The following is a 72089-nucleotide window of genomic DNA, read 5'->3' as shown; positions in this document are numbered from 1 at the left end:
ATGAATGATTAGAATATGGTCCAGAGGTAATAACAGGAAATAAATGATAGATGGCAAGCATAGCTTATTTTTACGGTATCTTGTGATAAAGGGGATCAAGAAAATTGTTGAGACACTTGAGCAATATAGACTTTCCAGAAGAATAATTTTGACTCTTATGTGCACATATGCTCTGCAAAACCCTTTGTACCTACTGAGTTCCTTTCTTCTTTGTTAACACAACTCTAGCCAATATGTTTGGTTATAATCATTGGTTTTCTGATGTTCTTGACTAACAGCTTTGTTGTTTTATAAATCCATGAAATTGTCTTGGGCTCATAAATGAGATTCTCTATAGCATAGCGGCTCGGCTTGTCATATAATCCAAGGACAGTATTGTCACCCACGACTCCAGCTCAAGTCTTAAAAAAGTGAGAGGGAGGAGGTTGCTGCTCTTACTTAGAGCAGTGTGGGCTTCCTGTTGAAGGTATTAACTGGTTGATGCTCCATAACTAATGGTACCGCAGAAGTAAGAGATGCTACCTTCAGCATTCTGTGCTTCCCCTTTTGAATGAAAACTATGATGACAATTGATTATAAATCCAATAAACTCTAGAAATGCCTAGGAGACAACCTCTGTTCAAGCCTGTGAGAAATTTTACGCCTTGGGTTAATTGAAGAGGACAGATTAACTCAAAATGTGAGCAGTGCCCTTTTATGGGCTGGGGTCCTGCACTAAATAAAAAAGGTGAGGGTGAGCTGAGTACCAGTGTTCAACTCTTCTGCTTCCTGCATGTGAATGCACTATGGTTAGTTAACCACCTCAAACTCCTGCTACCATGACTATTCTGTTCCCTTGGACAGTGAGCCAAATAAACTCTTCCTCTGTGAAGTCATTTTCTGTCATGTGTTTTGTCTCAGTAGCAAGAAAATAACCTATTTTATAGATGAAATCAATAACATCTCAAAAGTTATAAAGCACAAGTTTGGGGGTTTTCTTTTTCTTTTTCTTTTGGAGGGTTTTTTTGAACCCATGTTTTTGGAAGCAGATGACCAGGACCAGCAAATTTGTCTTGGACCATGAGTATCTTTCTGAATCTATGCTGATTCCTGTGTTGATGAAGGAGCCATATATCTACCTTTTCATATTATAGTGATGAAGACCTATAAGATAATTTCTACAAAACAATTTACATAGTAAACAGAGATTTGTTTCCATAGACTATAAGATTTGATGTGTTTAAAGAAAGCAATAACACATCGAGTCAAAATATATGATGAAACTTAAATGATTCCCCAAGTCATTTGTATCTGAAAGCAAGACTGTCAGTCAAAATTGTGTTGATATGTTGAGCTATAATAATATCATCTGCACATTCCCCTCTAACCTGAAAGTCATTTCATGTCGTTTTTTGGCATAGGAAAACACTAAGTTAGAAATAAGCAGTTCAGTTGGGGAAATCTTATCAGCACTTTCTATTAACATCTGTAAGGCGAAGCAACTACCTATTCAGGAGAGAGAGTTTCTCATTAAAGACTACAGTAAGCACCCCACCCAAAGCACTGTGCGTTAGCAAAGGAAAACAGGAAAGATAATGACAATTCCTCAGAAATTCTTTTCTAGGTTTACCAGAAATGTGCCGTGTGGAAGTTCTTTGACCTCTCTTAGCCTTAGCTCTCCAATCTGTAAAGGAGAGGCTGGCCCACTGTAATGGTCTCAAAGTGAGCTCGATCACCATTCTTGAGGAACGGGAACGGAGCCACCATGTTCTCCTTATCTCAACCATGGAAACAGTGCTGCGTTTCATACGTGGGGCTTCCGCGTAAGGTTTTGTTTAAACAGGTTTTTGTCATTAGAACACATTTGAAAGTCCACTGGGTTAGGAGTTCTCTGTTTCTTCAGCTTGAAACATCTATGGGGCTGTTACTAAGCATGCAGGATGACGGGGGGTGGCGGGGAGAAGATGCTGCCTTATCCAAATGTGGTGGAGTTGGCCTCCCAAGCACAAGAGGAAGCAATCAAGTTCCTTCTGGGAGGCCCAAGGCTGCCAGGCCCCACCTTTACCCCCACCCTTACCCTCCTCCTCTGTGCTAATTCAATTCTCTTTGGGAAATAGAGAGAGAGGTTAGGTCCTGGGTCTCAGTGGAGAGCCAGTACGTAGCTGGTTAGTGGGCGTGAAAGAGGAAATGTATACTCAAGACCAAGCCTTCATTTTTGGAAGCTGTGCAAACTATGCCCTAGAGGTTTTTGAACAGTTTATGCCGTCAGGGTGGAGACTGGAATTTGCCTAGCTAGAACTTCTGTTTTTCATGGAAGGAGCCACTGGGACGAACCCCTCTCATTAACCTTTTGTTCCATGGAGAAGCTTCAGTGCTTTGAAGTGAGATGTCACACATGCCAGATACTCTTGAATTTGGAGGCTTGGGTTAAATTGCCTTCTAGCAGAAGGACACTGGGCCACCATTTCCAGATTTCTAGGGTGGTGTCGAATTCCGCTGTCCACCTCCAGGCTTCTAGGAAAGAGTTTGTCAGTGTCTGTCCAAGTCTCTAAAGAGATATAGAGAGCAATTCATGCGCCTCCCTAGACTACAGAGAGAAGTTGTGAGCCTGAAACTCTGATCTCTGAAGGGACCTTCAAGCATGACTTTTCATCTAGAGCCTGGCAACTATCAGAGAGTCCAGCAGAGGATCCACATGCCACAGCCCATGAAAGCCCCGACTAAAGGCATGAGGGAAAGTAGATTTCTTGGGCAGCAGGAGATGGTGGTCATCCACCCTCTCTGGGAGCTGAGGGGATAGGTAGAGTTTGTGCAATTTACAACTGGGCTCAAAATGGAAAGCAATGATTTTCTGTAGCCAAAGGCTCATAGGTCTGACTATACATAAAGTTAGCTCAAGGAAGCTTCAGCTGTAGATGCGAAATTCCACAATTTCCAGTCAGCAGAATTTCAAACGGACAGTTCAGTTGCTCTTGGATTCTAGCACTCCATACCGCAGTCTAGGCTTGGAGAGAGGGAACAAATTCCAGACGTAGCATCTTACTCCTTTATCGCTTTTGTGGTCTGACAGTTTCTTTACATTCTAGCAATGATTCTGTTTGCTTTAATGCCAGCCCGATTCTTCAAAGGGATTTTTCAGTTGCTAGAGAAAACAACACTGCCTTTTCCTGCTTCTTCAGTCCCACTAAAATCCCTTTTCATTACAAGACAACAATTAGATCATAATTTGGAAGACTCTAAAAAAGAGATGAAGAGAGGAGAGAGAGAGAGAGAGAGAGAGAGAGAGAGAGAGAGAGAGAGAGAAAGATGCAGATAGTGTCTTAATTCATAGTAACCACTTAGTTCATACCATTTTTTATTACAGAAACCAGTGCTTTTCTTATGACTGTGATAGTTAAAACTTCTACCATTTAACTGGGACTCAGACTGGTCCAGGAAAGCTCACTGGGGTGATAGAAATGACCTATGTCACTGTTGTCCCCTATGTAGCCACTTATCATGGATGGCTATTGAGTACTAAATTGTGACAACTTCAACAAACTGATTTTATTTAATTAAAGGAATATACATTAAAACAGCTATAGAACACTGCAGGTATAAGTGCCATTTGGGAAGAGCATGAGGTTGAAGTGGATCTATTGTTTAAATCAGTGAGTATGTGACATGCACGAGATTCACTTGGAGGACCTGCTGCAATAGAGAGGGTTGGGCCAAATCTTGGAGGTTCTGGTTTAGCAAATCCATGGTGTGGTTTGTGGACCTGCATCTTCATGGCTGAGGCTTGTATTGGCATGCTGGACACTGACTCTGTTTACGTCTGTCCCAGGTCCCCAGTTCAGACGTTCTGTGAAAAATATCACACAAAGAACCAGGAACATGGTGTTCTAGGAGAGCACTTTCTCAAACCCCAACATGCCTGTGCGTTTCCTGGAGTTCTTGAAAAGAACAGGGTGTGGGGTTGGACCCAGGAGTCAATATTTCCAATGACTGTGTTTGGATCAACACATAATTTTATAATTGGATCAGTACGACATTTCAGAGTAAAAAAGGATGACTTGATTTCGGAAATTATGTTGAACATTGGATTCTTTGATTCTAGGGCAAGGCAGGACACCTCATACCTAGCATGCCCAGGCACAAGAGTCTAAGGAGGCCAAAGGAGAAGGAGGATGAAGGAGGCTGCAGAAGAAGGCAGGATGAAGAAAAGTCTGCCCTGTACAATGATGGGGGAAAGTCAAAAGGACCAAAGGCAGGTAGACTGTCAAAGGTGTACTATGCTTTTGAGTTCCTTCCTGCCAACAGAAGGGGTCAGATCGAGCCAGCTTGTTGCTCTCAGTTCCTCTAGGTTCCAAATAGAGTTCAAAGTTTATAAAACCCCATTTACTGTTCCCATTCTTGAAAAAGTAAGCTGTGATCTGGGGACCCCACAGGACAAGAGGTAGGCACATCTTCTTGGCAGCAACATTGTACTGGTTGAGCTTTATTTGCTAAATTTGAGCAGAGACACAGCTTCTGTAAGAAAAGCTTCCTGACTCAGTGTTCACAGCAAAATCTCACAACTCTTTTAAGAGGCCCTGCCACCAAACACTTAATGGCTTTTATGAGCAGCCATTGGTATGTATGCTTCTTAGTGACTGCCTCGACCTAAGCATGGCTCCCACCAGTACCTTTGTCATGAAGCTAGATTCTCAGGAAGCCAAGCGGTGGATCCCCCTGCCAAAGCCATGGCTTTAATCCTAGTCATATTGTTTTGTAAATTAAAGACTCATGTGGTCAATAAAAGAGAAATATATAGTAAAATCAGATTTATGCAAAATTTAAAAAAAACTTTAAACAATTTACAATGTGTTTAAAAATACATGTAGGTTTGGTAGAGAAAAGAAAAGAGATAGAGAAAGTTCTTTAAAAAACAAAAAAGAAATCGAGTAGTTGGGGTGGTTACATAAACCTTTAATCCCAGGACTTGGGAGGCAGAGACAGGTGGATCTCTGTGAGTTCAAGGCTAGTCTGGTCTACAGAGTGAGATTCAGGTGAACCAAAATTACATAGAGAAACCAAATACTAAAAAGTAAAAATTAAAGAAATAGAGTTTAAAAAGAAAAGCCATATAAAGATGGAAAATCCCCAGAGAATCTGGATATTGTTTATTATTGTGTTGTCTTTGAATTGTGTAACTGCTGAGGAAGGAGCAACACCTGCTAAAAGACATTTGATTATAAATGCTGTTGGATTAATCCAACCTATATATTTTAGTCAAAATTTTAATTAAAAGACATATTACTTTGGAAAGGGGGTTCTGCTTTTGTTTCCACAGAGGATAGAAAGCAGTGGATTCCTTATCAGCTAATATGGTTTGATCAAATAAGACCCCCTGATGCCATGGTCCAGGTGATCCAACATGCATGACAGCTTCAGAACTCCTGACTGAGACAGACCAATCATGCAGTATACCCCATGAAAGTGCCCCCAATCAACAAGAAGTAGTCTAGAGAACTACACCCAAATTCCCAAATATCATTTATGAATGTTTGTTTTCATTTAGACAAGGTTGATTGCAAATGGTTAATGATCACAGTCAAGGTCTTTCTAAAGAAAAAAATGGGGAATATATGTAAAAATAAATAGTTTACATTGGTATGGACTTTGGCTTATTGTTACAAATTTAAGGTCATTTTGTTATATGTATATTTTTACTTTTGTTTAAAGTATTATGTTTATATAGTTCATTTAAAAATGTAATGTATAATTAAAAGCTATGCATTAATAAATAATCATCTTTAACTATAGCCATATTAGTAATGCTTCCTAGATGTGCAGAGATATTTCAGATGGATAGGTATTCTTCAAACCTTTCAAAGACCTACAGAATATGACATTTATGATGTTTTAAGAACTTAGACTTTTCTCGACAGGAGACATGTCTGCTTCTGGCATCACCAATTACTTCAGAGAGGTTAATTGGCATTTAATTTTTTTTCTTTTTTTTTTTTCGGGACAGGGTTTCTCTGTAGCTTTGGTGCCTGTCCTGGAACTAGCTCTTGTAGACCAGGCTGGCCTTGAACTCACAGAGATCCGCCCGCCTCTGCCTCCCGAGTGCTGGGATTACAGGCGTGCGCCACCACCGCCCGGCTTAATTGGCATTTAAAAACTCATTATGAAATTTGCCTTCAGTGTGACAAGACTAGCCATTTAGGCAAGAAACTGTTCTTGCCTGGGCTGTTTGAAAGTATGCTGTATGAACTGGACATGCAAGACCCACAGAAAAATGACTGCTGAACTTTCCAAAAGACAGGATGATCCTTCAGGGTTTCCGTTTCAGAGAAGAAACTGCGAAGATATTCTGCATGATACTGAAGAAAGCAAATGATGAGTTTTGCCAGTATAAGGCAGATCAGATCTTAAAATTTTCTGTTTCACTCAAAAGTCTACGAGATATTATAGGTCTATGGGCTGAAGATGGATGTCCCAATGCTACAGAAGAACTTTGAGTGATTGTCCAGTTAGCAAGATGTCTCTATCATTTCTAGAGTTTTGGAAGTTGCTTACAATGCACTTCCTGTTTACTTAGGTATTATTGTATCCTTCTGGGATCTTTGATGGAGTTGAAGACTAGATAGTTATAATCATAGTTTTTCTTAATTATAAAGGATAAATTAGGTATAAAACTTTAGACTCACAAAGATAGGATAGATGGTAGAATATTTTCCTTACTTTACTAAATGTAAATGAACTAAATATTATAACTATAATTATTTCTTGATAACTGTTTTGTATATACAATTTTGCTAAGTAAAAGTTAAAACCTTTTTTTAAATTTAGACAGAAAAGGGGAAATGATGTGTGATGTCTTTTCTGCATTTGTGCTACTTTTTTTGTTTGATGAATAAAGCTGTTTCAGCCATTGGTGTGGGACAATGGTCTGTATTCTGTCAATGATATTTTAAATAAACGCTGAATGGTCAGTAGCCAGGCAAGAAGTAGAAGCAGAACAACCAGACAGGAAGTAGAGGTGGGTCAAGGAGAACAGGAGAATTCTGGGAAGATGATTTTGCTTTGGGCAGTTGTGACCCTGTCACAGAAGAAGCAAGATGTGACTGCCTCACCAAAAAGGTACCAAGCCACGTGGCTAACATAGACAAGAATAATGGGCTAATATATGTTATAAGAGTTAATAAGAAGCCTGAACTAATGGGCCAATCAGTTTATAACTAATGTAGACCTCTGTGTGATTTCTTTGGGACTTAGTGACTGGGGGGAACTGGATAGGACAGAAAACTCAGTCAACAAACCAATGGTTTAGCACAGAAAAGCAAAGCTGGAAATCTGAACAGAGATGCACAGAGAGAGTACACAGAATCAAAGAGACACCATGTAGCAGTTGAATGAAAAAGATGCTAGAAACTTACTGGTAAGCTACAGCCCCATGGCAAAACAAAGATTAATAGAAATGTGATGATTTAAGTATCAGAGCTAACTAGGAAGATGCCTGAACCACTAGCCAAATAGAGTTGTAATTAATATAGTTTCTATGTGATTATTCATGCCTGGGTGACCAGGAAATGAAAGTACAGTCTCAGTCTACATACAGTATAGATGATATTAAATGAACACATACAATGGCATACTTGTACAACACACACACATGGTAGCTGTGTATGTTTTATGAACATGGTTTGTGGTTGTAGAACTGACTTGGCTATTTTTCTATATGTTCAGAAAGACAAGATTCTATTTAACTCTACTGATCTTTAGACCAAGCTGGAAAATGATAGACTCAAGAGTGATCCCCGTGACTGCTCAAGTGCCAGCTGTGCCTGCCTTTAGTCTCTTCTTCACTCTACTTCCCAGCGTGCAGGTGCACCTTAGAAAGGAATGAAGTCCACAGAGGAGTCAGAATTCTCAGCAGCAAAGGGTACTCCTGCCATTTTGCCTCTTCCGTTGGTGCTGGCCTCTAAAAGTGTGGGGAATTTGACACTCAAGCATTGACTTTCCATGCTTACATTGATAGCTACATGATTGTCTTCAATACAACTGAAAGTGCTAAACACAGGACTCATGATCCAAAGGTCCCATTGGTCCAGATCTCAAGGCTGTCTAATTAAATGTGCTTTTCTCAATGTGGGGGATCAGGAAGGGGGGAAGATGAGAGCAGGTATATGACACCAGAAGTTTAGGGCGTCTTAGGCCTAGATGTCAAATACTATGGGAGTAGGAGAAGAAAACCAGATGAATTAGCCTAGTTGACTTCCAGATGATTGTGCATTTGAAGGTTCAACTTTTCTCTGAGTCTGGTACTAAAACAGGGGAAGTGTCTCCCTAATGAGCCAGGTAAATAGACTTAATCCTTCATGCATCTGTCTGCTTCTTTGATGTGAAGTCAGCAATATCAACCCAACTTTTACACAGCTTGTTAGAGACAAACCCTCAGTTGTACACAAAGAGCACACCTGCCAGACCCCTCGCACTCTGCTGGGGACAGAGGGGGTACCCAACTGTGAGATTAATGCTCAGAGTTATGAACCATACCACTCTAGAAACAAACTGATTCCCAGACTCTTTTTCTTCTTATACAGAACCTCATTTATTTCCCTGTTAACTCCAGTCCCTTTTCTCCTGTCTGGTACAACGTGAGCACCTTCAGACACTCAGCTATTATTTAAAAGCACCAATAAGCCTTCTCTCTCCCCACTCATCTCTTGTCAAGTGATCCATCCACCATTGCTAGCTTTGTTCTTTTTTTTTTTTTTTTTTAGAGAAAGTCAATTCTATGGTATGTTAAACATTAACATGAGGAAAATAAAAGGCGGGTCTTTTTAATTAAATGTAGTGTTTGCTCACCAACTTAGACTCATGCCCTTCTCCATAACAAGACCACAAGACCGCAGAGGTGCCTGACTGCTGGCCAAAGACCCCTTTGCTCTTGATGGCTAAGGAAAGTTACAAGACTCTTCCCAGAAAGGCAGAAACTTGCAATGCCTCCGACTTAAGGGGACATGGATAAGAGTGAGTTTAAACAAAACGAAACAAAAGAAAACGGAAGATAAAACAACTGAGGGGAGAAAGGACAATTATGTCTTCCAACAATTACTCCGGCTCTGAAGCAAAATTAGCATAGTCCTTTCTAATTTCAATGTGTTGGAAGTGGCTGAGCATGGCAGCAGAAAATTACAAGTTAATGGCAGGCTTTGCTTAAAGCGATGGCAGTTGGATTGGGACGGCTCTTCTGCTCATAGAGATGATTGGAAAGTTACCTATAAAAGCTGTTGGCTGATAGGTGAAGCTTTATTTTGCTGGCACGTGGAGTCATTCCATACTTGAATCGGGTTTTGGATATCTTGCTTTATTTAAATTAGCTTTGTTTTAATTTATTATTCTTAGGCTAAGTGGGTTTGGAGGAGCAGAAGATTGGTCTTCCTCCTTTCCTCTCCCCTTTCTTTCTCTTCCTCCCTTTCCCCTCCCTCTCCTGCTCCTCCCTCCTCCCTTCTCCTTTCTTTCCTTTCCCAACTAGGACTCTACAGCTCCCCATCCAATCAAAAGTTTCCTGATTTGCATAACCACCCTTAACTCATTCAGAAGTAAGATTTTTCTGCTTTTCTTCCCTCTTGTGTCTGCATGGCTGCCCATAGAAATGGAAATGACTTTTCCATTTCTTTCTCTGTTGTGTTGGAGAATTCATCTGGATATGTTTGTACATTATTGTCCCTGACCCCATCAAATTACACAAGCTAAAATATACTGTATTTCATAATTTGTGGGAAATAACCAGGTCTCTGTAGAAAAATTAATGGATTGGTTCCTATTAAAAACAAAGATATATATGTATGTATAAAGATAAACATATATACATATGAAAAATGAATGTTTAGGTGACTCAAGAACTCCAAGGCTTAATTAACCCAGTTACCACTCAAGAATTGGATTCAGATAATATTTTGTTTTGGGGGGGGGTCTGTCATTTGCTTTGTAATATATCAATATCATGACAAGGTCCCCTGTCTGCCGTTCCAAAGATATTACTTAGGGGAGTCAAAGTAATCATTTTCAACGAAGAGTCTCCAGTTTAACTAAGAAAAAAAAAGCGCTTTAGTCTCTGAAAACTAACATATTACCCTGAACAGGGGTAGTTCTTCTGCCTCCTAGGTTTAATTATTGGCACCAGAGTCTTATCATGCTGAGAATCAGCTAGAAAAAAATGCAATGAGCTACTAGTAACAGAGACAAAATATGGTAAGAGTTGGGGAAAGACAGGTTCTGGCTTTACAGACAGACAGGTTCTACAAAATCTGGAGTAGTTCCATTTTGATCCTATCGGGGACTGGTTTCCATCTGGGTTTCTTCTCTTCTTCCCTTAAGCCTTGTGTCTGTGGTTAGGTAACAGGTAACACTGGCATACTGGCTGGGTTGCCTATACTCTGAAACAAAGCCAAAGGTAGAGCTGGTGGGGGGTGTAAAGTAACGCAAGCCAATTCCAGGAAACCCCACCACCAACAGGAAGCTGGGAAGACAAGTAGGAGACAGGTTGTATGGCGACTTTTCACTCACCATTGGCTTCAGAATCAAATTAAGAAAGTAGAATGTATAGCATATTCACAGCTAGCAGAGACTCATTTGTTTGTTTTCCTTTCTATTCAGGTACGTAGGTCTTAAATATTTTATTTATTATGTACCAGACATTCTGCTAGACACTGTATTGTTTGGAATATATACTCTGTAGCAGTGGTTTTCAACCTTTCTAATACTTCACCCCTTTAATACGTTCTTAGTATTGTGGTGACCCCACCCCATTGTTGCTAATTTATAACAGCTACTGTTATGAATTATAATGCAAACATCTGTGCTTCCTGAAATGATCCTGTGAAAGGGTCATTCAACCCTGCCCCCAAGGGGTCTCGACCCACAGGTTGGGAATCACAACTTCGGAGGCTCTATCCGCTCAACTATTGCATGGCTCACACCGCCACGACAGAATGAGCTTCAGCAGAACTCAGAACTACAAAAGTGCAGACTTTTCTAAGACTTCTGTGGGCAAAATGAGCCTGTGCTGCTCCCCTTCACCAGTCGTGTGTTTACGGTGCCTGTGCACACCTGGAGACATTGATCCAGGACACGCTGTGTGCTTCACGTACTTGGATAACTAGCCTCAATCTCATTTCCAAAGTCCAAATTTTAGCATCGCCGTACCACTCAAAGCCAATCAGCCCCAAGTACAGTTGAATTTTATTGAGCATAATTTTAAAGTCGGGTTACAAAATATTACTTTGCTGAAGTAAAGCCCCACAATATTTCCACTCTTACACTAAATGAGCTTAAGTCCACTAAGAAATAGTTGGACCAGGAAAGTCAACAGCTAAATCTCTTTATTTATTAAATTGTTTGGGCAATGAGCAACTATGAGGTTCGCTCATAGTTTTGCTAGTTGGAAACAAGAAACCTGAAGTTGTTCTCGATGGTTCACCCAGATCCTTTCTGCTGCGGTCCTTTCTTTATTGTTGTTGTGGAAGTTCTCTGCAGTGGGTGAACAATGTAAAGATATTTTACTGAAACCTTGATCAGTGCAGCCAAGGAAGAAACAAATTCATTTTGAGCCTATTAACCTCAGCTGCAGCTTTATTTGTGCCGCCTGCACGCTCCACCCGCCCCATGGACACAGTCATTCAGAGACACATAAATAAGCCACCGTCAAGAATATCTTGCTATTATCCAGTATCACTGGTTGGCTCAGAAGACAATAACAACTGAAATATGTTGTTACTAGAAGACACCATTCTTTTATTGCCTTAAGAGATAGTTCTCTGTGGTTTGCCTTTGCTACATGGGAACTTTGGAGAAATTCGGGAATGCCCCATTTCTTTTATGGAACTTAATGCCTAGCTGTGTTTATCATCATAATGTAAGTCAGATGCTTCTCGGAGATTTTAACTCTCTGCTTCCACTCAGACATCACCAAACGTCTTACAGACTTACAGACTACGTTAGGTTTCTAACATCAGAGCCATTGCGCAGTTTAATGTTGGAATGTTAAGTCAGCAGTAATGCTCACCCCTTGAGTACCCTAGAATTGCAACATAGCCAAGTCCTTTATTGGTATGCTATTGACATGATTTGAATGATCTCCTGATATTCTGTACTACGAATGTGAACCTGAAATTGCCAGGATTTAACTTGCCATGTTTGTATCAGTTCCTCTCTGCCTGTTGCTTAAATGAACATCTCTTCCTGTTTGGCACTTATTTAGTGCCAAAAAGAGAAGAGAAATAACCACTGAAGTTTGTAAATATCTCAGGTAATAAACGTGTTGTGTTATGGACATTCAAACCCTTCATGCTTGAACTTTTCGAGAATAAATAACCAGGAGATACTTGGAAAATCACGTGCGTAATAATCAAATAATCAAAATACATATACTTTGGAATTAAGTGCATATAGCACTGACTGGAAGCACATATCGATGTTTAAATGAAAATCAATTGGCTGAAAGTTTACCCAGAAGCTCTGTGTACCTATGAAGAGGTCAAAGGTTGCAATAGCTCTGTAACTCTCTCTGCCAAAAGTTTTCCTCCATGCAAGTGGCCCAGTCAAATGTTCATTGGTAAGCTATTAGCATGATTTGAATGATCTCCTGATAGTTTGTACTATGAATGTGAACCTGAAATAGCCAGCATTTAACAAATCATGTTTATATCAGGTCCTTCTGCTGCCTTTTAAATGGAAGCCCCATTGTAGCCAGCTTCAGGTTCAAATTAGATCACTTCTCTCTGCCATTCTGCTTAAATCAGCATTTCTTCATTGGGGAACACTATTTTAAGGTGGGTGAATTTTGCTTAGGCTGCATTTGTTTAGCTCTGTGAAGCTATGATTCTTTGCCTGCCTAAAACACCTGACGGTCCTAATAAAGAGCTAAATGGCCAATAGCGAGGCAGGAGGGAGGATGGGCAGGGCTGGCAGGCAGAGAGCATAAATAGAAGGAGAAATGAGGTCAGGAAGGAGTGAACAAGAGGAGGAGGGACTTCAGCGTTCAGCAACCCAGTCACCCAGCTACACAGCCAGCCACAGAGTAAGAGCGAAAGAAAAGGTGTAGAGGAATAGAGAAAGATAAAAGCCCTGAGGCCAAAGATAGATGGGATAATTTAAGCAAAGAAAAACAGACAAGACACAAACCAAATGAAGGCCGAGCATTCCTATCTAAGAATAAGCCTCCATGAGTGATTTGTTTGGGAGCTGGGTGGCGGGAAACTTCCAAAAGAGTAAAGAACAATCGGCTGCTTATCTTCCTGTAAACTTGCTTCTTTACATTAAGCAAACAAGGAAGCCAGTTTCCTTGAGACTAGTGCCTGAATGGGCAGTAGGGACTGAAACAATCCTTTCCGGACAAACACATCCTTAGATTTTGAGCTTATCTAAGGAAAATTTTAATGCAATTCAATGTTTCTTTGAAATTTTTGTCAAATTTCCTTTCCTTAATTCTCTAGATTGCTTTTTTACCTTCTAGTTTTTTCAAGCAACCTAACAAGTCATTTCAGTCCAAGATATTTTTAAATATTTAAATATTGGAAATCATTGCCCTAATTTCAGTTTATTTCGAGAAGTTTTAGCCCGTTACTCAATAGCGGGAGAATAGTTTCAGGCTTACAGAATGACTTTGCAGTAGTAAAGAGCCCCGGGACCTTCTCTTAATTCTCCTTCTGTTACCATCTTGTTCTTGTGCCGTGTAATACGCTTTGCACCATCAATGAGCAGTGTAGATGAATTAGTATCAAAGTTCCCACTGTGCTCAGGGGTCCTCAGCTCTTTCCATCACGTCCTTGTTTCGTTCCCAGATCCCACCCAGAATGCCATTTAAAGTTGGCCGCCATACCTCTTAGGGTCCTCTAAGCCCCTAAGTGTCGTGGTGTCTAGGCACTCCTAGATTTTGAAGACTCCTAGATTTTTGAAGATTGGTGGTGTGTTGTGTGGAACGTGTCTCCTGTTGCTATTTGTCTAAACAGACAGTAGCCGAGTGTTTGTGGAGGAAGCACACATACCACATCACAGCAGAGTGACCTCCTATCAGCGTTAGGTCTGGGAATCAGATCCGGGCTTAATGTGACTTAACCATAGCAGACAGTCTTCAGAGGAATCCATCATTCTTAACAACCGCCTTCTACATCATGGTCTCGTACTTGGTTAAAGCAGCTACAACATGCAAATTCACAGTAAATTGCTAGATAAGAAGCGTCATTTTGTCTGCTACCTTTTGCTTCTCATTTAAAACGCCTGTTTAATAAGAACAGTGGGAAAATGGGGGAGAAAGTGAGGTCAAACACTATATTACAGAATCTGAATTCGGAAAGAAGTTTATAACGGCAGGAAGCAGAGTTTTCACCAGTGTTCTTATTCAACTTTTAAACACTCTTTTCCAAACACCCAAGCTCTTGTGTCCCATAACAATTGCATCCTAAAATGGGGAAATGACTACAGTTTCTACAGCATATAGAAACAGCATGAGAGACTTCTCAGAAATGAGTGCTTTTTTTTTCCACATAGAATACATAGAGCAAAACAGCCAGCAACTGGAGTCATCCCACCTATGGATAACACAGTGTGTGCTTATGTGTGGATGTGCACACATAGGCATGTGTACACGACCCTGAAGAAGCACGACTCCGTGGTCCTTATTTTCCCTCCCTGTTCATTTCACCCCTGATTTTTATGCACAGGCTCATTTGTGTTGCTCAGGGAAGGAAAAGCTGTACATAAAAACAGATTATCTCTTAGAGCACGCCAGGGTTACTTTTATTCTCGCGACTCTCTTTTTATGAACAAAATGATAGAAGGCGAAATCCTGCACCCTTAAAGAAGAAAAAGCCTGAAATGAAACAAGTGAGCCTTCAAAAAAAAAAAAGTAAAAATACGCAAGCACACCAGGCAGACCTCCAGCCTAGCAGGAGGGCTGAGGGTAAAATACGCTCCGAGGACGTGTGCCCTGGATATCTTCAGCACTTAAAACAAGATAAAAGTGGTCTTGAAAGTGAATGAAGTTGACTCTCACAAACTGGATTTTAGATGTTGAATATTTAATTCGCTGATAAAAGGGTCCTGATTTCCTGCACAAGACTGCTATAAATAAAAAAAGAGAGAGAGAAAAGGAGAGGGGGAAAAAACAGATCTTAAAAGAGAAGCAATGAGCAGAAACTGACCTTTCTCTGAGCAAGCAGATGAGAGAAGGTATTTGGTTAATCCCAGCTGCCTCTGATTGGCCAGACAGCACCGTGTTGAAAATGTCTCCATCTGGGCTAATCTGCTCTCAGTTGGATGAGCCGAGGCCTTCAGAGTTAACCTGACATTTAACAATAATTACCCTTTCGAATGACCCCGGCCCAATCGCCTGCTCGCTTAGAAATCTCTCTTTTTTTTTTTTTTTTGTACGTGCTCCCAAACCCCTTGACTTTTGTGTTAGAGATAGGGAAAAAAAAAAAAAAAAGATGAGATGATATGACTGTGTGTGTAAACACATAGGAGTGTGCGGTTGTGTGTGTATTTGTGTGTGTACAAACACTTACATAACCTAGATAATAACGAAGTCCCAAATGGTAATAGGACCAGATTCAATAGCTCCAACTTTCTTGACTTTACAGCTCATCAGCCTGCTGCGATGGTATAAGAAAACATGTGTCTATATAGAGGAATAATATCACCAATTAAAGTGGACAAGAATTTGTTGGCTGGCTGTTCTCTGAAAGTCAAAGTTGCTATCTGGCCTTGCTCAAGTGCTTGAGTGTCCCTTATCAGACGCTGGGTGAAGCGAGGCATGAAAAGAGGTTCAGATAGAAAGACCAAGTTCAGAGGTCGCGGAGGCTAACTGTAGATGAAATGTGGCCATTTCTTTTTACCTGAGGCTGGCTTCATCTTTGCTTAGAAAGGTCATTGCGATAAAACAAAAACACATCTTGGAAAGAAAATCCATTCTAGGGTTTTATTTACTGAAAAGAAATAATAAAAAGCTTTTCCCACTCTGGACAGGCATTTACCCGGGTGTTTGCCTACCAAGTGTCTTTCTGAGACCATACGGTTTTTAACGCCATAATTTAGTAGGGAGCCATAGCCGACTATGTAGAGTAGATAGATAGCCCCTTGGAAGCGTGAGGTCCTTCACTTTGTCTCAGGTGGATTTCATGCATAGTTAGCTGGGTAAAGTCCTGATGATCCCACCAGCAAACTTTCTTCAGGTTCCTTTCAATTTTGTTACATGTGCCATTAGTTTGAAATAACAATAAAATAATAATTTAGAACATTTTTCTTCTGCTCTTCCATAACTAATATAGAAAAATTTAAAAGGAAATATAAGAATGCATAAAACTCCCACATAAAAAAGTGACATCCTTGGACATAAATATTGACACGTTCTGATGGAATTTTAGCTTCCTAGTTGTTATTTCTAATCACTTTCTGTCAGTAATTAACCTCGGATACTCAAGAATGTGTGTATGTCAATTGCCCTGTCTGTCCACTGGTCTGTCTATCTGACCTCCTTAGATTTAATACAGATTTGAAATTAATTCACCGTTATCTTTTTCAAAGGATTTATTTATTTATTTATTTATTTATTTATTTATTTCCTATATGCATAAACATTTGCCTACATGGATGTGTGTGTACCACATGTGTGCTTGGGGCATTTGGAGACCAGAAGAGGCTATCAGACCCTCTGGAGCTGGAATTACAGACAATTCTGACGTACCATGTGGGTTCTGGGAACTAAGTGCAAATCCCCTGCAAAAGCAGCAGATACTCTAACCCCTGAGTCATCTCTCTAGCCCTACACATCTTCTTTACCGCACACCTCCTGAGTATTCCTTACAGTCCTTTGTCCTTATTAATTAATGGATAAATCATATATGCTAGCATCTTCCTTTGCAAAAGTTATTTTCGTTTCTCTAAAGCTAGAAATTTCTTTTCTGTCATGTAATTGCTGTAGTGTTTGTCTGAATCACTTTGCTGCTAGGGAGTGAGTACATTTGATGTCTTTTTTAAAAGATCTATATTGAATGATTGATGTTCAGTACTAATATTATATTTTGTTATCATATTTGTTTATTTATCTTTGATGGACTTAAATGGCATAACATTAAGCAAATGAGAGGTCTACTATGTAAACACATGTTATTTGCCAAGGTTACAATGTCAGCAGGACAGGCCTTATGATTCCTACTTTTCCTATAAATGAGAGAGTATATGTCTAATATTAATTATAAATAATGAAACAACAGTTCATATACTAAATGTAGATTAAAAATATATGAAGGTCCTTTAGGGGCTAGATAGATGATCCAGAGGTTGATTTAGGCTGGTTCTTGTAACTTCAAAAGTCCTCTCTAAGAAGTAAAACCACAGTTACCGCATCCCTGGAGTAGCCTGCTAATAATAGGGTTCCTGTTCTTCTGGACCCTAGTAGTCACCCTCAGTTTCCATCTGAAGAACATCTAGCTTCAGGTTAATAACACCAGTGTGGTTTCTGGCTAGCCTGTGAGCACTTCTAAAATAAGCCCATGTCTGAGCTGTGATGGAGTCTGGTAGTAGGGGCATCAATTTCTCTCCATGAGCCAGAGATACGCCTTTCAAAAAGGAGAGTGGAAGAGGGCTTCTCTTGTCATATACCTGCCACGCCATGTTACAGCGCTTTACTAAGTTATCCTGTGAGTGTGTGCAAACTCCAGCCATCTGCTTTCCAAAATCAAGGAGGCCAAGATTGAATAATTTAACTATTTATCTAAGTTCACCGGCTAAAGGGTGGCCATACTTATACTTTGAGCCAAGTATATACTTTAGTGTTATAGGCTGCAAAGATATCTCACTTCAGGGAATCCATGAAACTTAACAGGTAAGGTGGGTTGTGGTGGTGCCTGCCTTTAATCCCAGCACTCGGGAGGCAGAGCCAGGTGGATCTCTGTGAGTTGGAGGTCAGCCTGGTCTACAAGAACAAGTTCCAAGACACCTAGGACTACCCAGAGAAACCTTGTCTCAAAAAGACCAAAACCAAAATCAAAGAACTTAACAGGTAACACACATCAACTGTGGGTTCCCTTCACCCTTGGAAATTAAATTTATATCAGACTCTGTAAACGTAGACTGATTGTTCCCTGAGAAGTTCGTTCATTCTTCACACCCTTAGGTGTACACACCCGTCATCGTTCTCCCCTCCCCCATCCATAAATCTGCAGTAAAAACCTTGTCGTAATTAATTCCAACTTTGCTTCATTGAAAAAGCTCTGCAACCCTGACCCTGGAGCTCTGCCATCTCCTTAGGAAGTCCTCCAAACCATTCTGATATTATCCTGAAGGTTGGCAATTGCCATGCTGCCTTACAAGCTCTCCCCACCCCCATCCCTTCTCCCTAGGAAAGCAACGCAAATTGAGCCTTTTGGGTAAGGCAAAATATGTATACATTATATAATTATATAATATATATGAAGATTGACGATTCCCCTGCTCCTAACCTGACTAGACTTCACAGTATTTATGCTTTACTAGGCTTCTTCTCTTTTTTTTTTTGATCCCCCAATTTGGACGTTCATCCTTGACTTCTCACTGTCGTTTTTATATTTCTTTCTGTTGGTAACCCTTATTGTAGCAGGACTCCTGCCTGAGGAATGTGTGAGAATTGTCTCAGCGCCAACAGCCTTGATTCCAATGGCTGTGTTCAGTACTTCCATTGATACTGTGGAGGTTGACTTGGTAGCTGCTCCCAAGCTTCGCTGCTATTTCAGAACCACCCAGGGGTCAGCCCTGCCGCCTGCTTTGCTTTGGTGGACAGTGTTTTCCAAACTCTATCCCACAACAGAAAGTTCTCCAGTCGTTGCATTTTTCACCATTGTAGGCCTTGAGTCATGGTTGCCAGTGTCGGCCAGGACAGGGAATTGCCACCCTGCTATGAAGAAAATGCCATGGCAAGCCTTCACCATGCTGCACACACAGCAAAGGTAATACGACTTGGTGAAAACTTTGCATACACATGCATTCAAAGGTAAAGACATTGCTTAGGTGTACATATCTCTGTCATGACTTCGCAAGCACATATATTCAAAGGGAGGGAAATTGCTTAGGTATACACGTCTTTGTCATGACTTTTAGCAACAGAGCTAAAGAAAAGGGAATAAATAATCCAATCTGGGAGAATCTGTGAGTCACATGGATTCAGCCCAGGCCATAAAGTCAGGTTTTGTATACCAGTTTCAATTTTGTCAAACATTTCAAGCAAGATCTCCTAATGGCTTACAGAAAACCACCCAAAGGGTTCATTAACAGGTCAGCAATGTGGCTTTCCTTTTGGAGTACTGTGGGGTCCACACACTCTTAGGGACCAATTGGTGAGACATAGTCAGTTCCTTCTGCACCACACCCCACTACAGCAAAAACGTGTGCGACACTGTGCCCTTTTCTTCATGGTGTAATGAAAGCAAGTAATTAGGTCATCACACATCATCAGTAACCAGCAGAAGTGGGCATGGCCCCTTCAAAAGCTACAGAAACAGGGAATGGGCTCCTTTTGAAATGGGCCCCCCACCTAAGAACTGGGAAGAGACTTAAGCCGCATTCCCCAGGTGCCCCTCCCATCGGCTTTATTTCTTCAGTCACCCAGCCCTTGCCTTCCTAGAATGTCATAATCAGCAGGCTGAAAGCAAGGTTGCTGATAATTGTTTTTTATGTTGCTCTTTGTTTAGTATCTGATTCAATACATCTGTGAGGATACCATTTCATCACCTTCTTAGTAACTGAGGTGAAAAAAAATCAATGGCAATCAGATTACCTTGTTACCAGAAGGGCTAGAGGGTCTCTGTGTTAGGTGCACAGGGCATCACCTCTCATTTAAAACATTTCACTTTTTTATTATTTATCTTTATTATTATTTATAGCACGGGGCCCAGAGTGTTTCTGAACCCCAGTGGCCTTGCGCCGTCTTCTCGCAAGCACCAACCATCAATGCCACGTGGAAGAGCCGACCGAGCAGCTCCAGTGCAGAACCCATTAAAAGCTCACAGAGAGGCTCCCTCTGCCATTGCTCATGAAGCATTCTGGATCAATCCTAAAGGACTCGGGTTGCAAGGTCGAGTTTGCGATCTGAGCTGTTGTATGATACGATATCTACTGTGTTAGTGATTTACGGTTGGTCCTTATTAACAGCATTGCTATTATCAACAGGAGAAAGCGCCAGGGATACTTAAGATATGTTATAACATACTCCTTGAACAAGAGCTCTCCAGATAAATGACAGGATTGAAGGCTGCATGGGCCCCAAAGAAGGCTTGGAGCCAGAGTGGTCCATTGTGCATTGGTAATTCTTGACGTAGGAAATGCTCTACAGAACAGAGAGGGAGAGGTATTGGAGAGTGGAGAAGGACATCCTGTATTTCAAACATGTTCTTGTTTGAGCTATGCTCTTATTTGGGCGTAATGGGTGACTCAGAGGCATTTGAAAAGGCACAATTGGGCTTAAACCTTTAGATGAATGAAAGATGCAAAGGTAAGAGGATCGTTTTGTTCCATGATTTTTAATAAGATGACAAGACCTCATGTTGCCCAGGCTGGATTTGAACTCACTATGCGGGGAAGGATGACTTTGGACTTCTCAGTCTCCTGTCTCCTCCCAAGTGTCGGCGTGTGTGACCACACCTAGTTCACCCCATGGTAGACAGAACCCAGAGATCCGAGTGTGCGACACGAGCTCTCTACCAACTGAACTATGTCACCAGCCTGTCCATCTGCTTTGAAATCAAACAATAAGCTAACGACAACTGTTTCCCTTTTTGTATAAATGCTAATGGCTCATGCCTTTTTACACCTCCACCTGTCCACATAGATTCCCTTTGCTTGAGTTTGTGTCTTCGCATCCTTATGACTTTTGAGGGCTCTAAGAAACCCTGTATACTCTATGGGTGCTGGGAACCTGCCCTCTCCTCTGTAAGAGCAGAAAACGTTCTAAACTGCAGAGCCATTTCTCCAGCCCATTCTCCCCTTTTATATACAAGATTTGGAAACTCCAGTCGTACCCATGAGAAGTAGTAGAATAAAGGCCTGATATTCATTTGATTTAGCACTGTGGCTGGTCTCCTCCACTGCTGACCTTGCTTAGAGCGTTTTCTCAGGCTGCCAGCTTTGACACTCCCTGAGAACTTGGTTGTCATGCAGAATTTGCATGTGAGTCTCCAGAGGGGTGTGTGGTGTTGATGGGCTCAGTCTTTGAAAGAACTAGTCTCTTCTCACGCTTTCCTATGCAGATCTACAGGGTCAGGATCTCTGGGTATAGGATGCAGCTCTTTGTGTTTCCTAACACTTACAACTGATTCTGTACACGCTACCTAGAAAATCGCATGCTATTTCAGGCTATTGCTGAATGACTTTGCATCAGCCACAGCTCCCTGGAAACACAAGGAAGCAGGACAGTAAACGGTTAAAGATCCTGCAAGCTCTTGGTGCCGGCCTTGTTCCTGTCTCCAGTGCCAGAAAGAGGCAAGAGCTTGAAACATTGGATATGGATATTCTCTCTATACATTGCAATATGTCAAAAGTAAAAGAGAGTTATAAAAACCAAACTAAATATAACAAAATGAGTTTCGATGGAGTGTCATACAACCATTTAAATATGTAATTATGAAAACAATTAAACATCTTAAAAAGCACTTATCATATAATTAAGTGTGAAAAGGCACATCATAAAACTGTATCTACATCATGACTTCAATTATAAAATACATATGCCTATGATGGAAGTATTTCAGTAATGAGCACAGAAGAGTGAGCATGACGTTGGTTGTATTGTGACAAGATAGTAGATTGTCTTTGTTTTTGAATTTTCTTACATCACATTCATAGTTTCAGCAAAACTATTCCAACCGTTCGAAAATAATCTTAGATGTAAAATGGCTGGAACACCTTGCTCATAGCCTCATCATGCTTGCTCATCACTTTATTCTGAGTAATCCATGGACGCCATCTGAAATAAAATTGAGACGGAATGACCAGGGTCATTTTTTAGTGGTGTGAGGCAGGTGTTCCTCCTCTCTGCTAGCCCCAGTTCATTGTTTCCCTACTTCTGAGAAGCCCACACCCTGCACAACACTTTCGAGGCCTGCCATGCGTGTCTACTCTCAACGTCATTTGTCTAGGACAGCTGTGGAGTTAAGTGCTACTATATGCATGAGAATCTGTTCAGTTGATTTAGGACAGCTTTATCGTAGAAACCGAAAAAAATGAAGCACGCCTACACCTTTCTTTAGTCTTTATATGCATACATGTGTCTTTACCTGTATACTAATCACTATGTTAATTATTAATTATACACAAAATATATAATTGTTAATAGAATATAATAATATTTATTAATCATAAATAGGCAAAGACACATACATGCATATAAAACTAACTAAGGCAGCCAATCTTTGCCTTCATCATTTTAGGTGACTAAATCTGTATCCTGAAACAAGATTATTCTGGAGACATTCAGGGAAATGAATTTTGACCCAAAGTCTCACATCATTCTTCTTTTGTATTTCAAAATGAGTTGCGTTGGTAGAAAAATAATAGCAGTATGACTTATAACTTCAAGGCTGAGGCTTTCTGATCAAGTCTCCCAAATCACCACCTCTGATAGAAGAGGGATTTAAAATACCTGGGTTGGTAGCAGGGAGACCTGAGCGTTGAGTCTGGTTGGATACTCATGACAAAGAACTCTGAGGGTTCTGATCATGCTTTAGCCCCTTTATTTCTTCCTTGTGCACATCTTCTTTGTATAAATAAGCTTTGAGTATTTTGCCTATTAAGATCTTCATGAGCAATGTATAGAATATGTATGATAGAAATATAGGGTCATTTTCTCTAAGATTTCTTTTCCTTTTCCCTGTCCCCCCTTCCATCCTCGCTCATCTGTTCCACTCTTCTTGGTTGGCTTTAGAAGCATCCCAATCATCTCAGAGCTTGAACAGCAAAGAGGGATTCCTAGACTCTACATTCTCCTTAAGATTCAGCAAAATATTGGCAGTTTGGAAGAAAGCAAAATGACTCTGGGCTACTTGTGCATCTATGCAAGCTGTGATAGCTCCTGTGTGCTTGGCGAGTAAGGCGCCTTTGTGGATCAGGGAGTACACTCATCTCCTGCTTGTTATAACTGCTTTCAGTGGTCAAGCAGAATGACAAATGGTTTTATTTGTGCTACCATTGCCAAATCCGATTCATATATCTTTTCTGGGACAGGAGACTGTATGGCTACTTCACTCAGAGAACTTCTCAGCCTGCCCTGAAACAGTCACCTGATTTACCTTCCTGTCACTTTAAGTTCCTTGAAGGCAAGGACTTTTTTTTCCCCTCAAATATACAATTGCTAGATTCAGCATAGCTTCCAGATGGCCTTATGCAGTTGGGAAATAGTTATACAAAGCCTTTTGAGGAGATTGCTCACTGAATTGATTGGAATGGGAACTGTTGCATAGAAATTGAAGATGGGAAGAAATGAGAAAAGGACCAAAATGACAGTTAAAGCCTTTATCCAAAAGTAGTAAGTATTTCTTAAGGGTGGTGTAAGCATTGCAGGGAAATGAAACATGCAGAAAGTTATACATGCTGCTATTTTGGGGGCCTCAAATGTGTACAAAGGCCCAGGGATAAAATCTTGGTCCCCAAGAGGCTGATACTTGGAGATGTTGTGGAACCTGTAACATTTAGGACTTAGGTGGAAAAAAATTCGGTCACTGGGAATGTCCTTTTGAGAGGATTTTCAGACCCTCTCCCTCTGTCTTTCTGTACTTCCTGAAAGTCATGAGGTGAGCTGATTTGCTGTGCGCTGTGCTGCCCACCATGATTCTTCCTCAACACACGTGTGTGCATCTGTCTGTCTGTCTTCCGTCTGTGTGTCTGTGTATGTTTATCTGCTTTGTGTTTGTCTCTGTGTGGATGCAATATATGTATTTATGTGTGTGTGTGTGTCTGCTGTGAAGGTGCTTGTGTTTGTGTCTGTGTACATACATAGTGTGCATTGTGCTATGTGTGTGTGTGTGTGAGTCTGTGTGTGGGTGTATGACTCTTGTGAATGCATGAGTGTAGGGCCAAATATCAATGTCATATGTTTCCTTTCACCAATGTTCACTTTATTTCTTTAGACAAGAGGTTTCCCACTAAACCCAGAGCTCAACATTTTAGCCTACCTGGCTGTCCAGTAAGTCCCAGTGATCTTCCTGTCTCTACGTATTTAGTGCTGAATGACAGGATTATACCAGCATGCCCAGTTTTTCTACATGGACGATGACATCAAACTCAGGTCCTATTGGTAGGTCACCAAGCCTTTTACTGACTGGACCATCTCCTTTGCTGCATCCTAGCGTTTCGTTTCTTAACAGACCCAAAGTAATAGAATGAAGTGATCATGGATTGAAACCCCTGATCCTTGGGCTACCACCGTGTTCTTTCCTGCCTAGAAGGTGATTAGCCCTTGTGTTTTGTCACCTTGACAGAAATTGGCTCACATACCAATCCAAGAAGAGAAGGCTCGAGAGTATTTGCCTAAGTTAAAAAGAAACTTGTCTAAGCTTGATCCATAGGGATAAAAGGTCATTGAAAATGAGGGAGATATACCAAAGAAATAGAAAAATACCAATGTGTTATTGTTTCTGTTTCTAGCACTGATCAATTCTTTTCAGGGGCCATGGAAGGCTTTTTTTGGAACACCTGATCTCATATAATATTAGGAACTCAGATGAACTTTATATGCAAAACTGTGCTGCATGTCATATTGTTTATTGAACAGAGCTGTTTGCCTGTAAGCCATCTAGTGTTCCCTCTCAGTGGCTGTACTGCTGGAACAAGTTTGTGTTCACTCAATTCTATTATTTTGATTAAATGACTTAGACATATCTCCTGGTAGTTCTCTAAGCAATGTTCTTATAACAGAAATTCCCCAGTATTTCATAATTCTTATATACTTAGTAATGGGAGTAATGAATTAGTTTGAAGTTTTAGAAAAATTGGTTGATGAAAATCCAAGGAGAAAACAAGATGTTGAAGAGAAAGGCGAGCCAAATGATTGATCTAATTCAAAAACGGTTTCATTTCTCATCCAATGATGTACACTCAAGAATCTTTCCGTTTTTACTGAATCCCTGGTCGGATTGTATTGGAAGCCTGGTTCTGCCAGTCATTTTATTGAGTGAAGTGCTTCAAAGTTAGCAATGAGTTGGGCTGCAGAAAAAGACCACTTTCTGGGGGGGGGGCTATTTCTGCTTTCTTTTTTTTTGCCTTATCTAGATTATGACAGACAAACATTGCATCTTGCCAATTAAAAAACAAGAGTATGATTGCTAGGATGATTTTAAATATAAAACAAATGTTGTATTATGAAAAAGACACAACCCAAGTCATCACCCGGAAACCACAACTATTGCTGACTAGGTGGGAGGTGTTCGAAAATATCTGAAATGCTGCCAATTTTAAAAAACTACAAACAAAAAAAGTGTCATGACAAAATTTCCTCTGTCAACAAAGCTTGTAGAATTTGGAAATAAATCCTCTTCTTTAATACAGAATGTAAATTCATCTAAAGGCAAAAATAAGAAAAATGTTCCTGATAACCAATAAACCTGTATTGCAAAGCAAAGCCCTATGTGAAGCACAGATGTCCTAAAGGGAAGGAGAGCCTGTCTTCCAGAGGTTGATGATGTCACTCTGCATTTCTGATACATGTAGGAGACATTAGAGGGCAACAGGAGGAGAGGAACAAGGCACCTGCTGGAAGGAAGGCAGATGTGACCGGACAGTCGTGACTGCCATAAACGATGTTCTCTCTGTAGCAGACCCCGGGCAAGGCTAAGCCTCACTTTATAGAGAAAAAATACAAATAATTTTTATATATTAACTTGAAAATATTCATTTTCTTATGGTCTTACTACCAGCAACTTGACAACTTGGTTTTTTTTTTCAATTTCAAAAAGTCATACTCAAATAAGTGAAATAAAAATAACCCTTGGATTTGCCAGTTAGATTGAAACATGAGCCAATGTGAACATTTCAACATATTATTATATAATTTAAATAATGTAGTTGAATTCTTACTTAGCTGTAATGGTTAATATTGGTAGCATGAACTCTTTTCCACATTATTAAATATTTTCTGCAATATCATTTTACATCTCTAAGGGAGTCCATTTTACAAATGTCTTATTATATACTTATCATATCTGCTGCTCATCTTAACTTACCTCACTTAATGTTAGTAATCTCCAAGCTAAAAATAATTTCCTATATTCTACTAGAAGAGTTACTATAGAAATGAAAACAAAGGTAATTGATTGCTAAAGGTTGCTACTTGCAATCTTGCCCCCAAATTCTCTCACTCTCTGTGAATGTAATACACATGGAGAATAGGGAATCTGTGTTTTATCATGTAACTTCAAACACATAAGGACTTGGGTTTATTATGCACAGGTACAAAAAACTAATGAGCAGGGAATGGCCTTAATTGATGAATTCTCTTGCCAGGCTAAAAAGTAAGAATCAGGGGCTGGAAAGATGGCTCAGCACTTATAAATGCTTTACTGTTCCTTTGGAAGAGTCGGCTTTAGTTCCCAGCACCCAGAGGGCAGTTCACAAAATCTGGGAACTCCATTCCCAAAGTTCCCCGACTTCCTCTGCTGACATCTGTGGACTCCTGTAGGCATGAGATGCACATAACCTCAGGCAGGAGTGTGCACACTCACATGCAGAAGAGAGAGAGAGAGAGAGAAAGAGAGAGAGAGAGAGAGAGAGAGAGAGAGAGAGAGAGAGAGAGAGAAAGGGGGAGGAAGAAAGGAAGGAGAAAGAAAGAAAGAAAGAAAGAAAGAAAGAAAGAAAGAAAGAAAGAAAGAAAGACAGACAGACAGACAGACAGACAGACAGAAAGAAAGAAAGAGAGAGAGAGAGAAAGAGAGAAGGGCAGGAAGACAATTAGTTAAAATAATGAATGTGATTTCAGAAGCTAGTGCCAAAAAGGCCAAAAATTGTACATGAGAAGTTAAGGACAAACCATTGTATCAGGTACAGTTCCATAAAAGATGATAAATTCACAACAGTGATATAAATGGCAGGCTAATCATATATAAACAGAATTTTTATTAAATTATGATAAAAAGGAAGGTAAAAGAGAGTAATAAAAGAGAAATTTAGGTTACTGCTTGAAACAAAAGCAAAGACAAAAAATATTGAGGACAAACAGGTAAAAATAAAAACTGCTTGTCAAAATATTAAATGTTAAACAAAGTACTTATAGCTAAATCAGTAAACATATATCTCTAAATTGGGTCTCAAAATAAAAACCATCACAGTAAGCTGAAAGGCAACTCTAAGAAAACTAATTTACATATAACTAGATTACTTAAAATGTGGTGGACAAATGTAGTAAATACTCAAAAACAGCAATACCAACAATTTAACAACTGAGATGAGATGGAACTCAAATCTAGATATAATACATCATAATATATGCATAAGAAATTTTGTGATGGTTTAAGAAGTTTTCCCTAAAAACCCATGTCTTACTTTTTTATTTATTTATTTAATGGAGATACCGGAACCATGAAGAGTCTGGCCTAGTGGGAGAAAGTTAGGTTAAAGAGAACATACCCTGGAAACGCATAGAGAACTTCACCCCTTTCTTTTGCCTTTGTGGGCAGCAGGAGGTGATCAGATATTTTTCACATGCTTCTCCTAGGATGAACCATGCCTCTACAGGCTACCAAATAACGGGCATAACCTATCATAAACTGAAATCCTCAACACTGTGAGCCAAACAAGCTTTTATTCCCATATACTGATTGTCTCGGGCACTGTGTCACAGTGGTTGAAATCTAAGGAACACAGCCAACAACTGAAAAAAGCCTTAAAAAAATAAAGGTAAGAAACAGGAATAAGTATAATATAATTCTTCTAGAGAAGTGCAAATAAGAAGCCAGATGAGCAGGCTTAATACAGGGGAAAGGGGAGTTGGGGGGAGTGGGTGAAAATAGGGGGAAAAGGAGAATGGAAGGAGAAAATTCAATCTTCAAATACACACACACACACACACACAGAGAGAGAGAGAGAGAGAGAGAGAGAGAGAGAGAGAGAGAGAGTTTTAAATATGAGAAAATGCTTGACTATATTATTCAGGGATTTGTGCCCATGTCTCAATTGATAGAGGTGGCTATGTGACAAGACAGGGAGACCAATGATGTCAGCAGAGAGTTGCAAGTTACTCACGGTTACCATGAAGATGAGCAGTAGGGCACACCATGCTGACCATGGGGGACAGCCTCAGAGCCTCTTCACTACAATCAAAAATTGCCTATAGGCTAATCTGTTGGAGATGGTTCCTCAGTTTAAGTTCCTATTCCGAGATAACTCTAGCCTGTGTCAAGTCGACAAAGATCTAACCAGAATACCTACCCTCAAAGGTTCAGTAGCTCCTCAGAGAGCAAAGTTATCCAAAGACACCCACAGCTCATAAAGGATGAAAAGTTTAAAAATATGAATAGTGGTCAGGCAGTGCTGTGCATGCCTTTAATCCCAGCACTCAGGGGCCAGAGGCAGGTGGGTCTCTGTGAGTTCAAGACCACTCTAGTCTACAGAGAAACCCTGTCTCAAAAACAAACAACAACAACAACAACAAAGTAAAGAAATGAGTAGTGTGATTGGCCCTCTGGTATGTCAACAAAGACATTTAGAGACTAGCGCTATGTTTTTCAATTAATTTTCATTATAGTTTATTTATTTGTGGATATGTTTATGCAGGCATGGCTTCGGAGGTCAGAGGGCAACTATCAGGGTTCAGATCCCTTCTTCTACCTTGGTTGTCCCAGAAACCAAACACAGACCATCAGCCTTGGAGGTTTCATCACCCATTGGACCATCTCATTAGCTCAGAGAGTTTGCTTTCGCAAACAGGGTTATTTTTGAGAAGCAATGAGGAGCTGATTGAAATAGATTGGAAATTCTGAAGTGTTACCGACAATATTTTTCTGATGTTAAAAAGAAGTTCTGTGGTCACAGTAGCAGGTATATTCATTATATTGTGAAAAGATATGAAGATGTCTGAGTGTCTTTGGGAATGAGAACCATATGGCTTGAAACTCAGGGCATCATAGGAGAAGGACCCAATGGAAGACAGGTCCTCTGAGAGTCAAACGTTTGACTGATAAGAGGTACGCTCCTAAGGAAAGCAGTGACTGATATTCATTTGTCTATATGACACAGAGAGCTGAACATGGCCATTTCTGCATAGAGCTGTAACACTGCCTTTAAAAGGTGAGGAGAACAACGGGACCACGTTCCAAGCTGATTGGCAAGTTCAGAAACACAGTATATACTTCTTCATGGCAAAGGGAGAAAACAAAATGTCTCCCAGTGCCATATGCAAATAATGGAGAAGTGAGCTACGGGCACTGCAAGGTTGAAGATTCCATGGTAGCTGAAGTGATGAACTCAGTGGTGAACTCCAGTGTCAAGGCAATGAAGAACTAGAGCATCCTTTTTTTATAATTCTTGATACGAATGTCAGTCAATGTCTCCTGTGCTTGACTGAAATAATGTCTCATCAGAAAGGCTTGTCCCTTCAAGGTGTAAAGCAATGAAAACAACCAGGGAAGTCATAGCTCAAAGAGAACAGGGCAGTGAAGAACTGCAGCTGAGATTTTTGCTTTTGGTTTTTGGTGAAAGTCTAGGTTCAAATTCATCCTGTACCAGGAAAGCAGCTGCTGCCTTCTCTCTGGACTCTCTGCTTACAGAGTTATCGGAAAGCGTACCTTTGATTTTCCTGAATCCCTCAGGAGATGGAGTAAGCGCAACCATTCATAAAGACTCGTTAAGGTCTAGAGAAACCTGAAGGCTCATTTGGGGCTTATCTATCAGCCTGGAGTTCTTAAAGGAGTTTTTGAGGAAACCATCACATCTCTCAACTGAACTAGCTATCTGGGACCTGTTAGGACATGAAGGTTCTACTGAAGGCTTCTTCCCAAAGTGTAGTATGACGTCTTTTTAAAAAGTAAATGGATGTCTTGAATCTGCTAGCCCTGTTTATAATTCCAAGGGAAGAAGAAATGTTCTGGAAAAACCTTATATGTGTAGACAGAAGTGGCTTTGATTTATAGCTTGAGTATCTACAAGGTCAGAAGTGCCCAGAACTTTTTCCTTAGAAAAGATAATTTGTTTTACTCAATGGCTTGGGATCTTGTAGTAACTTGAGATAACAGTCTAGATGCTGGCTAAGGCCTCCAATATTAAACTGACTGCTTGAGATTTGGCCAAGTATGCTAACCTTTGCCGTTTCTTCTTTGTTAGGGTCTTAAACTGAGGGATAGCAATCCTAGTGTACTGAGCTTTCTCTAGGTAATGGACAGCAATGTTGTGTATGCAGACTGCCGCACATACCTGTCACACTCAGTTCTCACCACATGGTCTCCTGGTTAGCCATGCGTTCTGTGGGTGGAATGCCTTCCTCTAACATCATGCCCTCTGGATTGGGTCAGAGGATGGGGAGGCTACTCTTTCCTACAAGCAGAGTACACCAGGTGTCTCAGGTCTGCCTACATCTTGTAGGAGGCATTGAAGCAAGGCTCAGCCTGTGGAATACTACCCCCATGACATGGAGTGGGATGGGCAGCTGAAGGTGGAGATTCATGTACCTGGCGTCCAAAAAGACTACACTATTTCAAAGGATCCCAGGCTGTAGTCAGAAATTCTCATTCAAATGTTACAAGACCAAGAGTCTTGTAGGAAATGTCCTTGGACTTCAAAAATAGTTACAACTCCAATAGACACAGACAGAGATGAGAAAGAGGAACAAAGAACCTATGTGACCTTGGGTTCGAGAAGGATCCTTTAGGCATGATACTAGATATATAACTTTGAAAGGAAAGAAACACATATTTAAAACTGAAGTCCTTCAGAAAGCATTATTCAATTAATGTAAATATAAACCTGAGTCTAAGAAGAAAACACTTGCAAAGCAAAGAATTACTATCTGGGCTACATAAAAAAAATCCCAACTTCACAATAAAAGGGAAATAACTGATTTAAAATAAACAAATGAAATGCTTCAAAGAAAGTACACAGATTGTGCACAAATCTATGAAAACACTTGATATTCTTGGTCATGGGAGGAGTGGTGTTGAAAATCACTATGAGTTAGCAACACATACTCAATCCAGCATCACCAAGGAGAGGAAGAATCTGGCCCTATGAGGTAACTGTGGGGTTGTAAAGGAACAGGGAGTCTTACAGCTTCCTAGTGATACTAACTGCTTTCAAAAACAACCTGTCCTCTTCAAAATTTAGAGTCAGCTATTCATCTCTTAGGTACTTTTCTAAATCTATCTATGTATTTATCTATGTATCTGTGTATATTCATATAGCCACAGAAGATTTCTGAATAAATGCTTACAGAAAATCTCTTTGTCCTAGGAACCACTATTATTCCTTTGAATATGGAACACATTAATAAGTTCTGTTAAGTCCATGAGATGAGTTTGTACTGATCAGATGGAAAATAGGAAACTGTTGCTACAAGCAACAGCAGCGATAAAGTCAAGTAAAATGACACAGGGGAGAGATACTTTGTATATTCAATGATTTTATCCATCTAAAACCTGGAAATTCAAACTCCAAACCACAACAGACAAAGCTGTTCTTGACTGTGGAAGGAAGTGGGCAAGGCTGATGGACGGGCTCAAAGGAGGAAGTGAACCTTGTGGGTGACGATGGTCTCACTTGATGGTAAGGGTTAAATGAATGTACATGCACGCTAAAGTTTGTCAAGGTATGTGCTGTAAGCTTTAATACAGCAGGTTTTCGCAAAGATAGAGAGCAGCATTTGGGACAAAATAGAATCCATAGCCTGATAACATCAGAATTAGAAGGGGAAGGAAGTGGGAGAGGGGAATGAAAGGAAGACGAGAAGAGGGGAAGAAAATAAAAAAGGAGAAAATGTCTAGAGTGTTTTGATTGAATATTTTAACAGCTGAGAAAGAACCATGTGGCTTACAAAGGTAAATAAATAGATGATACATAGATGATAGGAGCTAGTCAGATGATGGATATGTTATATAATAGGTAAGAGAGAACAGATAAATGAAAGAACCAAAGAGGTATGATTGGCGAATGGATAATGGATAAAATTAGTAGGTATTATACTTCTATAAATAGATAGGCAAAAGATGGGTATGTATATGATTGATAAACAGATAGAAAGATGATAGATAGATGGATGGATAGATAGATGATAGATAGATAGATAGATAGATAGATAGATAGATAGATAGATAGATAGATAGATAGATAGATAGATAACTGATAGGCAGACAAATGGGCAGATGCAAACATTCATACATACATTCATTCATACACACACACACACACACACACACACACACACACACATAAACATACATAATAGCCAAATAGACAGGCCAGCAAAGGGACAGCTAAAACAAGGGCTTTGTCTTCTTTCTTGGTAACAGTCAATTGTCTTATTAAATTCGATGATTCAGGAGAGTCCTCGATCTCAAAGTAGACTAACCCATGGTGGCAGGTAAGGTCCTGCCTGAGTTTCCAAGTCCCCAGAAAACTTGAGTTCCCTCCCTATTATTTCTTCAGCCTTTGGTAAACTTACAAAGGACTGAAAAAGGATTCCTTCAGACCCGTCATGCCCAGGGCTTTGTCATTCCCCAAAGACACATAACGACAGCTCCGTATTTCTCACTTAACCCCATACAGTCTTAACCATGGCTACTCTGGACGATACCACGAATTTGCTGGAAGTTCAGAATGTTCTGACCATATGATACAGCAACTCTGCCGGGAGATTTTAGTTCATTCTGTGGCCCTTCTGTTGCTCTAACAAGATGTACAATGGCTCCGAGCTACTCAACAGATGATTTCTAAGAACAAAGCACTTTGCCGATCTATTAGGGAGCCACGGGGTCAATGTCATGAGCTTCGGCAGCTGGGCCTCGGGCCCTGCAGTTTCCCATTCTGGCCAGACTCTAAGGGGAAGAATGAGGCTTTTAGTTTAGGGAAGAAGGGAGAAGTAGTTATAAAATCTCATAAAGGGCAAACGGCCTTTATCTTACGTTATTAAACCTCCAGGTCTCTTGTCACCGAATCCCACACACACACTAGCCTTTGAAAGGCAAGAGTGCCCCAGCTGGGCAGCACATCCGTGCAAGAGTCAAATTTAACCAAAACTGAGAACAAAAGCCTGTAGCACAGAGGAAGTTTGCTACCTTTCAGGTGCTGTGATGAAACACGTGGAGGGAGCAAAGCTTGGTTCCCAGCTTGGGAGGTTTGGCTAATATCTGTGGCTCTCTTCTTTGCAGTCTCATGGTGGGCTAAATGCCATCACCTGCATAAGTGGGGGCGGGGAACTACTTACTCTCTTCATACCAGATAGCCAAAGCTGAGTGTCAGGGCCAGGGATCCACAGTGCACGCCAAAGGTACCCCACCAACGATGTCACTTTCTCCCACCCACTTGGCAGGCCCTGCCAGTGGGCCCAGTAGATCCACAGGCTGCTTATTAAGGTGTTAACAAAAGATCCTTAGGAGATTCTTTAAGATCCAACCAAACCAGTGTAGACTCCAAAAATGTAAGCCATCCAATACTATACTCGCCCTTGGAAACGGCAGGAAAAAAAGAATGTGAGTTAATGTGTTTATTGTAGGTTTGAAGAATATGTATGTATGTATGTGTGTGAGTGTGTGTGTGTATATATATATATACATTTTAATTTATATTGTTATTTAATTTATATGGTTATTTATATTATGTTTATTATATATGGTATGTGGTATATATAATTATAAATATTTATATTGTATGATTTATTTATATTATATATTTTAAAACATGTATTCGACAGCTTGTTTAACTACTAGTTATTTGTATATGGTTTTTTAAATTTATCAGATTTTAAAAAAATACCAATCCAAGTTCCCACTCCCCTCCCCTCCTCCCATTCCCTCCACACACCTTCCCACCCCACCCCCTCCAATCCTCAGAGAGGGTAAGACACATTGCTTTGGAGAAGGTCCAGGGCCCTCCCTACCATATATAGGCTGAGCAAGGTATCATCCAAAGAGAATGGGTTTCCAAAAAGGCAGTACATAGAGTAGGGATAAATTCTGGTGCCACTACCTGTGACCCCCTCAATCTGCCCCAGCCATGCAACTGTCAGTCACATTCAGAGGGACTAGTTTAATCCTATGCTTCTTCCTTCCTTGTCTGGTTGGAGTTGGTGAGCTCCCACTAGCTCAGGCAAACTGCTCCAGTGGGTGAACCCATCATGGTCTTGACATCTTTGCTTTGTTTGCCTGCATACAAGTCTGTGCACCACTTGTGTGCCTGGTGTCTGAGGAGGCAAGAAGACAGTCAGAGCCCCCAGAACTGGAGTTCCAGACGGTTGTCATGTGGTGGCTGGGAATCAACCCCATCTTCTCTGGAAGAGCAGCCAGTGCTCTTTACCTTCAAGCCATCGCCCAGCTCCCAGAGTGTAGTTAACTGTAAGAAGTATCAGTTGACAAGCAAGACCTTTTGTGTCTGCTTCCACTTATTCCACTTAGGTCTTTACATAAGAGCTTATCACCGAATTCTGAACTGTTCTGATGTATAAGAGATGAACAATTAAAATGATATTTAATTGTCAACAATCAAAAAGTCACATATATATATATATATATATATATATATATATATATATATAGTGAAATCGAAGACATCACACATTTTATCCCATTTTAAGACTGTTGAATCATCAAGTTAAAAGTCACGCAGAAGTCATTTCTTTCTGCTAAAAACCAGCAGCAACAAAAACAAAAACAAAACCAGATTGGGAGACACTCTAACAATTAAGTTTCTAAAAATGAAGTAGAAATGTGGGCGTCATGGAGACACTTTGAACCCTCACTTCTTTTTTTTTTAAGTTATTGCACGAGCTAAGCGTCCTCGCCTCCACAGACTCTCTCACTTCCCCACTTGAGTTAGTCCTCCTTGCCTCTTCGAAGCTTTTTCCTCTGTTTCATGCCATCCTATAGCCATGATTTTATGTATCTATGTAAAATGAAAGAAGACAACACACTGTTTGTCTTTTTGAGATTGACTTCATTTATTTAATAAGGTAGTCCCCAGTGGCTTCCATTTCTCCCAGGCAACATGATTTCATTTGTTTTTTATTATGGATAAGCAATGTTTGTATATATCCAAGGACTAATGATTTTTCCATGCAACTGGGGCAAGTCTGTTTGTCTCACCATAGATACTCTTGTTTACTGTTTGCCTCAGGATGCAACACCTTAAGGCATTGTTCTCAGGGATTCCAGTAACTTCTGGGAAGAGATCATTAAAAAGCTACAAATTCAGCCCACAGGTCCTTAATTTTATTATATTCAAAGAATCTAGAACTACCATTATCTATGACTTTACCTAAATCCACTCAGATATTTATATATTCATTATGTCCGACCATTAGCATGATTCCCAAGGCTCCATATATGAACTTGCTCATGAATAATTAAGATAATGAGGTAAGTTCTTTAATTTAGAATCTCATTTAATTTTTCCAATAACTCTGTGTGATAGTTACTACTACTGTCTACTTTGTAGAGATCAACCTGGGACACTGATCGGGTAAGTGAATGGCCCAGGTTTAGACATCCAGTGGATGCTAGAATGACAGCCTGCTCTCTGAGGCAGTCGTCTTCACAGGGTGTACGCATCCTCACTATCTTGTAATTCAGAAACATCTCTCTGCAATGGCCTTGCCAAACCCAAGAAACTTGTATGTCTATCCCGTGCATGCAAAAATGGCTCAAGGGCTTGTCAGCAGTTATGAGTACATACATAGCAATCATGAGGTTTGGAGTTCAAATGGCAGAACCCACAAAGCAGTCCAGAATCCTGCAAGCACCTGTAACTCCAGCCCCAACAGATCTGCGTCCCTCTTCTGTCCTCTGAGCAGACACAGGTTAGCCCACCGCCAAACATTTAGTTCCACAAACACACTCATTTTTTGAAAAGACTGAAGACTCTTACTCCTAAACACATGATTTCTAGACGCAAATCCAGCTTGTACAAACTGAAGCTATGTTTCCCATTTTCAGGTGCACGTCAGTGTCCTAATAAATTAGCGTCAGCCACAGCTGCCACAGCAATGACCTCCCCCAAAACTTTGAAATTTCTGATAAACATTGTTGAAGTTTCACCAGCTGTGCTATTTGGTCCATGTTTGGCCCTCCAGTTTCAATAAAACTTGAAATAAAAGAAAACTTATTGAACTGTAATTATTGATGAAACTGGCTGAAAGGAGCAAGAAAAGAAATCCTTGGGCGATACTATTGGATGGAGTGACCTTGTCTCTAAAGATTCTGCTCTCATGCTTGTGAGCCTGCTCTTGTCTCCTGGTCTTCCGGTCTCCAGTTGCACAATGACACCGGTGCCACCCTTAGCAGGTTTCAAATCAGCAAAGCCAATGTGTGTGGTTCAATGGCTCCTCAAACTGTTTACAGAAAGCAACAATACTTCTTGCTGCGCATTGAGAACGCGGACCTGAAATGGATGTTGTGCCATTGCGTTTAATTGGAAGATTTAGTCAGGCAGGCAAGAAAATCTCCTAACCAGAAATAGCGACATGTGGGCTGGTATTCTAGCCACCAGTAATTGCTTAATGGCACAGAGAATCCCAGTGAAGAGAACAGGAGCTACTCTTACTATTAGGGGAGACCAAATTCAAAGCTTTGCTTTGCTTGCTGGGGTATTACATGCACTTATGAGATTAGATTAATAATAGCTCAAATGGATTCTGTTATGGCAAGTACAGTTAGAATGTCTCGTGGCTTTAACCATATTATTTCAGTGAGTCCCAGGTCTTAAATGAACCTCATTATTACAACTTAAGTGACTTTGAATGACTTCAAACCCATACATAACAAAAATGTGTCTGTCTCCTCTTTCACTTCCTCCATCCCCGCTCCCCCATGATTCGATAGAACCCTACCTCTGACTCGGAACTTTTAAGTGAATGTTTCTCACTGGGAAGGTGTGGGTATTGCTCTTCTCTGTACTTTTTGGGATCTGCTGGGATACACTCTGCCTCATCACCATACACACCTGTAGACCTGTGTTAGGTTTGATTGACAGATTATCTACCAGCCCTTAGGCATAACCCTGCACTTCTGTAGTCTCATCAAACCCAGTGCTCCTATTTTCCCTCATTGGCGGTGGCGCATCTTAGTGATTCCATGGTTTCTGACTTCGAATCGGAACCTATTGGCTTTTCTAATTAAGCAATTGACTTCGGCTTCTGCCATTACCTGCCTACTCTGCACGGCAACCCGACTCATGTATCTTTATCCACTATGATCCTATAATAATGCTGCCCAGAGGTGGTGCCCATGCACTCTCTCTGGCCCTTTCTTTCATGTCCCATGTTCAGAGAGCGTCCTGTGTACCAGCGAGCCCCACCTCGTCCTGGTCTCATCTCCCATGTCGCGTGCGCACTTGTGTTCGTTTGATTTCAAGCTGTGTCAGGCTCCATATCTCTATAGCCCAGCAGTTCTCAACCCGTGGGTCATGACCCCTTTGGCAAGCATTTATTTCCAAAAATATTTTAAAATATTTACATTGCATCTCCTACCAGTAGCAAATGGACAGTTATGAAGTAGCAATGAAAATAATTCGATGGTTGGGGAGTCAGCACAACATGAGTGACTGTATTAAGCGGTCCCAGCACTAGGCATGTTGAGAACTTATAGTCCTTTCTGGTAGATTCTCAGACTCATTTATCTTTTATTTGTTTGTGGATGCAAATCCAGTCTTCCTTAGACAAGCAAACAAAAGATCTGTTTTAAGTACTCAGGTTTTGTTGCATTATCTAAAATTAGTTTTATGTACACACACACACACACACACACACACACAGAGAGAGAGAGAGAGAGAGAGAGAGAGAGAGAGAGATTTTTTGAGACAGGTTTTTTTCTGTAGCTTTGGAGCCTGTCCTGGAACTAGCTCTTGTAAACCAGGCTGGCCTCGAACTCACAGAGATCTGCCTGCCTCTTCCTCCCGAGTGCTGAGATTAAAGGCATGTGCCACCACTGTGCAGCCTTAGTTTTATATTTTTTGCAACATTGTTCTGTGTGTGTGTCTGTGTGTATACCCATGTTTGTGTGTTTATGCATGGGAGTGAACGCATGTGCATGCACACATACATACATGACAAGATGCATGTGGAGGTCAGAAAATCACTTCCACAAATTGGTTGTCTTCATCTGCCATGTGAGCCTCAGGGACAGAACTCGCGTGGTCAGGAGTCCTTATACAGTGAGTCACGTCACCAGGCCTCACATTAGTTGAAGGAAGCAGTTCTCTCCTTGCAATGTGTGGCTAGGAGACCCATTGCCCACAGTAGGGCAGAGTCTATAAGAATAAAAAAGATACTATGTGGATCAAAACAAGAGGTACGTACATTGTCACATTCTGTCTATATGAGGCCACCTCCATATTGCATTCCTATTTTCAGAAAGGCACAGCCTTGTTAATAAGATAGTATGTAGGACAGATGCTTATAGATGGACCTCATGCACATGGAAAAAATAAAGCTCGAATCGAGCTACTATAAACTTACTGAAATAAATAGTGTTCCAACAGTGAGTGAGCCACGGATGATGACTTACTGCTATGAGGAAATAGTCACGAAGGGATGCTCAGAAATGGATCTCACTGCAGCTTGGAGCTGCCACTCAGCATCACTGGGCGCTTCATCTCGTCACCTACAATCTCTTTCGATATGGTCAGACCAAAGCCAGATATAAAACGGTTCAAACCTGGGCATTTGGACTTGTTTGCCATTTCCCTAAACTTGGTGACTAAGCAGAGTTGATATTCCCGGAAAATAGATTATTTTTTTAAAAGCTAAATAGTAAGTCAAGCCCAAACATGACTAGGCATCTCATTTATATCTTGTCACTGCAATCTAAAAAGAGCCCTTAGAGGACGATGAATAACTTGCTATTCCTTTGTCCACTTCACGAGAATTCATGCCCTTTATTAAAATGTGAGGTTCTCAGGGGAAGAGGTGAGTTCATGTTTTAACACAACACTGGGATTGATAAGCCTTCGCAGAACATCTCTGGTAAGGACAAATGATCGCAGGCTGTCATGTCATGTCTTTAACCCCACTGGCAGGCAGGGAAAAAAAAATCTGCTTCTTCCTAAAAATAGCCTTCTTTGTTTTTAGTGTAAGCTGCGAAGAAGAAAACAGCCCAGTATGCCTTGTGTCTCCATAAACGACGTATTTTTGGTGGCGATGGTAAGGACTTTTATGAAAGAATGCATAGGCATAAGAAAACCTAGAATGTCCAAAGGAGAGGGTGGAACGCTCTCCATCAGCAGAGGCCAAAGTGCAACCTGCATGCACCATTTCTTAGGACATTTTTCAGGAACTGAGCACATCCCTGAAGATTTTAGCTCATGCAATCCAAAAGGATAGGTATGTACCTGTGTGCCTCTATGGGAGACATAAGTGCAAGTCTGTAGGCATACTCAAGGAAAAGTATGATACACACGTTAGAGAAAGAAATTATGCTATATGTTCCAGAGTAGGCTTGCCACACTTTTTCTCATGTAACATGCCAAAAAATCAGTTCTGTGTAGTTCATCCAAATTTGTCCGTTCAAGGGATGTCACGCAAAGCTAGGGTTTTGTGCATGCTAAGCAAACCGTCTCCCACTGAGCTACACCCCTGTCCTTTGTTTTTTGCAGACAACGTTTCACTATATAGCCCAGGCTGGCCTCACACTCATCCCCCTCCTGCCCCATCCTCCTAAACCCTGAGGTCACAGGTGTGTGTCACCTAGCCCTGTTAAACTCATCATAACTATTATTCCCATGTTCACAGATACTTTATTGCCAATAAAATGTTATGCTTTTGTAAAAGAGTATATGAAATGTATATAATATATATTCATATATATGTGTGTGTATGTGTGTGTGTGTGTGTGTGTGTGTGTGTGTGTGTGTGTGTGTGTGTGAATGTTGTTTTTGCCTGTGTTTGGAAATGCAGAACTAGTGACTGCGTCATTTTGAGCTGGGAATGCATCAGTCACTTGTTCTCTGGAACCTTTGAGTAGGTGACAGGCCACTTCCCCTTGCTTTGACTCTGAAGAAAAATCTGCCTTGGCATTTCTTTGGTCAGAGAGATGAAAAATGGGAACTCGCTGTTTTTCATTTGCACATTTTAAAAATTGTGAGCCAAGCTCAGTAGCAAAAGGTATTTATTGGTCACTTTTATTTATGCCTTTGAAAACTGTTAGTGTACTATTCTTTTTATTGATTTGTCAGAACTTTATTAACTGAAAAGTAGACATTTGTCAGACTTCCCCTAGGTTAGCTTAGGTTTAGATTTCTAAACACTGTTAGTACCTGTGACAATTAAGAATATTTTCAGCCAAATACTTGTAACATTTTCTTATGCTATGTAAATTTGTATTTTGGAGAACAATTGTTCATCACAAGATGATAAAAGGGTGCACTTACTCATTCTTCCAAATACTTTATTTATTAACACCTCCAGATTTTCATAGATTATTATTATTATTACTATTACTATTATTCTAGTATTAGTATTAGTATTAGTATTAGTATTAGTATTAATATTAGTATTAGTATTAGTATTAGTATTTGGAACCTGTGGATTAGATCAGGAATTTTCACATACTCCTGGGATCTGTCCTCTTTTGTTGATGGTTTGATGCCAAGGCTGGCTTCCTGGGACATGTCTTACTCCTGCTGGTGGTACACTGTGGAACCCTGAGATGATCTTCCTTGAATGATTTCGTAGATACTCATTTTCCTCCTCCTTTTCACTCCTCATTAATCCAAGAAACAAAGAATGTAGGCTCCCTTCACACTTCAGAGAGCAGGAAGGAACACACTGGGATTTCCCAGGGTAAGGTTTTACCTCTTTCCCCCATCAGCAGGGCAATCTGAGCTCTGGAAAGGCCTGAGCAGCAGGCCTTCTATTGCATTTGCTTCCCATTCAAGGTTAGGAGAACCCCCTGGCCACAGCCCTTTCTGTGGTCTGAGCCATGCTGATGGAGTTTTGTCGTTGCTTGTTTGTTTGTGTTCTTCTCATGTAGAGATGTGGGTGGCTGGGAGTGGGAAGCTTTACACCTCTATCTATCTTAAATAACAGGAAGCCTAAACTCTCCAAATCACTTCTAAATCATCCTCTGCCATGGGAAAAGGCTTAAATAAACAGCTCAGAGCATTCACTTCTGTAACAAAAATCACAACTCTTGAAAAGAAAAAACATTGAAATCCAAGGGACAGTTCGAAGAAAATCTCTCTTCTGGGTTATTAACTGATTCAGACTAACCTAGAGGAATTTCTTTATCAGGTGTTTGGAAGTAAACATTTTTATCAAATTTTCAAAAGACACATCTAAAAATCGCTAATGTTAATTCTTTACTGTTTATGCTCCTTCGGTTCCGTCACATAGGTTCTGTCAGAAATAGCACAACTGTCAGGAAACTAGAATACTGATATAGCAGTGGAATACATGGATCGCTGTCCTCCCTCTGCCCTCCCACGGACACTCAACAGTTTTTCGGTGGGTGCCAAAAGCATTTTACCACTGGTGCAATAGTCAATGAATAACTGCATGCATAATCTTACTTTATTATGAGCTTTCTGTTCCAAGTTAGATTTTAAGTTTATTAGAACAAATATTAAATAAAAACAAATTTTTTTTAAAAAAAAATGATACTATTTGGGTGGGAAAGATGGCTCAGTTGCTTAAGTGTATGGATTGCTTCTTTTTTTAGAGGACCTAGGTTCAATTCCCAGAACCCACATGGCAGTTCCCACCTATCTCTAAGTCCAGTCCCAAGGGCTCTGATACCCTCTTCTGGTCTCCGTTGGCACAGGCACTCAGATAATACACAGGTATACATGCAGACAAAACACTGATGCATAACAAATCACACAGTTTTAGGAATGAATGTCTTGAAAACAGAGAATGTGCAAGCCTTAGCATTTCCATCGCAAAGTCAGACCCAAATAACTAGGGGTGTAGTTCGCCTTCTCCCTCCTTTGGTTTGTCTTCTCTTTCAGAAAAGTCACATTGTTATGAAGTCGAAGTGTTGTGCTTCTTTTTTTGATTTTTTTTTTTTTTGAAACAGATGTATGGTCAACATTTGGGCCATGACTTCACATGAGTTTTTGTGTATTTCACTCACACAAGGCCTTCGGAGGATGCCCTCCAGGACAAATTTTCCTCTGTGATTCCAAAGATGAAAGACTCCCCACCGAAAGGAATGAAATTTGCCTCCAGCCTTCAAAATGCGATAGCCAAGTTCATTACATGTGCTCCATTTCAGCCGACTGGAGTCAGAGCCAGGGAGCAGCATCACCGCCAGAGACCTTGTCTGCCATTTAGAAAATGACTTCCCAAACCACAGAGGGTTAATTTGGAGCACACCTCTCTACCCACGGCTTTGTGTTTTCCTCTCTGAAGAGTCCACACCAGTCATAAGCAGGGTAATATCTTGTCGCACACTCATCTCTCTGCTGTCAAAAACAAAAAAAAAACAAACAACAACCAAAAAGAAAAACAATGCTTTTTCCCCGAGCCTTCTATATAAGGTCCTAACTACAGCCCTGAGCCTGTGGGTTCCTCAGGAGCAACCAGATTGTGCAATGTACTATCACCGAATGTCATATTAGAGTCCTGCCACAGTCCCATCCAATAATCTGGCATGAAGAAAAGTTAACAGAATTAGTGGCCGATTGGGACACTTAGTGACCTACTCTTTAGGAACCGAGTCCCCCTGAACTTTTCCATTCCGCATTGCCTTCATCCTTTAATAGGGACCGAATCCCCATTAACAATTGAGCAGCGACAATGAGTGCCATCAGGAAGAGGAAATTCAATTTTCGTGGGGGATGACAGCCTTACCTTTCCGCGCTTAATTGGCCGTATTGTCTCCAAAAGTTAATTGGTTACTTAGTCCAGGTAGTTAGTAAAATGTTTAGCTGCGTCAAAAAGCTCGGGCTCCCACTGTTAATGGGGCATGAAATGGAATGTTTGATACTGCAAATAAAATCAGTGATATTCAAGGATGTTATGGTAGGTAATGCGTTGAAACTGCCATTTAATGGGTCCTGGAAGATTAGGGTAGTGTCAGCCGGAACCGCCCGGTCTCTTTTCTGACATTGTTAGTTGCCTCTTCATTTACTTAACGGCTGTCTGCGCTGATTACATAGGCATAAAACTCCCTACAAAAAAACAACAGAGCCACGCTCTATTAGCAGTCCAATTAGAACTATTTGCATATTACAGTTCATTTCTGCTTAAGTGAATCCCTAATACAACTTCGGGAAAATAAAAAATTCTATTGTGTCATTTGAAAGAAAGAGGAAAGAAAAGGCTTAAAGGTGATCTTCTCTTCCTTTCTCGTTCATCCCTCCCTCCTCGCTCGCTCTCCCTCCTCTTCTCTTCCCTCCCTGGATCTCACTCTCACACTCTCCACCTTCCATCTCAGATAGTATTAGCTAGTAAATTAGCTTCAGCCCCGAGACATATCTCCGAGATGCGTAAGGATGAGGAGGACATCCTAGGGTTGACTCAGTGGCTCTGTGGCATGCCCATGTTGGCATCTGGACCCAGAGAAAGCGGCTCTCACCCCGCCCCCCGCCAAGGTGTTCCTAGTCTTATATAGATCAGCATTGTTCCAACATTTTAAGCAAAGAAATTAATGTCTGCACCAGCATCTTCCATGAAGCCAAGAGCCTTTGACAGGATGTCATGTACCGACACAGTTATTGGGAGCAGGAGACTGGGTCCTGGTGCCTGACGCTGTGGGCCTGAGGGTGTTGACTACACACATCTGGTGCAGCTCACTCTGCATATTGACATGTGTGAAGTCAGTTCCTTTTCAGATTCCTGCCAATGGAGCTTAGTAAGTTCAGAAAGCCTTCGCTCACCCTGTACTTTATTACTTCTCTGAATCTTTAGAAATTCAAGATGCTGGGAAGAGTTTTGTATTATTCCTGAGTTTTTCTGAGTCCCGTAAATCTACGGGAGGCTGAGAAGTTGTGGAAGGAATTCTTAAGTGGTCAGGGAGACCTACTCTAAAGGAGGACCTGATTGACACCACATTGGGCATCTGTGAGGTGCCCAGGTAAGAGAATGAGGACGGTGCTGGGACCGGGATGTGGTGGAAAAGCCCACTGCCCAGACCAGAAGGTGGCCTAGGTTGCAATGGGATGAAGAAGGCTGCCTGACAGATATCATTGTTTTTAAAATCTCATCCTACCACTATGGCTTTTCAGTGATGGTTTTTCATCCAATATTGAACATTTTTATTCATTTAATATAAAAATTTAATATTTCAAGTAAACAAATGCAAAAGGCAAGAGCACAATAAATGGTCCTAAAGTATCAGAAATGGGTGGCAGGAAATTCAGGATGCTGGGGGAAGGGCATTTTCATTTAAGGGGCTACCGAGATGGGAGCCTCGTGGGCAAAAACTCTAGTGGCACCCAACTTAGAACCCAGGAAAACCTCCACGCGTGATACTGCATGATTGGCCCTCCCTCTAAGGTGGCAGGTGTGGATAGGGTTGAACTGTAGGCATTTTCTGACATTTGATGGGTACTTGGAATAGTCACTTATGAGGGTCCAGGGTCACCCTGATGTCTGCATGCCTTCACAAGCTCTCTTTGCCGGCTCCCACCTGCAGGCTAACCCACCTACTTCCACCTTATCCAGATTTGCTGATTGCTGAATTTCAGATATCGACCCCAAAAAATAGAGGAGCGGGGGGGGGGGGGCGTTATTAATGGTGACAGATCGACTCTTCAAGAAACTGAATGGTTCTTCACTGTCCTGCTTTCGTTTTTATGTCTAATCCATTATTTTAAGGAAAATGTATATATGATTGTAAGAAAAGCAGAGAGAGGCAACGAAAGCATTCCCAGCCTCAGAATCTCAAAGCAGAGCAAGCCAACCAAACAACAACAAAAAAGCTCAACGGAGGCAAAGGTAAAGCCCCCAGCCTGTCATTTTCAATTCTTTTCACCACATGAGCAGATCTCAGTGTGAAACGTGTTGGCTCTGCCTGCCACACGCACTGTTAGGATGCCCCGTCGGATCCTTTGTGCCCTGCCTCCTGCTCTTATCGGGCTCTCATTAACACCACCGCCAGATGAGCACCGTCAGAGGCAGAGGCTGACATGCCAGCCCATTGCCTTGGCGCGGTGATCCCGTCAGGGATGGTTAGACAGTGCCAGGGATGGCGAGCGAGCAGGGACAGCCTCGAGACACGCACTTTGCCCCTGGAAGCCGTCTTTGCACCCTGCCAGGAAAACAGCGCTCTGGAAAGGCACTGCCTGCTAGTAAAATGGACTGAATCGGTAAACAATGATTAAGGCTCTGGTGCTGCTGTCGCCAGAGCAGACACATGGCTTCGCTTCCCTACACACACGCACACACATGCACCCATGCACATGCTCGCGCGCGCGCGCGCGCGCACACACACACACACACACACACACACACGGGTGGGGGGACAGACAGACAGACACACAGAGAGAAACAGAGACAGAGAGAGGCAGAGAAAAGAGAGATGGCATAGAGAGAGAGAGAGAGAGAGAGAGAGAGAGAGAGAGAGAGTTGGGGTATGGAGTGAGGAAGAGAGGTGAACTCATGTCTCTGAACGCGAGAGGCCCTGTTCTCAGAAAAAAAAATAAATAAATGAAATGGGTATCTCAGGATGCTCATGTCCCTTCAGTCTCCGTTTCTCTGGCTATGTGGTGCGAATCGCTTTTCCTAATAAAACTTCAAGCTGCGGATATAAGCAGTGGTTTCTCTAAGCCAACATGAACTCCTATTTGTCAGGCTCAGTAATGTGTGTGACACAGTCTAAGTCCTTGGGACTACATGGGGTGAACCAGCAGGAGCAGGGCCAGCCGTGACGCGAGCTGTTTAGGGGAAACATGTCACTTCATCAAACGTCTTTTTTAATCAGAACCAATCTCCCCACAAATGCCCATACTCAGTTATCCTTCTGCCTACCTATTTTCAGATCCAGAGACACGAAGTATGTATGCACGCCCATCCTTGCTTCACTCTCTTATTGTAGTTGTAGTATTATTGTTATTAATATAACACTCTAACTGGGTCCTTTACGATAAAATGCTTTGACACCGGGGGTATTCATATGCCTGTGCTTTGAACCAAACAGAACAGGCTAAGTGGAGCGCCGGAGTCCAGGGGTATAATTCAGGCCGCCTGACACCTTGGAGAAATTGTCAGAAACAAGCAGAATGAGGTCTTCAGAGTGCAGGGTCACACACCACAGAAGAAGAAAAAAAAGGCTTGAACTCCACAAATATGGAACCCAGGGCTCAGTGCTTCTGACGAGTGGGTCATGAATCAGAAGTGTGGCCCAGTGACTAGCAGATTCTTGAAAAGTCTGTGCACAGTCAAGTCCTAAGGTTACCCAACACTTGAGCCTGGGTCCTAAAGACGTCATTAAAGGCTGCCTATCATAGCCAAGGCAGTAGAAATTATTAACTAAAAGGGGGGAAATCTAAAAATATATTACCTCACTTAGACTGTGGATGAATCTTAATGAGAATTAACAAATATGTGTACAGATTATTTTCATGTCACAAGTATATTATTGCAGCACAAATAATAAAAACCCAGAGACAGAAATTAGGGTTCAGCCTGAAAAATAAAGCAACCAAGCCACTAACGAAGTCTTACCTCTACCAAGGCTGGGTGAACCCTGACTAAGAAAACCAAGCCTATCTCCTCCCATTTTATATTCCCTCTAGTGCTGAGATTAAAGGCCTATGACTCCCTAGTACTGGGATTAAAGGTGTAGGCCACCACCACCTAGACTTGATTCAGCATTGAGCTTGAGTAACCCAGGATGGCCTTGAACTCAGAGATCCTTCTGACTCCGTCTCCCAAATCTTGGGATTCAAGGTGTGTGTCACCATTGCCTGACCTCTAGTGGCTTTAGCTCTGCCTCTGGTCTCCAGGCAAAAATTATTTACCAAAATACAAATAAGTATACCACTCTGGCTTAAGCAGGTTAAAGTTGGGGAAACTGACAACATGTACAAGGGGCCTTCACCTGTGGTTCCAATACTAGGAGCAGTCCAGTTAGGAAATAACACCCAAGGGTGGAAATAAGAAATGTGAGAGAAACAAGGGATAAGGACATTGGACTGTGAACAGCAACCCCAAATGGTGAAGGAAAAGCAAAGGAAGAAGGTAGGGGATGCACTTTGGGTAGAAAGACCAAGTAGACGGTAGGCACAAATTACTGTAGGGACCTTGCTTCTTGCTATTTGGTTCAGAACTATCAGTGAGTTGTCATCATAACAAGGGTAGACAATGGCCACAGAAACAGAAAAACTGTTAACTGTCATTGCTATCTCTGCTGTAGCCGTGAGGAAACTGTGCTAGCGAGGCCTCTAGCTGACCGGCTAACCCTCCGCGTCTTGGGATTTTGACCCTTACTGAATCTCTTCAGTGTTAAGGGAAATCTGGACACATAGACCAATCACAGACCACTACGAGATGTATTATTCCTGAGCCTCGCTTTGCGTTTATAACGGGAGGGGAAGTCATCAGAACAGGTACAGGGTCAGAGGCCCATGGTTTTACTGTTGATGTTAGTCTTAAGCCTTGGTGTGAGTGTGGATGCTCATAACTGCTGATGTATTTGTCAGTGCCCAGTGAATATCTTTAACTGGGGTTTACCTGAGGATTTAAAAGTCCTCAAAAGCGTTGGGTGCTTTCACTCACAGAGGAAAACTTCCCCGACCCCACATTCAATAGATGATACTCAAAAATGCAAGATGGCTTGCATTTTTTTCTGTCCCCAAGAAACATCTGGGCAAGAGCTTACCACAGCTTGTCCTATCTCTGTATGATGATAATGTGCAGGATGTATGGGACAATCACAAAGGAGAAGGACATACGCTGGGCAAATCCCCATAAAGCTATGTGTGTTATAAGGAACCTTCTAGGGAATTTAATTTTATTTATTTTTACAAAAATTCATTATTGCAGAATTGTCCTAGTAAATGCTACTCTAAACATTAGCTCCTCATGAGGCCAGAAATTATTTCAGGCAACACTTGAAGTCATTCGTAGCTGTCTCTCTGATCCACATACAAGCATATGATAGTTTTGTTTTTGAAAGTCATAGATTTAATTTACAGACAACAATGGCTTATGTATATGATGACTATATGTTTTAAGTGAATTATATAAATATTGTATTATAATGCCCTGTCATTCCCAAGAAAGAGACTTGCATTTCTTTGAAGAGGACTATTCATTAATAGACACCATGTTCCCTACCATTATTACAGACAAACCCTTATTAGAGACAATGTGTTCCATTAAGATCATATGTTTGAGAAACAATAAATAACACTCAAGCTATCATAAGGTAATAATTTAATGTGCTAGAACAGCTTCATAAAGTCTGTACTCTCACCTGACTTCCCCATTACTCATGGGCAGTCACAGACATGACTTGCTGCTCACATTTATTTTCTGAACCAAGGAATTATTTTGCTTTTTATAATACTTCCTTGGAAATCTGGAATGCTACCTCAAGTTAAAAGGAGATTTCTTTTGTACTAAACTTTATACTAGTCCTGTGCACAGACAGAGCCTTGTCGTTCCTAGGAGGATGGATTGACTCGAACTGCAGGTCACTCTTGCTTTCTCCCCAGACGTTGTCTTCTCTACAAAAGTAGGTCCAGGCAGGAGGTGGCCAGTATAGCAAGTTTTCAAAGGGAGCCTTCCTGAAACCTTGCCACATAATCTCTATGGATCCATCCACATAAATGTAACTTCAAAAGGATTCTCCATCCCGTGACTGCCACTCAAACCTCCTCACACACAGCTCTCCCCATTATCTCCAGCTCACATATTCTTGCCCCCTATAGGCAATATCTACAATCAGAGATAGTTTCAAACCCTAAAGATACTGTAGTTCTGTTTACATGCAAACCTGTGACCAAGTTTAATTTACCAATTAAACACAAAGTAGCAAACTAGATCAATTATAAGAACCCGTTAAAGTAAGAGGTCTCTGATGTTTAGAAAGTTTGATTTTCAGACTCTTCCCTGTGATATTTTCAGATGGTAAGTGAGCAGGAACAAGTCCTAGAAGGCAAAATTGTAGATGAGGGGATCCCTGTAGACATGCATAGTGACCCTGCTTCCTCAATTCTAGCAGCTGCGTCTAGTGTTTGAGAAGAGCAAATCCCTGCCTAGCTGGCTCTTTATTCTCTCTACCCTCCCTTAAGTATCAGTCAATGAACACAATGCTCATCTCTTTCTTTAAACTTCTGTCTAGCCTAAATACTCATCTAATAGTCTGTGCAAGGAGGTGGCTTAGGGCATCATGCTCTCTGACTGAACACTAAAGGTAATCTGATCAGAATTCTATTTTTGCAAGAGGAACTTCTTTTAAAAAGCAGCCGATAATCGATAGTGTCATCAACAAGGCTCTATACTGTTGTGAAGGTAGCTCTTTGGTGAACTTAGAGGAGTAGTTTGACTTCTGGAACCTCGAAATCCTCAATCAAAGTCAGAAGTGCTAGGTCACAGTGAGAACTGAGCTAGCCCATGTCCACCATGCCTGATACATTACCTCTCTCTCTCTTCTTTCTGTAGGAGTCTTCAATATACCTATCACATAACAGTTTTGCTCTATTTTCCTGTAATCCACCCCTTGTAGATTTGGAGAAGGACTGGCCTTTGCAAATCTGTTGTCTATCCAAAATGACATTCAGAGAGAGAGAGAGATAGGTGTAAAAAAGAACAGCGGACAGCTTCCCGCCATCCGGCTTGCTTTATCTGAAATAATTACATGGAAACTGTATTTTTTTTAAATACTGCCTGGCTCATTAGTTTTAGCCTCTTATTGGCTAATTTTCATATCTTGCTTTAGCCCATTTTTAGTAATCTGTGTAGCACCACGAGGTGGTGGCTTATCAGGTAAGATCCTAACCTGCGTCTGTCTCAGAGAGGAGAGTCATGGCGACGGCCTCATTGCCTTCTTCCCAGCATTCTGTTCTGTCTACTCTGCCTATCTAAGCTGCTGTCCTATCAGAAGCCGAGGCAGTTTCTTTATTAACCAATGAAAGTAACATATAGAAAGAAGACCCTTCTCCATCAGATGGGGACAATGAGGCACCCTGATCTAAATTATGAACAAAAACATACATTTTGAAGTCCCCTTAAGTTTAGAGATAAGAGGAATGTAAAAAAGGAAAGAAAATTAAAATGAGAAAGTAGAATTGGCGTTTTGCTTTGTCTGGTACCAACCCATTCCCACTTTTTAATTATCCCACCATGCATAGGGTGGCAGTGTTCTTCGGTATTACTGCTTCCTTAAGGAATGCATCCATCCAAAGGCAAACATGGGTAGACATGGTTCCAAGTCCTTTATGCATCCCCAGTACCAAGGACATTCAATTTCTAGACTCGAGCTTTGGGAAAGAGTTCTGCTGATGTGATTGGGGACCTTAATAGGAATAGAGTTGGAAATGGTCGCAGATGATCTTAGAGTGAAATGCAAATCAAATACATGAATACACCCATGTACATTCTTGTACTGCTTTCATCATTGATTAACCAGCCACATGACCTTTTCAGTAAGAGAAATAATTGGCAGTTTTAACAAACGAAAAATTGATCCCATTACTCAGGATAGAATTTTCCACATTTTTTTAATATTAAAGATGCTTATTAAAGAGGTCATTCCCTTTTTTTCTGTGTCTCGGTCAGGGTCATGCATATGTAAGTAAGTATGGTTATTATGAGCCATCTATGGAGAATGGACGGCTGAGCCATAAACACAAACATTCACACACGGCCAGGTCTCCGGCGCTTCTGTTCGCCAATTACAGTAATGCTGATGGCATATCTCCTTTAATGCACATGGCATTAAAGTAGTCCCCCCCTTTTCTAGGAAAATCTAATTACACCAAACCCAAGCACTCAATCAAACATGTTATTCTGTGGCTAAACAGCCTGGCGTTAATGCAATTTGAGGAGATCCAGGCCGTGACTGGAAACGTCATGGATTAACAATATCTAATGGGGGCTCCCGTAGGTAAATGAATACGCTAACAACCAAGATCACTGCTAAATCTAATATCTTTAAGCTGTTTAATTCCAAACAGTCCCTTAATAAATCAATTGACCGGGAGAGCTGATGCCCCTATCAATTATTCAAGAGGGCAAATAAATATTTCAGATGATTTGATAGGAAGGCTAGTGCTGGTCTTACGGAAAGCTTTGCATTTCATTAGCTCCTTGCTAAAAGTTTTATAATGAGGGGAACACAGGTGGCATTCCCACTGCCAAGATGGAAAATCGGGAGCCGAGAGATTGGAGATCAAGCCTCTGTTCGTCTCCGCAGCATTCCATTATCCGTACTTTACTTTCATAATGTGAAAATTGGAGTCAAGTCCCCCAAAGAATTGCCATTCTCTGCAATCACAAAGGAAATTAAAATGATCAAAAGTATGTCATATTGCATGAGTCTTAACTGTAATTCCTATTGGAAATGCAATTATCAGATACTGATATCAGGCGTATAATTTATGCAGTCTCACAACCAAATAGCCCTTCACCAAATATTTAATATTATCTATTCCACTTTCGAGAGGAAGAAACTGAGTTCCCTATTCATTTATAAAGTGCTGACTAGGTCACCTGTGTTTGAAAGAAAGCACTATACCCCTCCCTTTATTGGAGGCCGTTATTGGAAGCATATGTTCTGTTTAACATGATATCTGCCTTATGAACAACCAGTGTTGCCAGGTTCTAAGTGTATGGGATGGGGAAAAAAGAAGAGGCATTAAAGTGATTATTGTCCTTTTTTCTCTTTCCATGTGGATGTTTGATGTATGATGTGTGGGTGGGGGAAGGTGTCTGTGTCTGTGTGAGGCATACATGTACCATGTATCACCTATATGTAGATGTCACAGGACAAACTCAAATACTGGCCCTAACCTTCTACCTTCTCTAAGAGAGTCTCTTGTCTGATTGGCACTGTGTTTGTTGGAATAAACGTGTTGACTCTCCTGTCCTGGCCTCCCCTCTTATGTTTGGAGCATTTGGGTTAAATATACACACACTATTGTGTCCAGATTTATATGAGCTCAGGGATTCTGAACTTGGGTCCTCAGCCTTGGATGGCAAAAGAGCCATCTCTTTAGTTCACATACCCATGTTGATGTTTGCTTGTACATTTGAGTGTTTAAATGGACTTAGTAGAGAAAGACTGGAGAGAAATTTCTGGATGTGGGCTATGGACAGAGTTGGGTTAGCAGGCTTGCTGGTCTTGGCAGAACCTTTGCTTTGAGCCCCTGAACACTACAGAAAAATCACTATCATAAGGTAGTGGCTCCCGAGCTGTAGACAAACCGATGCACTGCGACTTCTTGCGCGGTGTTGTTAAGTTGGTGACCCGGGCACTCTTGGAAGTACCTGATAACCTAGGACTCAGCTCCCTGCTGCCACTGCAACGAAGGTATGTGGGTGTTTCGTCTTGTACTCTGGAATTGATCAGACAGGAACTTTATCAAATCTCGAGATTGCAGCCTGTGAAACTAAAATGGCGTGTCATCGCTTAACAGCCCTTTACAGTTTACAAATGTAAAAGCCCGGTGAAATTGCTGTAAGCATTATTGTTATGAGAGGTACCTGCAGGAGAGGAATGGAATTTAGATTATCTGAAAAATAAAACTTAATTGTCAGAAGGTTTGGATGTAAAAACAGTTGATGACTGTTTTTCTAAATAAAAAGATCCACATAAAAGCCACCAAATGAAGATTTTTTTTTTCTGCGCAGGCAGCTATACTCTACAAAATACTCAATGAGCTATGAAAGAGACATATCAGCTACAGAAAATCATAATTTAAATGTTAGGTTTGTTCATTTTCAGCTTCATGAATCAATAGAATAAATCCTTTACGTTACTCTGTAAGTAGAATCCAGTCATGTTTAAAATCAGATTTGGAAGCTTCTCATCAGAAATATTTGTGTGTGTGTGTGTGTGTGTGTGTGTGTGTGTGTGTATCCATTAAACTAATGCTTATTTATCTAATATCCAGATCCCCACAGAAATCATAAATGTGTTGAAAGGGGGCCAATGGAGCATGTTCAGCACAGCCCTTACTCTACCCCTAAACACCTAACTGCATCTGGGCGAAGCAGTTCAAGATGGGCACAGGGATGTATGCCACAAATCCCAGCACTTAGAAATGCCAGAGGAAAGTGTGAAGTCTAGGTTCATCTGGGCAACTTAGACCCTGTCAGACGAATAAATGAATGAAAAAAACCAACTTTAAGAATTAACGTCATATGGCACACGACGAAGAACTAATACTGTCCTCAAAATCACAAAGAAGGCTTCTCTTAGAGTTGGAAGTCACATGCAATTGGACTAAAGAAGATGGGATTCTCAAAGCTCTCAGTAGAATGATCTCATGGACTATTCCTGAAAGAAACAGCAGAAAGGACACCTCTGGGGGTGACGCTTTGGAAACCGTTTGTAGAGGGGTCTATCAGTCAAGTCTTCCATCCACGGCTCTCCTTCACTAAGCATAATGGGGTAGAGTATAGTGATGCCAGCTTGAGTCCCCACACTCAAGAAATAAAATGGTATTTTCCTATCAGGGGGCAATAAACATATTCTGCATGTTCCTACCCATCTCTGGGAGTGGTATCTTTATTTTTTTAATATCCAAAGCTCCGTAGAAATGTTTTAAAAAATTGTCAATGGGTCCATGGTAGACACAAGCAGAGTTCTCACTCTCCTTGCCTACAAATACCTATCAGATGATTAATGTGGTGCTCATAACCCAAAGCACACACAGGTGGTCAAAGACAAGAGTGATGTCTATCTGCAGAAAATTCATTCTGGAAACCAAAATTCATAGAGAAAATAGACCAACGTACAAAAATGAGCAAAGTTAAAACCCCAGGAAGGATCAAAGGAACCAAGTAAAACCACTACAATGCAATTAACAGATTTGAAATAAAAATAAAAATTTGATCATAAAACATTATTGATAGTCCTGAGAAGAAATAATAATGCACTTTTTTCTTCAAAGGGAAAAAGCATAGTAAGTATAACTGAAGATCCGTGACCTAAATTAAAGAACTAACTAACATTTATGCCTGTGGCTGACTGAATATTCAACAAGAAATTAATCTTCTATTGACTATTGTCAAACGATAGCTTGAGAGCTGAGACATTACAGAATAGTGGTTGGTGACAGACCCTAGCCATCACTCTCCTGCTCTGGATGCCCAGGTTCCAGTCCTGTATTAGATTAACTAGCTGGACCGCAGCTACCAGGACAACAACATCTTCACTTTCTCAAATAATGCTTTTTGCCAGTTGAGATTTGACAGCACACGCCCAGCTTTTGTAGAATGATACTCAAAGAAATGTCCTCTGTGCTTTTGGAAGATCAGAGGTAAAGTCATTGCTCATTCCATTATGTAATGTCCCTCAGACGAAGTTTTACACAATTTTTTCATTGGAGAAACAAAGCACCAGAAAAATAAATAACTTTTGCTCTCACAAAAATCTGTCTATCCAATTATATAAAAATCAGTAGGTATGTTGTGTATTCTTGCTGTGGGGACTGTACCCTGTCACTTGTATTTTAAATAAACAGTGATAGGCCAGTAGCCAGGCAGGAAGTATAGGCAGGGCAACCAGGCAGGAAGTAGAGGTAGGGCAACGAGAATTCTGGGAAGAGGGAAGCTTCAGTCTGCAGTTGTTACCCAGACACAGAGGAAGCCAGATACAGATCAAGCAAGATGTGACTGTCTCCCTCAAAAAGATATCAAGCCACGTGGCTAACACAGATAAGTATTATGGGTTAATATAAGTTATAAGAGTTAATAAGAAGCTTGAGCTACTAGGCCAAACAGTTTATAATTAATGTAGCCCTCCGTGTGTTTCTTTGGGGCTGAATGACTTCAGGACTAGGTGGGACAAAAACCTCAGTCGACATATTCTGTCTGCCAGAAAGCTCTCAGATAAATGTATTAAATGATAAAACTATTCCAAGTACCGGATGCATGCAACTTTCTGTTCTTTGGAATGTTGCAAATGATTCTATTTTAAATTTCTAGCTTTATATAGAAATGAGGTAATTTTATTATTTTTTAATTAATCAATTAATTTTATACCCCAGCCGCAGTTTCCCCTCCCTTGCTCTTCTCCCAGTCCATCCTCCCATCTCCCTCTGCTCATACCCCTCAGTCCACTTCTCTTTTACTGTTTTGGAAAGGGGAGATCTCCCATGAGTAACAACAAGACACACTATATCAATTGCAGTACAACTGAGCAGCTCCCCATGTATTAAGGCTGGGAAAGACCACCCAGTACGAAGAGTGAGTGCCAAAAGCCAGTATAAGATTTGGAGACAGCCCCTGTTCCTGCTGCTTGGAGTCCTACAAGAGGACCAAACTACAGAATTGTGACATAAAGACAGAGTGCCTAGGTCAGTCTCTGCTTGTCAGTTCAGTCTCTCCGAACCAATGAGCCCAGGTTAGTTGCTTCTGTGTGATTTTTTTTGTTATGTCCTTGACCTCTTTGGCTCCTACAATCCTTTCTCTCCACCTTCTTCAGGATTTCCTGAAGTCTGACTAACGTTTGGCCATGGGTGTGCATCTGTTTCCTTCAATTGCAGGATGGTGCCTCTCTGATGCCAATTGGTTAGGCAGAAATCTGGTCACAGGAAGGAGATGGCCAGTTTATGCTAGGTATCCACTGTTGCTAGGAGTCTATGTCTTCCTGGAAGATCCCCTTGAGCCAGGTTTTTACCTGACACCAAAATGTCCCCACCCCACACACACTTTAAAGTAGTTTTTTTCACCCACCCTCAATCCGCTCATAAAACCTCTTCTAATTCTCCTTCCCAGGGAAATCCAGGCTTCAGAAATGGGACAATTTTAAATACTTGATATTCTTTTTTTTAAATCATAAAAGCTCAGTTTTATTCTACTGGTTTTGATTTGTAACATTTTAATTATTCCATTTTAAGTGCTTGGCAAATGTTGCCATACTTTCTTTCATGTGATCACAATTTACATAAAATGCTGATTTTTTTTTAGGACCTATGCCGATATAATTGGGTGCTAATTTTAAATCACTTCCCTTGTTTCCAAACAGTTAAAGAAAACAGACTTAAGTTGTATTTTAAATGTGTCAGTATCCTTTTTAAGAGTTCAGGTATTTTATTTTGTCTTGTTTTAAAAGTTTTCCATGTGTTTGCAAACAATTTATATGTTTTGGATGTCTGTGAGTCAGAAAATGGCTGTTAATGTTACTGTCAGTATTCTTAGGACTATTATTAACTTTTCTCCATCAGATAACTCTTTAGAAAACTATTTTAAGGTCTCTGTCATTTAGATTTATTCTTTCTTCTTTGATATTCACAGTGAAGCAAAACTCACTTTAGACCCTAAAGACAGAGACTTCCAAAGCCCATTCCTAAAGCTTTCTTTCAAGCTCTGGTCAGCTGTCCTACAGAAGAAGCCTTCCGGAATATTCCTATCTTGCTGTTTCCCAGTGCAAACCTTGTGAACACTATGGTGGGGTTTCTTCCTCCGGTCAAGATTTAAGGGTATCTCACTGGAACTCAGTTCTCTGCTCCCTAATCTGCATGCCACAACAGAACACATGCAAAATCCAGCGATGGACCCAATTCAGCCTCCATGTCTCCCCTGCCATGAAGGAACGCATCACCTGAAACTTTATGCTAAAACACATGCAGATTAAGCCACTGCTGCCAAGCCTTTTGTCATACCAGTACAGAAAGCAATCAAAATAGTACTCAAAAGCAAGCTGGCACCACAATAGGACTTCAGAAAAAGCAGGTTTTAAGATAATGAGGGTGTCCAAGAAGGACATTCTTATAATAAGGAAATTCTTTCTCGTCCTTAATGTGATAGTAACTATCCCAAAATGCTGTAACAATGTAATAGTAACTAGTCCAAAATTCTGTAACAATGTAATAGTAACTCTCCCAAAATTCTGTAACAATGTAATAGTAACTGTCCCAAAATACTGTAACAATGTCATAGTAACTATTCTAAAATGCTGTAACAATGTAATAGTAACTATCCCAAAAGGCCCTCACAGAAATCAGCATGTATTTGCCAGCAAAGCTATAAAAAAGAAAAAGAAAGAAAGAAGAGAATACTTGATATTCTATACAGCCCAGTTTTTTTTTAAGTGTATGGGGACATACAGTAAGTAAAATCATGAAAAAAGACTCAAGTCATTTGAGAAGTTTCATCTAGAAGAATGACTTCCAACTGAGTAACATAGTTGGGACAGTAAGCATGTTGTATTAAAATTTGCTTTATTAAAGACAGAACCATCATTCCGGAACTCCAGCTACCCTCAGCACTAGTCTCAGTTGTTTTCACATAACTACATTTGGTGAAACACCCCCCTACCCCGCGCCTTTATCATCCATCTACAATGACCAAACTTGTTTTGGGCTTCAGTAGATGACTCCACATCCTCCTTAGCAGGAAAATCAGCCTTACCAGGAAAAGGCCTTCTTTGCCCACTGTCAGTGATGCAAATCTTTGTACTTTCTCCATGTCAATCTACTCAAGAGAGTGAAAGGAAGAGGTTTTGGGAGAATGTAGAATTTGTACTGTATGTCTAGTTCTTTGTATTTTCCAATAGATATCTATAAAGAGAGGTGGAATGGAAGGATATTGTATTTAATAGAGAAGCGTAAACCATTCTACCAATGTGAACAAGATACATTAATTTTCAAGTGCTCCTGGAACTGCTCCAATATAATTCATTTGTAAGAATTTAGGGGATGCAATAGATTGAACATAATCATAGTAGTGACGAGAAGAAATGTAGAAAATGCACAAATGTGAAATAAAAGGAAACAGGAAGATAAGAGAAGCAGGGTGTAAAGGGATTTCCTTGATTGGCAGAAAGGAAAGAGGGATATTCATTGAAGGTTAGGTGTAGAAGTTTCCAACTATTAGCTATAGAACCTCTTCTCCATCTAGTTTTTACAGTGCTTGCTTGTTGTACTGGGCCTTCGCTGTTTAGTGAGTACATGTTGGTAATCGGTGTATTTTCATAATGACTTAATCCTCTTCCTAGTATGTAATTTCTTTTACTTCTTCCCTTTTTTATTAAACTAAATTCTTTCTGATAGCATTACCACATCAATTTCTTTTTGCAAGAACTAGCTGTTTATATTATCTCAGTGTCAACATTTCTTTAGGTTTAAATTGCATCTTTTGTAGGCACTATGAAGTTAGGTTAGGTTTGTTTTATTTTTGCTTCTTGTTTATTCTGAGCTCTGTTTTCCTTTTCATTGTAGAGTTTAATCCTTTTACATTGAAAGCAATTACTGATAAGGGAAGATTAACTTGTGCTTCATTGTTACTGTTCCTTTAAATGTATGAGAATCCCCAGCCTTCTCCATTTGTGTGTTTTTGATTCTCTTTATACTGATGCATTTTATCTTCTCATCTATTCTTGTACATAAATATTTTTATTCAAGATTATAGAGTATTTGGAAGAGATTCCCTTGAGTAGCAACAAGCTCTCTTGGTCTCTACAGACTGATTAAGTTCTGGGACAATCAACAATTCTACTTCTACTTTTTCCAAGATGAGAAATCAAGCCAACTAAAAATTTAAAAGCTTTTGTGGGGTTTTCCCAGCATGCACTTCACCTGGTCTCTTAGACTTCTAAGTTTCCCTCCAACCACTGCATTTGCATGCCTTAACATTTCAATGATTTTTAGGCCATCTTCATCTCTAGATTTTAGCTGGTTTGATATATTAAATCCCTTTGCCCAAGTGGTTGTTGCTTTCCCAGGTAGATCTAATCCCTTTCCTCCAGAGTTCTGAATTAGAAAAGCAGAGGTGGACATCCCTTATGAATATTTCAAGTATCTCTCAGACAAGTTACTATTGATATGCATTATATTGTTTTTGAAAGGTCTGCTTTTTCCCCTTGGATTCGAAGAAGGGAAGAGGGAACTAGGCTGTTTCTATTTCAACCACACAGTCAATGACACTCCTGGGAGAGGCAAGAGTAGTTGAGAGTAACATAAAATTTCTCTGTAACTCTATAAGTTGTTTTTGATTTTAAATTTAAAATTTACATTTTTTATCTGGGATGTGTGTGTGTGTGTGTGTGTGTGTGTGTGTGTGTGTGTGTGTGTGGTACATACTTGACGTGATATGTTTCTGACAATCATAGAGCGATTTGTGGGAGTCAGTTCTCTCCTTCTACCATGGGCTCTTAGGAATTGAACTCAGGAGGTAAGGATTGGAGACAATGCCTTCCTGTGCTGAGCAATCTTACAAGCTCCCAAAGGACTTTTTCTTAATTGTATATTCACTTGCTTGCTATAAACCTTTGGACATTATCAGACTTCTGAAAAATTTTAGTAGATGTGAATTTTTCTATTTTTGGTAAGTTTGCGCATGTTTTGCAGTTTCTAATCCACCATTTTGTACTCTCTAAGCACTTGTAAGCTTCCTGGCTGCTAAAAGCCTTAGACAATTCAGTGGGAAAGCTGAAACATGATATTAATGAGAAAAAAATTACCATCATTTAAAAGAGTTATCAGACTAAAAAAAAGTGTTATGAAACCAAGGGATTTATCTCATGCTCAAATGAAACACTAAGGACACTGAGAGTCTTTCTTGTTGACATGTGTGAGCATTTTTACCAAAGCGAGCTACGTACAACTCCAATAAAAATCAATAGGAATAAAAAGAGACCTGGACAACACAGTTGAACCAAGCAGACAAGCTGACTCACTTCTGCTTTCAAAAATGAGAGTGGCCACAGTTATCCTGCTTAGCGATGGCTTCCTGCTGAGGCTAGAGACAGATTTTATAAAAACTGTCTGTTTCCAGAAACCAGACTTGTCTTTGGAAAAGTGAAGGAAGCCTTCTTAAATAGTCGTTGGTTCAGCAAAATCCAAAGGTAATGCCGCTTTCTGGTAAATGTGTTGGTTAACGGCCTGGCATGCCATCAGGGAAGCTGCCTAGTGCTTCTAAGAACCACTACAGACAACTCTCAAAACCACTTGGCACCTGCTCCCACCCGTCTATCAACCACACAGTTCAACACGGACCCTCCCCCCGCAGCTGAGGACAGCGGGGAGACATAGGGGCCAAACTTGCTTGGATGAATCGTAATGCCTGGAGTACTTCTAACCGCTGTGACTGGGGGCCAATACAATAGCCCAGTTATCATGGCCTCTCTGACTCAAATCCTTTCTGTCCCTTCAAGAAGAGCTTGAGCCTGGCCCTTTAAATCACTTCCTCCAGGTTCTGAAACTACTACGAACCTGATAGATGCTAAAGCCAGCCCAGTTAGCTTTCATGTCTGCACATATTGATAGAATATGTACAGTATGTCCTTCCTCCCTTTCATTCTCCCTCCAACCCGTTCCTCCATCTCTGTCTCTTGCCTTCTTTTGTTCTGGGACAGGTCACTTAATGTTTAATAAAAATGCCAATACAGTTTCATTGCCTTATCTGCTGATCTTCACGAATATTCACGTGTATGGGAGCTTTCATCAGCCTTCCCCTGGAAGCTTCTTAACTCCAGGCCAGATGACCCCTGGTTTCCTTACTGTCTTCTGTGAGTCTGCAGTGTCTACAATAGTCAATAGCAGAACAGAAAACCTCCTGGTGGCTGGCAGCAATGGGGTTATCCATCCCTGGTCAAAACAAGCCTCAGCAATTGCTAACTGAGGGGTTATGAGAAGGGCATTTACTACCCCGTGCCTGAGGGTGAGCGTGCTACTTCTCGTAGCTGGCGTGAGGGACGGGTGAAATGATTTGTACAAAGGCTTAGCACTGACTTGCTACACAGTCAGTGGCAGCTGCAGCTTCTGTAATGTCTTCTCTGTCTTTTCCTACAGATTCTTGGTACCCAGAACTGCCTGACAAAAATCCTCCCAAGTATGTCTGATTAGGTGGGAATGCATTGGGAACCATTCCAGACAAATGTGTTATGGAGACCCCCCCCCAAAAAAAGTGCTGTTTTTATAATTGCATCTCTTCAGTGACTTAAATTATGTTTTGTTTTAATTTAGGCCACTAGGCAGTTCTCTCTTTAGCTGTGTCTTTAGCATACAGACTGATTGTCATCCCAACTGTTAAGCCACATTTTCCTCCACCCGTTTTTCAGAAGTTGGATGTCAGTGACCTTAATACACAACCTCACCTTTTGGTAATTTCTCTTCATCAATTTAGTCCCCTTGGATGTCATATCTGGGGATATGTCATTTTGTTGATGCACCAGAAAACTGAGGTAGTGTCTTCCTTACAGCCCTACAAATGATCCATGAAAGCGGCCATTTCCTGGGAAGTGTTCAATGCCTGTAGTACTGGAATTCACCTTCAGAGGCAACTTGACGTATGGAGGGAGGAACGCTGTAGAGCGGAGCAGCTGAGAGGCTGCATTGGAGGTATTGCGTTACTACCCCCTCTCCAAACATGAACTCGACAAGCAGCACGCAGCACCCAGGAATGAAGTACGATCCATTTTTCACACAGAAGAAAGCCAAGTCACAGAGCTTCGCACCCTTCCCTGGGCCTCTTCAGAGAACCCTGTCCCCTCCAGTGTAGGTGATGTGTTGTCCACAGTAAACATCAGATGGAAACAAAACCAAAGAAGGTGCAACTGACAAAGAACAGCCTTCCTTTTCTTAGATTACAGACTTTGAGTCTCTTGTATTTTGGAAATTATAAAATAACAATAGACTAGTAACCTAAAATGGAAAGCAAACAGAACGTCACCATCTATTTAGAACTGTCTTGATGTAGTCAGAATCCTAAGCATCTCTCAGAAGGCTGATCCTCACAAGAATTGTTACTGAAAGGTGGTAGAAGCTGTAAGATGGTACCTGGGAGGAGGTCATTGGGTCATTGTGAGCATGCTCCTGAAGGGAACAAGAGAATCCCATCCCCCCTTTGCATATATTTGCTTCCTGGCTATCAGGTAAGTGGTTTTGTTTACCAATAGTGGATTAAACTCTAAAGAGGCAAAGGAAAGCCTTGTTCTCTTGGGTATTTGTTATGGTGACAAAGCTGACTCACATGTACCTGTTGCCATGGGGTTAGTTTCTATTGCTCAGGCGGAGGAATTTTCTGTAGTTATATCATGTGTACTGGGGATCTTGAAAACCCTGGGAAGGCATAGAGTCTCTTCCATGATCGGTATATCGGGGCTTGCAACATTCCATTGAACTAAAAAAATCTGGAGATTATTTGATTCATAATAGTTTGAACATAAAATGCATATTCATTCACATATTGAACATTTGGCCCTCAACCTGATGGCACTATTGGTGGGGGGGGGGAGTGGCAACTTTGAAAGGTGGGGTTTATCTGGAGGAAGAATGTCATCAAGGACATGACTTTGAATGTTACACCTGCACCAAATCAGGCTCTCTTCTTCTTCTTCTTCTTCTTCCTCTTCCTCTTCCTCTTCCTCTTCCTCTTCCTCTTCCTCTTCCTCTTCCTCTTCCTCTTCCTCTTCCTCTTCTTCTTCTTCTTCTTCTTCTTCTTCTTCTTCTTCTTCTTCTCTCTCTCTCTTTCTCTCTCTCTCATTCTTTGGTATTTTGTGTACCACTGAGCATAACAAAGAGAGTTGCACCATGAATATTACTAACAGCATTTTAAAAATAATTCCAAATATCACATAAAAAAGCTTGAAAAAGGAGAGATGATGTAGTTAATGTATTTCAACTAGTATCTTACTTTAGACATTGACTGGGCCTCGTAGGAGATGAGTTAGTTGTTGATCTACACATGCCTTTCTTCTCTTTTCATTAATTTAATTTAATTCCATTTATATGTAACCTGAGAGCAGCATTCCCCTGCAGTATGCCCACTCCATTTGTAAACTGAATTGAAGTCATCATCCCGCTTTAATGGCTGTGAAGGACTGAGAAATTAATAGCCCTCTCTTGAATTAGTAAATTATATTTTTCCAAAGAGAGAAAAGTGCCTCATAAAAATAAGTGAGTAGAGTCACTTTTATTTTATAACAAGTCTTTTTTATGCTATAGCTTTAAGCCCCCCCTTTTACAAGAACGCCGCACATTTATATAGCGCTTTATACTTTTTGAAGCACTCATATGCACATTAGGCTGTTTTATCTCCACAACAACCTTCATGTGTAAGTAGGTTAGACGCAAGAGGAAGCCTGTGCGGCTCAGGGAAGAATCATGATGCAAGGCGTCTGTGTAAGTGCGCTGTGCATCAGGCACAGCCGACTGTTTGCTGATCCCTGGATGTTTTATGATCTTCTTCTGCGCCAGGAGTGGGAAGCTATAGGGAGCACTGAAGGAGACTTGTGTCTTCTTTATTTTTTTTCAGATAATTCATTCTTTGTACCTTCCGGAAGCATGACCCAAGAAAGCTCAAGTTCCCCCGAGTCTATCAGTGTTCAGTCTACCTGGGAAACTTTTCTATTTTATTTTCTTCCTCCAAAACATAATATTTCATCATAACGTATAGTCGATGCTCTGAAGGGTCTCAGGAGCTTGCACATTGGTCCAGCATCCTGCATCCTGCATCCACACTCCTCTTAACTCTTCCAGCCTGAGTCAGCCACGTGTCTGCTGACCAAACTGGATAGCACCAAGTTCAAGCTAAGAAGACATCCAGACAAAAACCTGGGATGTACTTCTCTGCCACTGCCAAGGTGACAGTCTTAACAGGTGAGAGCAAGCAGCTGTTCTCCCTTCGATTGGATTAAAATTCCATTCCCCTTGAGCAGCAGCTCCCATTAAAAAGAGTTTCCTATGAAGATGTGCATTTGACCATCAAACAACATATTGCCAAACGCAGTATATATCTAATAATAAAATAATAAGTGAAATCAAATCCTCTACAGTATACCTACTTGGCTTGAGGAAAATAATGCGTACTCCTCATTTTAAAATCCTGTATTGTGTACATATATGTACACACAATACATATACACACGCTTACGGTTTATAGCGTTTGATTTCATGGGCCAGGCAGTCTGGAACTTGTTTACTTTCTGCACTCGTCTCATGCCTGCTGGGGTCACACTTATGTGTGACCACACCCAGATAATACTCATATTTTTTAAGAGTTCAAGATTGAGCTCATCTTTATTTTGATTAAGTAAATCTATTTCAAAACTAATCTTTTAAGCTATACATTTTAAGTGACCTTGCAATTTTATGAGGAAAGAGGAAACTGGATCTACCTTAACCCTTGAAAATCTTCGACAACCTGTATTCTTCCATTTTTGCTTCCTGATGCTCCTTTGTGTCCTCTATGGGATGCCATACTTTCATATTCCTGGACTTCTGTTGATGGGCCGTGCCTGCAGGCTCTCACATGCACACAAGAAATTACACATGGTGTGTACAACCTACAGTCACAGAAACACACTGTAAGTTTTCAAAGAACCTATTATGCCCCAGTGCTGTGTCGCTATTTCTACTGTACTGAAACATTCACTCCCAGAGGGAGGAGGAAGGCTCATATCACTTAGAAAATTAAAATTATCAAGAAGCTTCAGAAAGTTAATAGATTTTCTCAAGTACCATCCCTGGGCTTATACACACTGTAAACCATCTCTAGGGAGAGGGGGCTTTTTAATGGGGCTTTCTGCAAGTTGGGCAATGAACTTTAGGGACATGGCATTTCTAAATTATTTTTCATGCTTAAGTGGGCTTTTCTGCGATACAGCCTGTTTTTGGTCATGCATGTTCCTATCAATAGTCCCTTACCCTTGCTCCTATAAGTAACACAAACAAACTTACTGGTTCACCAAGCTAACTAGGGTAGAAGATTCTGTTATAGCCATTGTTGGTGCCCTGTCTGGGGGTGAATAGACTTCAAAAGTCATATACCACCTTCTGTTCAGAAGGTAACTTCTGAACTGGTTGGGTTAAAAAAAATAAACATTCCACAGCCTGTTTACCCTCTGATCTCAGGAGATGGTTACTAAATCACAATATGATAAAATAAATTCTACGGTTCTATGGAGTTCAGGGTGACTACAAACAAGAAAATGGTTATTTCATCTTGAATTATTTGGAAGACACTACAGAGGAGTGACTATTTTGTGGAGTTTTGAATTCAATAGAACTTCATCTAGGAGCTCTGGGTGCAGACAGCGTCATGAGACAAACTAGAAAGAAGGGAGTCAATTCAGAGAGTCTGCATCCAGGACAGAAAAGTGGGAGGAGGTTACACAGGGAAGAGGAAAGCAAGACTGCTCTGGAGAAAACTTACTGTGTGTTCCAAAAGAGAGCCTAGGGGCTTCTTATCACACACACTAAGAAGCCTCACATGCAATAAATAAAAGGAATGCTAACGTTCAAGTGGAAACAGTGAGGCTTTATCAAGGTGATCCAAACTCTTACCAGCACACAGATTAGAAACCCAAACTCTCTTAAGTGTGATGACACCCACATGGAGAATCCTGTCCAGTTCACTTGGGGGGACCATTCTGGATCTGCCCCCACCGCATCTTTCTTCCTCCTTCCCTCTCTCTCCTTTCTCTCTCCTTGTCCATTTGCTCCCTGCCCTGCGATCCTCTGCAAATGTTCCCAGGGAGCTGCCGCTGTTTGAAACCCCACATTCCCACTCTGCATTTCTCCTTTCTCTGGGTTCTGTGCAGTCTACTGTTTGTGACAGCATATAAAAACTGATCTGGGTGGAAAGAGCTGACGGCCATCGATCAGGATGGGGGTCAGTGTGTAAGACGGCTTCTGACCCTCTGCACTGCTGCTGGAAGGTGTGGCCAAGCTACTGAAATTCTCAATGAAGAACACTTGTTGAATCTAAACTGTCTTTACCTAGATTCCACCTTCAGCTGATTTACTCTTCAGTCTTGGACACCTACTCACCACCAGGTATCACAGAGCATATGGCCCCCATTTCATTGTCTTAATAACACCACAGAAACACAGAGATTGCATGACCAGCACCATGTGCGAGTGTGTTGGGGTAGACAAGGGTAGTCTAACTTGAACACAGGTTTTTGTCCACTGAGATATTCTACTTATACTTCCTAATTTATATGGGCAAGACATTTGAAAATATTTTCTATAAAACATACCCTTCTACTGAAGGAAGGATTTCCCCCCCCCTTTGAGACAGGCTTAACTGAAGGCAAAACTGGCCTCAAACTCAAAATGTAACTGAGGATGACCTTGAATTTTTGATCTCCTGACTACCTCTCCTGGGTGCTGGGAATACAGGCGTGTACTAGCAGACCCACACTGTGCCGTGCTCTGCAAACCTGAGGCTTCATGCATGAGGAGCAAGGAGTCGAGCGACTGAGCCCAGAACAAGAATTCCTCATGATAAAACAATGGGACTGTTTTGTGGGAAAGAAGGTACTTAGTGATTAATTCCAGAACTTTCCCTTTGCATGTAAAGGACATAGTACAGTTTTGCTACATTCCTTCTTACTTACTTCAAGAGCTTTTTCTGACACATGGATCCGCACTTCCAGATGGAACTTTCTGTGGAAAAAAAAAACAGCCTTTAGTAGATTTCTGTAAACAACTTAGAGAGTAAATCCTCTTTCATTTATTTACCCTCTTTGTCTCCAGAAGACCAGCTCGCCGTCAGATTCTAGATGGTTCTGAAAAGATCTAGGCGGGCTTAATAATATTATTTATCTTTATTGCTGAAAACCCAGCAGGTGAAGAAAAATGAAGACAATTGGGTGACTAATGGATGTGGAGATGACTTATTGTTTCCCTCGATGAGAAATAAGCATAGTTTATTATGTGACCTTTTTCCTCAAGTGCCTGTCAAGAACTCAGAGTAATAAACCTGCACTTTCAAACAGTGACTGATTATAAAAAGATAGACATTAAAATGTTATATCTCTTTATCAAGAGCTAATAGTCTATTTGTGTGGGGGAGAATAACAGCCATGGCCCCCTCCCACCCAAAACACTCATGGCTCCCACCTGCATGGGGTCCAAGACTCACTTCTCTTTGCCGGTTGCATATTGGGATAACTTCAGTTTAAATTCGTTAAAACAAATGTATGGTTTTTCTTGTTATAAAAGGTCATCTTGGTTTCCAATCATATTTCATCTTGGAGACCTTGAAGGGAGAAACCTTCTTTTGATTTTTAAGGGTCTATGGTGTCTGACACTAGTCTTTTTAGTTTCTATTTAATTCCTTTAGGTGAGGTGTCTTTTTTCATATCTATCCTAAACTTTCAGCTAATGAAAACCCATTAGTACTACATTCTTGTATGCCTTACTTAGAATGCCTGTGGACGTCATACAATGTCACTTCAATCCAGCCTAGTACTTGGCCCCTTATTGTCTTGACTGTTTTAAGAGATCAGTTTTAGAGGCATACCATTCCACAGGATCCCTTTGTCAGGCTAAAGGTCATACAGGAACTTGAATGGAAGTGCTTCCTACATAGAAAACTCATATTCAAAAGCAGAAACACTAAGGTTATAAGTTTAAAGACTTGGGTTTTGTCTCCAGGACCTGTATCCATGGAAGGTGAGCATTAACTGCTATCAATTGCTCTGACTTTGACCTGTGTGCCACGACACCCATGTCCACCCATCCTCTGACACACAAACATAAATGTAATATTTCAAACAAGTGATTGCCTAGCAAAAAGGGACTGTTTGATCAAATGCATACATTCCCATATACACACAAACACACATATATTGGATATATATGTGTATATATCCAATATATATATCCTATATATATATATACATATATATATTCATTAAAATCTTTCCATTTCTAAATCTGTCAGAAAAGAAGTTATTGCCGACTTTGCAGACAATAATACAAAACCTTGCCCTCTTCTGGTGAAGTTCATCATATGCACAGAAGACTGGACACCGTCGATGAAATAGTCTCTTCTCCCTTTACAGTTCTCTTCGACTTTCCCGTGGTAACACAGTTCCTTGGCTTTTCTCTTTGCAAAATCTTCTTAGAAACTGCATTTATAAAGTCTCCACTTCACGGCCTTCATATCTATAGCTCTGCTTGTTGTAGTCAAAAAAAAAACTAACCACGAAAATGTTCCCAATAATTAAATATCTCAGAAATAAACTACAAAATTTCAATATTATATTTAAGTGTATGTTCCTTAGCCCTGTTCACATCTCCTTAAAATGAAAATGGTTTAGACCAAATTTAGTTAGCTTAATGACAACTGATTCCTTTTCATTCACTCAGAGGACAGCTTCTGTTTTATTTTCAAACTCAGTTGAAACATTGGAAATAAACAATTCTCCCAGGATATGCCAACAGCAATTTAAAAAAAACACAAACAAATTGTATGTACTCATTTTAATTACCCAACTGATGAACACTGCTTAGGTATACTTCCAGAGGCAATAACCCCAATAAACCGAGGGTGTGTACATTTTTGCAAGCATGACTTTGTGTGTGTATGTGTGATACAGACAGAAAGAAAGGGAGACAGACGGACAAGAAGAATGAATGAATAAATGAATGAATGAACGAGAGGAAGACATGTCCATGTTCTCTTCTGTCAACATACTGACAATTTATTTGGCCTGGCATGGTGAAAGATTCATATCAAACAGAACTAAAGAACAAAAGGGCTTAGGAAATCAGCAGAGAATGGGGCACACAAAAGTCTTCCCTCTCCACAATGTATTACCATGGAGTGGATGGTTTGGTGGTACATTTTAAGACTTAGTACTTAGGGTGGTGTTTCAGTCGTGGTCTTATGGCTGTAAAGAGACAGCATAACCGTGGAAACTCTTATAAAGAAAGCATTTGTTTTTGGAGCTGGCTTAGAGTTCAGTTCAGAGGCTTGGCTCATTATCAGCATGGCGGAAGCATGGTGGCAGACAGGCCTGGTGCTGGAGCAGTAGCTAAGGGCTCTACATCGGGATTGGCAGGCTACAGAATAAGAGGGACACTGGTATGGCTTGAGCGTTTGAAACCTGAGAGCCCAACCCCAGTGACACACTTCCTCCAACAAGGCCACACCTCCTCCAGGAAGGCCAGCCTCCTAATAGTGCCTCTCCCTATGAGCCTCTGGGCATCATTTTCATTCAAACCATTACAGGTGGTAAAGGTTCAAAGACTGAAAATGAGGTGATGAGTTTGATTTTGAAGTCTACTGAAGCCTCCCAGACTGAGTACTTTCCACAGTAATAAGAGACTGAAAGAAAAATATGAATTAAAGGGAAAATTTAACAAAGCTTAGTGAGCTATACTATTTCCCTAATTTTTCTTCCTCAGTCTTTTATACGATATTTCCTAAAATACACAAGCACAAACATACCACACCACAAGCCGTTACTGGACATCCAAAGTTTTCTTGATCTTCCTTTAATTCCATTCTTTAAAAACAAAATATTGGGGGAAACTGACGTATCATTGTATGGGAATGATCACTCAGTGTATCCTAAGAACTATGTTTGAAATAAGGAAGTGAGAAGTAGAAGCATTGATTTGGTATCACAGCAAAAGCGGAGTGTCCTGTGCCTTTAATATGTAAATCTATTGAAATCCAGCCCTGGGCGTGCTGAGGGGTTCCCTGTTTATTACTTTATGACATTTCCACTCTGAAGGTGCAGGAGGGGCTCACAGTAATTTGCTCGCTGTTTGACTAGAGAGGCTTCCCATCACTATTTCTGCCCACTTTGGGCCCATTTCATTTTCGAGTTGTTGTCAGTCATTTGAGAGTGATGTGCCCCGTGCCTGGGAAGAATAAACACATCACATATTAGGTAAAGCTTTGATGGATGGGGGGTTGCCAAGCGCCAACACCTCTTTCGGAGACGAGTGGAAATCAGAATGTGGGAATGAGAGGACAGGGGAATGGGATGGAACGGAAGGGCCCAACTCGACTTTCCTGGTGGTCTCCAGCTCAGAATCAACTGCGGGGTGGGTGGGTGTGGGGAGAGAGGACAGCGAAACTTGTATTTGTTTTAGTTTTGCTTTTGTGTGTTTTGTTTGTACTGGCTGTTCCGAAGAGGGAATGAGGCTGGAGCTCGCATGATTTGTTTCTCTTCCCATTATTAAACCCAGAAATCCAGCATCGCCGTTAAGAACCCATATCACGAGTTGGTCTGGAACCTTTTAATTCGACTATTTCAACCTCTGGTCAGAAAGTCAGCATTCAAATCGACTCTTTTGCATTTTTGTACTCTCAATTGCTCCATGTTACACGAGTTTGGATGTCGTCTTTAACAGTAAATCTGCATTCGATTTGGGGAACAGGGAAATAATGCTTTCCTTCGAGTCATACAAATCCTTTTCTCTCCCCGCCCACAAAGGCTGCAGAAGGAACTGGACACAGGCAACCAGACTCTCGAGATGGGAAGTCAGTGCGTCCAGCATTGTTTAGTGAAAGGTTTGAACCTTTCCAAGAACGGAAGTTGCTACCAAAGGAGGGTTTTCCTTCCCACGAGCTCCCCATCAACTAGCGTCAACTTGTCTCTGCTGGATTGCGGAGGGCTTGTGCGAGCATGATTTGAACACAGGCCTTTCCACTCGGGGTACAGCTGGCTTTCAGGCCAGCTCCCCTGATTCTCTTTGAGGACTAATTATTTTATACTGCTTTAAGATCCTCCTCCCAGTGACTCCCGATGGCTTTATATATGTCCTCATGAGGTGGAATGACATGGCCAGATTCTCCATTTCAGGCTTTTGGCCACTCTGCATTTATTGGATCCAGCACACCCAGGGATGGTTTTCTCTCCCGTTCTGCCAGTTATCTAAGGAAAGGCCTTGTCTGATTTTCTCTCTTGTGAGTAAGCTGAAGGATTGCCTTCAACTAAAAGGAAGTGTCTGCTCAGAAAACTACAAATTCCTTATTAAAATCCCATCATCTTCCTCTGTGTGAGGCCTTGCCTCTGAAGTTTGAGGTGGAATTCAACCTCTCTGGAAGGGAAGCCAAACCCTTCCCTGTGCTGTTTGCAGCAGTCCAAAACCACACTTGGATTTGGTTAAAAATGAATAAATAAAAATAAGAAGAGAAAGTGTAAGTTGAGCGTAATGGTGTCAGTGAGCTACTTTATGGAAGAAATAGAGACGTGTATGTATGTTTCAAGCCTTGGATGTGGGTCTCCATGCATTTAAATATCCTTAGCTTAGCAGTGAGGCACCCTGATGTGAACACTTTAACAGGTGCAGTAAAGACAGAAAAAGAAACTTGTTTGTAGCCTAGAAGGGTCTGGGGGAATAAGACAGTAGAAACTCCATGTTTCCTCATGAGGTTTTTATCCATTTTTCATATCCTTGCTCTAGAACTCTCTACTAGAGGATCTTTACTCACCATACTGAATGATTAAATGGCCTTCTTAACTTCTTCTGTGTTCCCTTACATTGGTAAAAGTAACACTGAGCAAGCGCCTTAAAACACAGAATTGATGCTTAAGTGTTTGGAGGACTCATGACGATGGTTTAGCATTCATTTACCGCTTAGATTCTGACAATCTCCTGGTAACGGCTTTCCCTGGACTTTATGGAAACTGACACGTCATTACGAAATTACCAAACATTGCGTGTCATGCCTTAAAACTGACATGCCATTACTTTTAGGGGTGTCCACTGAGTCACTGAGTCTTGGAAAGTGAGGGGAAAAGGAAGTAAAGAAAAATGAATATGTCCATGCCTTGCTGTTCCTCATCCTGACATGTTCTTATCGACATTGCCAATAAGGCTTTATCAGCTGGGGGCACGAGGCAAGTCTATCTTATTAGAGTAAGAACTAACGAAAGATCATCCTGACAATGGTAATTAATTGCGGTTGTTGACAAGGACTCAGGCCTGTGCACCCCCTTTCTGGTGCTCTTTCTTGGCTGTTCAGCTCTCTCCTCTCAATTAGACATATGAGAAGTGAGGCCCTCCCCACGGGGAAAGAAGCTTTTAGATTAATCATATTATCTTAAGGTTCCAAATCTCTGCGCCTGCATGACCTTTCTTCCGTTAGAATCCATTATCTTAAACTATCACAATAATCCTGG

Source organism: Myodes glareolus, chromosome 24 (assembly GCF_982192425.1).
Source record: "Myodes glareolus chromosome 24, mMyoGla1.1, whole genome shotgun sequence".
Lineage (NCBI taxonomy): Eukaryota > Metazoa > Chordata > Mammalia > Rodentia > Cricetidae > Myodes > Myodes glareolus.
The sequence above is the reverse complement of the archived record's forward strand: the minus strand, read 5'-3'. Positions refer to the sequence as shown.